The sequence below is a fragment of the Carassius gibelio genome, chromosome A3, assembly GCF_023724105.1.
Source record: "Carassius gibelio isolate Cgi1373 ecotype wild population from Czech Republic chromosome A3, carGib1.2-hapl.c, whole genome shotgun sequence".
NCBI classification, from domain to species: Eukaryota; Metazoa; Chordata; class Actinopteri; order Cypriniformes; family Cyprinidae; genus Carassius; species Carassius gibelio.
Window position 1 is genome coordinate 22,539,608 of NC_068373.1, and position 72,089 is coordinate 22,611,696.

The following is a 72,089-nucleotide window of genomic DNA, read 5'->3' on the forward strand; positions in this document are numbered from 1 at the left end:
ATGTCACACCCAGTGTCTTCATACACGATGGCAGACAGCAGCAATGATGTTAACAAACACACAGGTTATATAAGTTAAGCTGCACATCTAACTTTTCTGATTGTGTTCTTATTGCTCTTTTACAGGTTCTTTCACAGTCTGAGAGGATATTTTACATAAAGGCAGGAGTTCTCGTCCTGCAGCTGTACTGCAACACTGACATTGTCATTTGCAAGCAAGGCAGGACACCCAGCATCAGACATTTTCCTTTTTACACAAGTAAACACCAATCCACTTCCCTCAGCAGATCATACAGAAGCTCTACCAGAGCAGCATAATTGATAACCTTCGAAAACCAAGTGGTCAATCCCTGGAGGAAGAGATACCCTGACTGCCACCATATGGTCAAGCTTTGGGTGAAGGCCAGAAGAAATAGCAGTGAAATCAGAAAAACTGAATCAATAGCAACACAGTAGAAACATTGGCTCTCTTTCCCATTGAACAGAACAAAATAAATGGCTTCCATTGTGGAAAAAAATAAATGGGTTCCATTTGTGTACAAAATTGCTCTTCTGTATAGCACCCCTACAGAATGTCTATTTTTTTTAACACACTCATATGAGAATGGCAAAACTGGGCATTTTGAGTAGTTTGGAAGCTGAACAGTGGATTCACAGGAACAGATTTTTTTTTCTGTTAGCTCATTTTGTTCAACTTTCTGCACTCCCAATGTCACAAAATGCCTGTGAGACGTTGTACCTGTATTCAAGTAATGTATTGACCAGCCCTCAGCACACATGGTTGAAATTTGCTTTGTTCAGCCACCATATGTTGTGTAACATGATATATGTAAATATCTATATGGTTTAGATTTTTGAATACATATATCACTTATATTGCTCTGAAAAGGCACTTTTCATCACTCCGGTTTGTTTATTTCCCCCAATAGCCATAAAAGAATACATTGTTCTATCTACAATACATTCATTTTTGCATAATTTGTCTTTGCAAAAGATTGAGTAGCTCTAATAACCCCCATGGGATAGACTCTGTTACATAAATCATTGATCCAAGCACATGCATTTTCCATAATTAATTCCCTTTAGCTCTCCAAGTGCAAACATGACATCACGCCACAATTAGTTCCAAAAGTGTGATCTGATGTATCAGTATTTAAAACATTATTTGAGTTAATGTCATGCTTGCCTTTCTCCGAATCCTGTGGTCTAGCAGCTGAAAGCATGAGTCCTCTGTGGCCTTATTCTCATATCATTGATTCCTTCTAGACTGGATGAAATGGCCTTGTATGAATCAGAAACCTTCCCTGACTCCCCTGCAATGAGACAAGAGCAACATCAATGTCCAAAAAGCACTAAAATGGAGATATTGTTCTTAATGCTCAGCCGACTAATCAATCTGTGAGACCATTGTTGATTCTTTGTGGCACAACAAGGAAGATGCGATTGATTTTATGCTTGTTATATGGCACAACAAAGAGATGATCCAGAAACAAAATTATTATTAATTTTATAATTATAATTCAATAGTTTTGCCTTGTTTATCAATCAGCCGTTCAGTCATTAGTACATGGTTATGAATATAATAAGGCCCAGTGCTTGGTGTGGTGCATAATTAACACATAATTTCCCAAATGAATTAATGAGCAGGGATTATTTAATAATTCAGACAGAAATGAAATTTCTGTTATTCGCAGAAAGAAAGAGAGGAGCAAATTGAGTACATTGAAGTTCAAACAAGGCTTGATGTACACTATTGTATATTGTACTAAAAAGCACTTTTGTGAATGTTTTTAAATTAGAGCCAATAAAAACAATTATAAGGCAACAAACAATAAAGAAGGCACTTTCAACGTGGCTTTAACATTTCAACACGTGAATTTATAATATAAATATCTGAATTGATGATAGCTGGTGGAGAGTGGCACAGGCCCTCCATTCTGAGGCATTAATTAGCCTTCGGGTGAAGGACACGCGCTCTTTAACTTGTAGAGAAATTATACAGTTAATGATGGTAAGCAAAGGATCATGATAGTGCACAATACAATTTTGAATATAGAAAATGGCTGCAAGCAGCAATCATCATGACTGAAGCAGCAATGGCTCTGACGTGGAAAATATGGACACCAGTGGCATATGTGTATCTTTCCAAATAATGTGGTTTTAAGTTTGATAAAATATCAAAAGTTCATGGTAGTTTCAATGTATATATATATATATATATATATATATATATATATATATATATATATATACATACATACACACACACACACACACACACACACACACACACACACACACACACACATATATATATATATATATATATATATATATCAGCCATTCAAAATAAAAGATAATCATTAGAAAACTTATACATTGTAGTGTGGAAAACCTTATATATTATGTGGACAACATTGATATTACAGACCATCATCTGTCCTTCAAATTGAGGCAGATACATTTTGTATACAAAAAAAATAAATAAATAATAAAATAAATAAAAACAAAACCTACATTTTGAAATTCTTGACACCAGGATTTGTAGGAAATCAATTAATGCAAACAAACACTAATGCAAATCTAGGCTACTCCCAAAATTGTCAGTTCACTTATAGTGCCACAAATTTGCAGTAAGTTACAAATTCAATAAACAGTTCCAAGTTTGTTTTCAATTCTTTAGGTACAATGAGTCTATTTAACAGCAGCATTCAATTAATACAAATAAATAGTTTTATAAAAATAAAATATACTTCATTGTGTGAATTACATATAGCCTACATGGATTCTTAAAGAGTAACTAAACCCTAAATCAACTTTTTTTTAGTTAATGATCTGTAAGAATGGGGCTTTATTAGTGCTGTTAATTGATTCAGTAACTTTTTTGACATTTGAGCATAAAGTGTTTTAATTCTACAATATATGGTGCAAAAACGTCTCGGTGCTGCCCTGTTCAGGTTGAATGGTGGCTATTGCAGTTGATTTTTCCTATTGGATGTTGCGGTGGCAAGTGACGTAAGCGGTGGCAGGTGACGTAGGCAGTTTCCAGCTCACCACGCCCCTTGCTACGAGCTACCACGCCCCTGGCAGTATAAAACCATCTTGTTCCGTCAAAATCACAGTGAGTGAGGAGTTGGAATTGCGAGTATTGAAAACAGGATTATAGCATCTATTTAGCATATCAATTATGTAGTTATTTAGATATTCAAGTTAGCATAGATTTATCTGTATTTAGTACAGTGGTCAGGATGGTACGTAGGTGTGTTGCTGGTTGTGACAGCACTGCTGGACTGCATAGTTTTCCAGCAGACTTTAAAATTAGGCGCCAGTGGTTGCATGCACTTGGCCTGGAAGACCGTGAGTTCCCGCCTAGAGCTGGAGTGTGCAAACTGCATTTTGCACGGGATTGCTTCTCCAATGCAATGGAGGTGGAGATGGGCTTCTCCACACAGCTCGCGCTGAAAAGCGACGCGATGCGGGAGTTAAGACCGCAGTTTGAGCCAGTTGATCGAATTGATATGAACAGACACCTCGACATCCTCCACTTCAGGTGAAGGTAGGTGAGAAGAGTCCTCTACTTCAAATGATCGCTCTGTTGCAAAGCTACTTGCGTCATTACAGTCACTCTCCATTTTAGCGTCTCTGACAGCAGCTGTCAATCAATCCGCCGCACTCGCTCAGCCCCGCCCTCGGTTCGTCCCCTCTATCGCCGCTGTGATCTGCCCACTTTTCAGCATTTTTCAAATATTGTCAGTGGGTGGAGTCAGGCTCTGACCAGGGGTTTAGTTACACTTTAAAGCTTCTAAAGTTATTCAGACAAGACCAATTGAGTGATTTGGTCATCAATACAGACAGACAGCAGCAGGTATTTTAGGCTGCTGTCACTTTAATTTCCAACTACCCACTGGGTTTACGAAGTGGGGATTTATTTTCTCATATTTCTTTGTGATTTAAAGGGTTAGTTCATCCAAAAATGAGTCAGTCTATTGTTCGTTATCTGGCTCAGCTCAGTGTTCATCTTCAGTTCTCTCTTCACAGCAGTTCAGTCAGTGTACTGTTTGAGCGCATGCATTACTCCGGGATATTGGTTTGTTTGAACTCGGAGGGAGTGTCAGCCACATTAAAAAAAGTGAACAGCTTAAAGGGGGGGTGAAATGCTCGTTTTCACTCAATATCCTGTTAATCTTGAGTACCTACAGAGTAGTACTGCATCCTTCATAACTCCAAAAAGTCTTTAGTTTTATTATATTCATAAGAGAAAGATAGTCTGTACCGATTTTTCCCGGAAAAACTCTACTGGCTGGAGGCATGAAGTGTGGGCAGAGCTAAAGAATCATGAGCGTGAGTAGGCTTTTGCCTTGAGAGCGAAGCTGTGACAATACTGTGTGGACAAAACCAACCAAAACAAACCATGGCTAACAGTCAGATTCAGCGTATATTTATGATCCAGAATCAGATCCAGAGGCTGAAATTTAACAAGAGCAGCATCAGCAACAACGTCTCTATGTGGTATGTACTGAAACTGTATATATTTGCTTAGCGGTTTTGGAAAATGACTAAGTTCCACTTTGTCGTCTTTTTTTTTTTAAGCTGTACATGTAGAAAGTGCAGTTTGATGACAACATCGCATGTTGTTTACTTGATGTGCTTACCCGCTGATAGCTAAGTTAAGAACACAGAGATATTTGAAGCAGTTTTGACTGCATTATCCTTAAGAAATAAACGATGTGCAAATCCGGCGTCAAACTGGGCCTTGTTTGTAAAACAAGCATCTTCGAAATGCAGGGGAACAAACACAAACACTTGCACAACTCCGTTGATGCTCTGTAAAAATAAACTCCATCCACTGGATCCTTAATGCTGTTTCTCTTTTGGTAATCTGTGCAGGGTTGTCTTGCCCTGGCAACCAAAAACACACTCCTTTTGTGACATTTCGCAACGCTCTCGCTTTGATCAGTGAACATCTGTTGTGCTCTCAGTGCTGTGCTCTACTGGAGCGTGTGCTCTACTGGCAGACGTTCCCTCAGGACCCATATAAGGAAATTCCGCTCCATCTAACGTCACACAGAGCCATACTCGAAAAAACTTTCCAAGACTTGTGACAAACCGGAAGGAGTATTTTTGGAACAGAAATACTCCTTCAAACGTAAAACTTAATTTTTGAAACTTTGTCCATGTTTAGCATGGGAATCCAACTCTTTAACAGTGTAAAAAACTCAGTATGCATGAAATAGCATTTCACCCCCCCTTTAAGTCATTTGTGGATTAATGCGTATTAGAGATGCGAACCGTTTAAAACGATTCCGTTCGATTTGGTGAACTGAATGATTCGTTTGCGAAACATGTACACACAGTTTCAATGGAGGGACTGAGAGCTCTCGGACTAAATCTAAAATATCTTAAACTGTGTTCCGAAGATAAAAGAAGGTCTTACATGTTTGGAACAGCATAATGGTGAGCTATTAATGCCATAATTTTCATTTTTGGGTGAACTAACCGGCTATATTTACAACCTGCTATGTACATGAAACAACAAATTATATCAAGTTAATATCAAATATCATTAGATTTGAATGCTATCGTTCAAAAGAAGACGACGTCACGCATTCCATTACCAACCCCCCCCCCCATTCCGCGCGAGCGTTTATGACGTCACAAGCTATTACAGTATATAAAGGCACGAAAAAAATCACTTGCTCATTTTATGGGTTGAAGTGTCAGAGTATCTGATAGCGACTATTAGCGAGTGGTAATTCGTAATTGATTTTATCATGGGACTGCTTTCAAGACTAAAAAAAGCGGCTGGTTTGGAGTGTGTACGCGATCCCGGTGTACAAACTGAAGACTCCCGCAACAGCTCAGAGAACCGTCACCCTGATCACCCTGATGCTGTTGACACTGATGGAGGGAGAAATGAGAAGAAGACCAAGAACTTCTGGAAGTGGCCCGCTCTTCACGTTCCTTGCTGCAGAGCTGGAACATATGACCTGGTCAAAACTGAGAAGAAATGCGGGATAGAGGCGGAAATAAATCGGAGATATAGCAATGGTACAAGCACATCAATATCATGATGCAAATATCGATAAACTACATCAATTACAGGAACTTCTGTTGTTCTTCCTTTAAGAAAAAAAACACACTTTCCCATCCCTATCGTCCAAAACAGTACTGCCATTATCACACCAAACATTTTAAAAGAACAGTTTAAACATCAGAAACTGAATTAAAGATTTTTCTCCTGAACTTTATTAGATGTCACTACCGGAAATAAATTGGTCAACATTGTTTAGATAAGTTTAGGATAGCAATTCAAAAGTGCCCCAAAACGAAGAACTACAAGAATTTCAGTATTTACCAGTTAATATTTTACTTATATTATTTTTTATTGAATTCATATTATAGCTCCAGCTCTTGAAGTCCTCCCCGCTGTTGAAGAACAGCAGAAACAGGATGTCCTGGACAAGGGTAAGAATAAGAAATCCATAAGAATTAGAAAAGGTTATTATAAATTATAAAATCAATCAAATACATATTTAAAAATGTATTTCATAAGGACAGTTGTTTTTCTGTTAATAGGCCAGAGTGTACACGAACCCTCTGTACTTTCCCCCATCATGGCAGAGAACCGTCAACCTAATTCACCTGATGAGGCTCCTGCTGGAGCTGCTGAGACTGATGGAGAGAGAACGGAGAAGAAGAAGAGCTTCTGGAAGTGGCCCACTCTTCACTTTCCTTGCTGCAGAGCTGGAACATATGACCTGGTCAAAATTGAGAAGAAATGCGGGATAGAGGCGGAAAAATATCAGGGACATAGCGATGGTACAATCACATCAACATGTCATGATGATGCAAATATTGATAGACGACAAATTCTTCAGTTACAGGAACTTCTGTTATTCTTCCTTTTCATTCAGAAAAAAAAAAAAAAACACTGCTAACTTTATCACACTAAAGATTTTAGAGTGACAATATAAATATTTTAAGTAACATTTTTTAGGATATCAATTCAAAAGTGCCCTAAATGAAGAACCGTATTAATTGGAGTATGAAATATTTTAATGATTTATTTGATTTCATTCATATTATAGCTCCAGCTGAAGACATACTCTCAAGGTCAGACAGCCATCATCCTAATTCACCTGATGAGGAACCTGCTGGAGCTGCTGAGACTGATGGAGAGAGAATGGAGGAAGTCCTCCTCACTGCTGAGGAACGGCTTGTGCAGGACATCCTGGACAAGGGTACGAATAAGAAATCTATGAAAATTAGAAAATGTAATAAAAAAACATTATTATATATACAATATAATATAAAGTTGCATTTCATACTAACCACAATTGTTTGTCTGTTATTAGGCCACTTTTGCAAGTATACAGTCGGCTGCAAGTTGGGTGAAGGAGGATGTGGTAGTGTTTATGAATGGACTCGCTGCAAGGATGGACTTCAGGTTTATATTTTCTTCACTTCAAAACTTTGCACATGTGTTCAGGAATGATGATTGGAGTGATATCAACTATCTGCACATGCTAATTGTTCATTCTTTGTTTTGTTGATTAGGTGGCAGTGAAATGTTCAAGCAAGACGCCAAACATGCCATCTATCAAAGTGGTGAGTAGGCTGCGCTCTCTATGTTATTGCCTCTTAGACACTGTTTTCAGTTTATCACATCTTATATTAATGTTCATCACAGACTACAAATGAGCTTTCTGTAGGCAACTTGTTTTGATTTGTGAACTAAGTTATTATTTGGGAAACAGCCTCCATCTAATCATCGTATCTTCCTTCTTTTAGCCTGGTCATCCCAAACGCCTTCCCATTGAGATTGGCCTGTTGCTCATGGCCAATAAGGGCCCCAGCGTTCCTCAGATCATTCAGTTGCTTGACTGGGAGGATGACGCAGACCACTACGTGATGGTCATGGAGCGCCCCATTCCTTGCGTGGACTTGTTTAGTTTTGTGGAGAACCATGGAGGAAGCCTTGATGAGGGGACGGCACGAAATATTATGCGGCAGGTCACTGATGCCGCTAAAACTTGCTGTAAGCGTGGCATCTTCCATCGTGATTTCAAACTGGAGAACCTTCTGGTGAATGAGGACACCATGGAAGTCAAATTAATTGACTTCGGGTGCGGTGCGCTCATGAAGAAATCTGCCTTCAAAGTCTTCCATGGTATGTGTTATGAACTGCTTGGTTAGTATCTCACAGAAACATATATTTACTCAACATGCTGTGATAATGTATTAAACATCAGGCATCTTTCCTGCAGGCACAAGAGTGTACTGTCCTCCCGAGTTCTACATGAAGGGCAGGTACCACGCAAAACCAACGACAGTGTGGACTCTAGGGTTCATCCTGTATGAAATGCTGTGTGGAGAAGCTCCTACATCCTACGACCGAAGCATGATCACTGTGAAGCTCTGGACCAGACCCGGCTTGTCAAAAGGTGAGATCTTCATCAGACAACAAAGAACTCTAAATCATACAAAAAAGACCAATAGCTTCAAAGAGATCAGGTGTAATGTATAAACGTATGATCAAATGTCTTTCTCGTCTTTTTGCACAGAATGCTGCCAGATGATTTGCGATTGTCTGCAGCCCAAGCCAGGGAAGAGACTCAGTCTGGACAAGATGCATCTCCATGACTGGTTTAAGGTACAGAGTCTAAGATTAGCTAAGCTTTTTCTTGGTTTAGTTTGATCTTCGGTCATCGTGAACTTTTAGTACATTTTTTCCTAAATGTAATGAATTTAGACAAATAATGCTGATTTATCTTTTTGTTTCAGGTCACGGAGTAAGACACAAAGAACCTCAGAAACAACTCTTGTCACGGCCACCCTGTTGTTTTCTGTCTTCAGTCAGCTTTGCGTCTCGGAGGCTGACAAGATTGGCCTTTCCATCAGTTCATTCAGGCTTTAGCGTCTTGCAGCCCTGCAAGTCCTGGAGGCGTCTGGTGCCTTGACTTGAAGCAACAATACTATATATAAATAGCACTGTTGTTTGGGGATCTGTAAATAATAGTTATTCTTTTATTAGTATTCATTTATTTATTACAAGGAACTTTTTTCTTAAGAAAATGTATAAGATATTTTTTAAAGAAAATGTATAATAAAAGTATATTTGTTTTATATTGTGCTGTTCACTTGTAGATTTTCACAGTGCATTAACCTGCTGTACTTTAGGCTCCTGGGGGTGTATTACAGAAAGATCCTAACTTTAAAATCTTATCTTCTATATGTTTGGTAACCATGTTCATTTCAGTTTGGGCCACATATAAGCCATCACAGAACAGCATTTGCTAAGTGTATTATCTTATTTTAACTACAGATAGGAAGAAACCTCCTAACATTATATTACAGTTAGCACAATACTGCAACCAGCATTACAGACACATAGCTAAACCTATCCTTACAGTAATGCAGTTGCAGATATAAAAAATCCTAATTCTGAATTAAAAGCTAAGATAAGAAACTTTCTGTAATGCACCCCCTGCAAAAGTCATTTGGCATTTTTCCTCAGATTATTGTGTTGTCCATGTGTACATATGTTCCGTAAAAGTTTAGACATTATATTCACAAGATTAGTCATTGTGTGTCACACTCAAATATATCAATCTAAACCTCCACAAACATTAAACAAAATTCTGAATTATTGAGCTCACTTTTGCAAACTGAATTTTGTGCCAAATCAGAAGTGGCCTAGAACAAGTTGGAAAATGGTGGAAATTTGCAGAAAAAATCATTAGTGTTTTAAACCAGTAAACACACGATGCATTTCAATTCATGGAAAACCGTTGGTCATCTCACTTATTCCATGGTCTTTTGCCAAGTTATAGACAAATGAAAACTAGTTTTGTTATTTGCAGCTCAATATTTGACCGAATGTGTTAAAAATGGCGGTTATTTTCGTCAGTTAAGGCTCGTCTAGCAATCTGCTTGCTTCAAATTAAACACAGATGAAATAATGCGGTAAGATCACATTTATTTGAATGAACTATAGCACTTCTTTGAATTATTCTTTCGTCTGATTGCGAGAGAGAAAGATTACAGTGTGTGTGTGTGTGTGTGTGTGAGAGAGACTTACCTGTATATCCATCTCTTGTGATTTTAGTTACCTAACAGAAATTTTCACCAGCGATGACCAGTTCATGTTGGTCTCATAGTCACAGCAACGTATTTTGAGTGGGGGGGGGGGTGTTGGTTCACGTGATGATTAAACCTCAGGGACAAGGAAGAGTAAATTCACGTCTGTAGAGTAGAACACAGGAGAAGAAGGTTCAATACTCTTTTTAGTTTATTAGGTAATTTTTGCTTATTAGTATGGTTGAACTGGATCATCAAAGGTCAGCAGGAAAGATATTGCAGGTTTGTATCATATTCTAAGTTTGCATTTCACTGATTTTATACATTTTGATGAATACTAAATCTGTTTTTTTTTACTAATGGGACGAATTATATATATATATATATATATATATATATATATATATATATATATACATACATATATATATATACATATACATATATACGTACGACACCTCAACTTTATGAAAACTTATTAAATTAATGCTTAATGTAACACAAAATTTGTTCACAAGACAGACATGCAAGAAACAACTAATGTAACTTACGGTAATGATATTGCTATTTTAGATTTGTGTTTGATTTGATATCAAATTTAATCTGTGAGAAATGTTTCAATCGTCTAGGTACGCACAGCATAAAAAAATCATTATTACATTATATTATTTTATGAAATGCATACAGTTAATGCAGTACATACAGATAAAACACTGCTTTCGGTGTTTTCCTTGTTAAAAACCAACTTCCCCTAAACCTCCGCTTCGAGTGAAGAAAATATCTCTCTGAGGAAAGTGTAGGAGCACATAACATATTAATTTCCCTATAAATCAATCTAATGTTATAAAATAGACATTTTAAATGAGGTAAAACGCTTAACTTACTTCTGGTCTCTGCCTTCTCTGAGCAGCCTCCGCGTCTGCAGTGCACCGCAGTACAAATCTGTGAGAGACGGTTAGGCTCGTTAGGCGCGCACAGCATTTAAATATCATCATAAAGTAAAATACATGTAAACGAGGTAAAAGACTTACTTATGGTGTTTTCCTTTGATAAAACCAAAGTCCCCGTCTTCTCCCCATCGTGAGTGAAATAAAATATCTCTCTTGAGAAAATTTTTTGGAAAACATCACATAAATATCGCTATAAATCAATATAACGTTACATATTTTAAATGAGATAAAAACACTTACTTTAGCGATTGAAACGAAATGTCGTTGAGAAAAGTTTATGTGCACAGCAAATAAATATAGTTATAAAACGATATATTATAAAACACATTTTATGAATAAGATTAAACACTTTATTTCGCCGTTTTCCATCCTCATATGCGCCGCATCGCGAGCAAAGAAAATGGTGTCTGTGAAAAAATATTTCAGATGGGTCATGCGCGCCCACACGAGTCCCGGATGTGACTTATAACACTCAACAGTGTTAATAAAGGTAACTCTGCGTATTTATACCGCCAGAGGGGGCTGTTTACACTAGCTAGTGTTAATTCAACACCACTTTAACACTTTACTCTAAAAGTACCAACACTAGGATTTCAAAACTGGAGATTTTGCTGTGCAGAAGATTATTCAGCAGACCACATTTACAAATTATGACAAAGGCTCTATCCGTCTTAGAAAAGGCACGCATAAGTAGCTGCTACCCCAGAGGATTTTGTACCCTGTAACTTGAAAAGTACTTCTTAGTACCCCACAGGAAGTGTAAACTTTGACTTGAATAAGGTACTTTTTTGTACCCTACCGGATGTGTACCCAAAAGGTACTTCTAAGTACCCAAATGGGAAGATGATAGGACCTTTAATGGTACATTTGTGAATGTTGTACCTTAACTATTACTTTATATGACAATGTACCTTTTCAAAGGGTACATATATGTACCTTTCACCATGCATATTTCATTGTGTACCCTATTTCGTTGGAAAGGTACTTTTTGGTACTCAGCTGGATACATGTTTGTTCCTTTGCTGGCACATTTGTGAAATTTGTACCTTAAAGTACTTAATTGTACCCTCACTGTACCTTTATTTCTGAGAGTGTACTATTACTACCACTATTACTAATATAAATTAATTATGTCCAGCTGGTTCATCTCACTGGTCAGTTTTTTTGTTGTTGTTGTTAAACCACACACTAGGCAGGCAGAATTTTATTTATGTAATTTTTTTATTTTATTTTTGGTTCTAGTGGTGATGAGTTTACAAAATTAACAGGATTCATGCTCTGATGAGCATGTGCTCACTACATTTCACAAAAATGTACCAAATCTATTTGCATTTGCATTAAAGTGTTGAATGAGAGATTGACAGTCTAAATTCCACCATGGGGGAAATACAGACCAAAAATCAACATTTATTCAATATCTGTCTTTTCAACACTGTAAAGCATTGAATTATCAACCAACCTAACAACCAACTAACCTCAACCAAAATGATGATTCTGATGGATTTCAACATTGAATCAATGTCTCCTTGCTATCTGGATCCACTGTGTGACCGTCTCTCTCTCTCTCTCTCTCTCTCACACACACACACACACACACACAAACACATATGCGCGCCCACACATAAACTCTGCATTTGATCAGTCAGCAAATCCTTCAACTAATAACATTTTTACAGTAGGTGATTCAGAAGTGCCAGATTGTTGTAGCAAAGTCAGAATAACCTCCTCTGCTAGGATCATAAAATGGTTGTCCATAAAATGCGTTGCTGTAGGCTACTGTTGTAAGTAATCTTAAAGATTCCTAAATGCATCTACCTTTAGAAAGGCCAAATAAAGTGCTTTTGCATAGATACACACAGCATCTCCCTGACATGGCTGCATTCTTCATCACTAACTGTGGTTACTGAAACCACACCTTCTTTCTTATCGTGAACATTTGGGCGGCACTACGCAAATATTTCCACATAGTGATGTAGACATGTGGGGGCGTGTTTAAACAAGGCGTTTTTAAGAGGGCATGGCAGTCTTAAATTTTACAAAGAATATATCTTTGAATTTGAGAATTTAGTCTTTGCAGCTTTACATATATTCATTGAGCAACAAGAGCTTGTAACACTCCAAAGAGAATGGAAAAATTAAATTAAGAAGGGAATTTCAACATGTCTTCAACATTTCATCAGGTGAATATATAAAGTATTATAATATAAATATCTGAATTGATGATAGCTGGTGGAGAGTGGCACAGGCCCTCCATACTGAGGCATTAATTAGCCTTAGGACACAGGCTCTTTAACTTGTAGATAAATGATAGTTAATGATGGTAATCAAAGGTTCATGATAGTGCGCATTAATTTTTTTATATATATGTATAAAAATATGGCTGCAAGCAGCAATCATCATAGTTGAAGCACCAATGGCTCAGATGGAAAATATGGACACCAGTGGCTTATGTGCTATGTAAAAAAAAAGTTACATAACAATATAGCCTTCAATTACATATTAATACAGACAGACAGCAGCAGGTATTTTAGGCTGCTGTCACTTTAATTTCCAACTATCCATTGCATTTACGAAGTGGGGAGTTATTTTCTCATATTTTTGTGCTTTATAGTTTCATGTATAAAACGGCTATATTTACAACCCGCGATGTACACGATACAACAAATTATATCAAGTTAATATCAAATATCATTAGATTTGAATGCTATCGTTCGAAAGGAGACGACGTCACGCATTCCACCCCCCCCCCCCCCCCCCTTCATTCTGCGCTAGCGTTTATGACGTCACAGACTTATTACAGTATATAAAGGCGCGAAAAAGTCATTTGCTCATTTTATGGGTTGAAGTGTAAGAGGAGTATCTGATAGCGACAATTAGCGAGTGGTAATTCGTAATTGATTTTATCATGGGACTGCTTTCAAGACTAAAAAAAGCGGCTGGTTTGGAGTGTGTACGCGATCCCGGTGTACAAACCAAAGACTCCCTCAACAGCTCAGAGAACCGTCACCCTGATCACCCTGATGCTGTTGACACTGATGGAGGGAGAAATGAGAAGAAGACCAAGAACTTCTGGAAGTGGCCCGCTCTTCACGTTCCTTGCTGCAGAGCTGGAACATATGACCTGGTCAAAACTGAGAAGAAATGCGGGATAGAGGCGGAAATAAATCGGAGATATAGCAATGGTACAAGCACATCAATATCATAATGCAAATATCGATAAACTACATCAATTACAGTAACTTCTGTTGTTCTTCCTTTAAGAAAAAAAAAAACACTTTCCCATCCCTATCGTCCAAAACAGTACTAACATTATCACACCAAACATTTCAAAATAACAGTTTAAACATCAGAAACTGAATTAAAGATTTTTCTCCTAAACTTTATTAGATGTCACTACCAGAAATAAATTGGTCAACATTGTTTAGATAAGTTTAGGATTGCAATTCAAAAGTGCCCCAAAACGAAGAACTACAAGAATTTCAGTATTTACCAGTTAATATTTTACTTATATTATTTTTTATTGAATTCATATTATAGCTCCAGCTCTTGAAGTCCTCCCCGCTGTTGAGGAACAGCAGAAACAGGATGTCCTGGACAAGGGTAAGAATAAGAAAACCATAAGAATTAGAAAAAGTTATTATAAATTATAAAATCAATCAAATACATATTTAAAAATGTATTTCATAAGGACAGTTGTTTTTCTGTTAATAGGCCAGTGTGTACACGAACCCTCTGTACTTTCCCCCATCACGCCAGAGAACCGTCAACCTAATCCACCTGATGAGGCTCCTGCTGGAGCTGCTGAGACTGATGGAGAGAGAACGGAGAAGAAGAAGAGCTTCTGGAAGTGGCCCACTCTTCACTTTCCTTGCTGCAGAGCTGGAACATATGACCTGGTCAAAATTGAGAAGAAATGCGGGATAGAGGCTGAAAAATATCAGGGACATAGCGATGGTACAATCACATCAACATGTCATGATGATGCAAATATTGATAGACGACTAATTCTTCAGTTACAGGAACTTCTGTTATTCTTCCTTTTCATTCAGAAAAAAAAAACACTGCTAACTTTATCACACCAAAGATTTTAGAGTGACAATATAAATATTTTAAGTAACATTTCTTAGGATATCAATTCAAAAGTGCCCTAAATAAAGAATAGTATTAATTGGAGTATGAAATATTTTAATGATTTATTTGATTTCATTCATATTATAGCTCCAGCTGAAGACATACTCTCAAGGTCAGACAGCCATCATCCTAATCCACCTGATGAGGAGCCTGCTGGAGCTGCTGAGACTGATGGAGAGAGAACGGAGGAAGTCCTCCTCACTGCTGAGGAACGGCTTGTGCAGGACATCCTGGACAAGGGTACGAATAAGAAATCTATGAGAATTAGAAAATGTAATAAAAAAACATTATTATATATACAATATAATATAAAGTTGCATTTCATACTAACCACAATTGTTTGTCTGTTATTAGGCCACATTTGCAAGTATACAGTCGGCTGCAAGTTGGGTGAAGGAGGATGTGGTAGTGTTTATGAAGGGACTCGCTGCAAGGATGGACTTCAGGTTTATATTTTCTTCACTTCAAAACTTTGCACATCTGTTCAGGAATGATGATTGGAGTGATATCAACTATCTGCACATGCTAATTGTTCATTCTTTGTTTTGTTGATTAGGTGGCAGTGAAATGTTCAAGCAAGACGCCAAACATGCCATCTATCAAAGTGGTGAGTAGGCTGCGCTCTCTATGTTATTGCCTCTTAGACACTGTTTTCAGTTTATCACATCTTATATTAATGTTCATCACAGACTACAAATGAGCTTTCTGTAGGCAATTTGTTTTGATTTGTGAACTAAATTATTATTTGGGAAACGGCCTCCATCTAATCATCGTATCTTCCTTCTTTTAGCCTGGTCATCCCAAACGCCTTCCCATTGAGATTGGCCTGTTGCTCATGGCCAATAAGGGCCCCAGCGTTCCTCAGATCATTCAGTTGCTTGACTGGGAGGATGACGCAGACCACTACGTGATGGTCATGGAGCGCCCCATTCCTTGCGTGGACTTGTTTAGTTTTGTGGAGAACCATGGAGGAAGCCTTGATGAGGGGACGGCACGAAATATTATGCGGCAGGTCACTGATGCCGCTAAAACTTGCTGTAAGCGTGGCATCTTCCATCGTGATTTCAAACTGGAGAACCTTCTGGTGAATGAGGACACCATGGAGGTCAAATTAATCGACTTCGGGTGCGGTGCGCTCATGAAGAAATCTGCCTTCAAAGTCTTCCATGGTATGTGTTATGAACTGCTTGGTTAGTATCTCACAGAAACATATATTTACTCAACATGCTGTGATAATGTATTAAACATCAGGCATCTTTCCTGCAGGCACAAGAGTGTACTGTCCTCCCGAGTTCTACATGAAGGGCAGGTACCACGCAAAACCAACAACAGTGTGGACTCTAGGGTTCATCCTGTATGAAATGCTGTGTGGAGAAGCTCCTACATCCTACGACCGAAGCATGATCACTGTGAAGCTCTGGACCAGACCCGGCTTGTCAAAAGGTGAGATCTTCATCAGACAACAAAGAACTCTAAATCATACAAAAAAGTCCAATAGCTTCAAAGAGATCAGGTGTAATGTATAAACGTATGATCAAATGTCTTTCTCGTCTTTTTGCACAGAATGCTGCCAGATGATTTGCGATTGTCTGCAGCCCAAGCCAGGGAAGAGACTCAGTCTGGACAAGATGCATCTCCATGACTGGTTTAAGGTACAGAGTCTAAGATTAGCTAAGCTTTTTCTTGGTTTAGTTTGATCTTCGGTCATCGTGAACTTTTAGTACATTTTTCTCTAAATGTAATGAATTTAGACAAATAATGCTGATTTATCTTTTTGTTTCAGGTCACGGAGTAAGACACAAAGAACCTCAGAAACAACTCTTGTCACGGCCACCCTGTTGTTTTCTGTCTTCAGTCAGCTTTGCGTCTCGGAGGCTGACAAGATTGGCCTTTCCATCAGTTCATTCAGGCTTTGGCGTCTTGCAGCCCTGCAAGTCCTGGAGGCGTCTGGTGCCTTGACTTGAATCAACAATACTATATATAAATAGCATTGTTGTTTGGGGATCTGTAAATAATAGTTTTTTTTTTATTAGTATTCATTTATTTAATACAAGGAACTTTGTACGAAAATGTATATTTGTTTAAAGAAAATGTATAAAGAGTTTAGTAAGAAGATGTATAATTAAAGTAGATATTATTTATATTGTGCTGTTCACTTGTAGAGTTTCACAGTGTATTAAGCTGCTGTACTTTAGACTCCTGGGGTGTATTACAGAAAGATCCTCAGATGGTTTGGTAACCATGTTAATTTCAGTCTGGACCACATTTAGGACAAAATCTATTACAGAACAGTATTTTTCCTAAGTGTATATTATCTTATCTTAAATTTCAATAAGAAGAAACCTCCTAACATGATAATACAGTTAGCACAATAATGCACCCAGCATTACAGACAACAACAAAGCTCACGGAGCATTACCAGTGTTCTGTCGATTTGTCCTGCCCTGTCAGATTTTGCTACCTCCCATTAAAACAGTTGGTTGTACAATTCGACAACGAAAAATGCTACCTGTAAAGTTATGTTTATTAATGTGTACACTTACCACCAAAAAAATAAAAATAATAAATATACCTGAGATTGTTTTATTAAAGTCTATACCAACCCCAACGCTAAACCTACACTTACAGTAATGCATATATATATATATATATATTAAGATAAGAAACTTTCTATAACGCGCTCATTTTGCCATGTTTCCTCAGATTATTGTGTTGTCCTTGTGTACGTTACGTAAAAGTTTTGACATTATATTCACAAGATTAGTCACTGTGTCACACTCAAATATATCAGTCTAAATCTCCACAAACATTAAAACAAACATTAAACAAAAATCTGAATTATTGAGCTCACTTTTGCAAACTTAATTGTGTGCCAAATCAGAAGTGGCCTAGAACAAGTGGGAAAATGGTGGAAATTTGCAGAAAAAATCATTAGTGTTTTAAACGCACGATGTGGAGGCAAAGAACCCCCTGCAAAGTGCATTTTAATTCATGGCAAACCGTTGATAATCTCGCTTATTCCATGGTCTTTTGCCAAGTTATAGACAAATTAAAACTATATTGTTGTTTGCAGCTCAATATTTGACCGAATGAGTAAAATGACGGTTATTTTCGTCAGTTAAGGATCGTTAGCATTCTGCCCGCTTCAAAGCAAAAACAGAGATGAAATAATACAGTAAGATCATATTTGAATTCATTTTCGATCATCTGATCGCGAGAGAGAAAGATGACAGTTGTGTGTGTATGTGTGTGTGTGAGACGTACCTGTGTCTGTGCGTCTCTCTCTACAAACAATGAAGTTGTGATTTTAGCAACTTAAACATAAATATAACCAGCGTTGACCAGTTCACGTTGGTCTCATTACCACGGCAACGTATTTTCAGCGGGGGAGGGGATTGAGGTCACGTGACGAAATTGGTACACACACACTTGACTTACTTTTCACCCAAGTAGCGATAGGATATATTTTGTGGCTGATGTGGCTTATAAACACGCTAACAATGAAACACAAACTACGATCGTTTTACACTTAAAGAAAGTGGAAATCTAAAGGTCTATTTATAGCCTGTTTGTGTTACAATGCGGGTAAAACATATTTTCCTTACTCATATGATATTGTCAATAAATGTTCAAAGTTTAATATAAGTGAATTTGTAATTGTACTGTTTTGTTGTATAGCCTTTTAAAATTATTAATAATTATATTTTTTGTCAATTTGAGTAGAATTTTTACGTCAGGAAAATATGAATATAGAGTAGCCTATATTAGTAAAATTAATAAATATTGATATATCTTTTGTACAAGAAACCCACTCATGTACAGAAAATAAAACTGATTGGCAAAGAAAATGGGATGGGACTGTCATAAAAAGTAGTAGTAGCCATTCTTTTTTTCAGTGTCATTTGTAACTTTATCTTATGAGGTAGATAGAGTTGTTGCAGGAAGATTAATTAAAAATATTGCAAAATATGACAGAAAAACAATATTTCTGATCAATGTAAATTCTTCATGTTTTTGCAAAAGAAAGAATCCTGTTTCTAGAAAAATTGGCTAGTACATTGTTAGGATGTGATTAGATTTTATTTATTTTTTTTAGCTGGAGATTTGAATTATACAATCAATAATTTAGAACAAATCATGTTGAACCACATACAGGTGCATCTCAATAAATTAGAATGTTGTGGAAAAGTTCATTTATTTCAGTAATTCAACTCAAATTGTGAAACTTGTGTATTAAATAAATTCAATGCACACAGACTGAAGCAGTTTAATTCTTTGGTTCTTTTAATTGTGAAGATTTTGGTTCACATTTAACAAAAACCCACTGATTCACTATAGAATACTTCATAAGACCAATAATAATTTTTTTTGGGGGGGGGGGGGGGGTTGTTGGCTTTCTGGAAAGTATGTTAATTTACTGTACATTTACTCAATACTTGGTAGGGGCTCCTTTTACATAATTACTGCCTCAGTACAGCATGGCATGGAGGTGATCAGTTTGTGGCACTGATGAGGTGCAATGGAAGCCCAGGTTTCTTTGACAGTGGCCTTCAGCTCATCTGCATTTTTTGGTCTCTTGTTTCTCATTTTCCTCTTGACCATACACTATAGATTCTCGGTGGGGTTCAGGTCTGGTGAGTTTGCTGGCCAGTCAAGCACACCAACACCATGGTCATTTAACCAACCTTTCTTAAAGCAGCTTCCAAAAGCTGGTCAGCAGAAGGAAGCATGAAGTGCTCCAACATTTCTTGGTAAATGGGTACAGTGACTTTGGTTTTCTAAAAACACAATGGACCAACATCAGCAGATGACATTGCACACCAAAACATCACAGACTGGTAACTTGAAATATGAGCTTCTCCACCTTTCCACTAGACTCTAGGACTTTGGTTTCCAAATGAAATATAAAACTTGATCTCATCTGAAAAATAAAAAAATGGACTTTGGACCACTGGGCAACAGTCCAGTTTTTCTTCACCTTAGCCCTCTTGATGCCTTGACCCCAGCCTCAGTCCATTCCTTGTGAAGTTCACTCAAATTCTTGAATCGATTTTGCTTGACAATCCTCATAAAGCTGCGGTTCTCTCGATTGGTTGTGCATCTTTTTCTTCCGCAGTTTTTTTTTTCCACTCAACCTTCTGTTAACATGTTTGGATACAGCACTCTGTGAACAGCCAGCTTGTTTGGCAATGAATGTTTGTGGCTTACCCTCCTTGTGAAGGGTGTCAATGATTTTCCTATGGACAACTGTCAGATCAGCAGTCTTCACCATGATTGTGTAGCCTAGTGAACCAAACTGAGACCCATTTTGAAGCCTCGGGAAACCTTTGCAGGTGTTTTGAGTTGATTAAATGATTGGCATGTCACCATACTCTAATTTGTTGAGATAGTGAATTGGTGAGTTTTTGTTAAATGTGAGCCAAAATCATCACAATTAAAAGAATCAAAGACTTCAGTCTGTGTGCACTGAATTTATTTAATAAACAAATTTTACAATTTTAGTTGAATTACTGAAATGAACTTTTCTACAACATTATAATTTATTGAGATGCACCTGTTTGGCTTCAAGAAATAAACTTTTAAGAAATGTTGGAATGTTTGATTAGAGAAAAGATAGAGAAAACTATAGAATTAGTAACATAATTTGTGCTATTACTCCATTTAGTTTCCAGATTATGGATTGGCATGTGGAGGGGTTTGTATTAATTCTCTTAAAGTATGAAGTGCATACTAGCATTTTAATGTTTCCTTGTTAAATTATAATTTTATATATATATTTTTTGGGAACAATGGAAAATGAATGTAAAGAATGTTGAATTCATTTAACAGTGGTGGGATGTGGGGAAAGTTTATATTCAACAATTCTGTAAACAGTCCACTCTTAATGCTTCTAATATATTGTTTCCTTCTAATCTAATTTATTCTATTGATAAATTAATTGAAGATGTTGAATCTGATGTAATAGAACTTCAGATTTTATGTGATTCAACTCAAGACCAAAGCCTTATTCAGTCTATTTAAAAAACAGAGATGATTGGAATTAAGGGACACGGCTCACTAGTGAGATCACATTTTCAGAATTTGAATGAGACTGGTGCACCAACCAATTTTTTTTTTTTTTTTGGGATCTTGAGAAAAAAAAACAGACAAAGCAGAAAATTATTTGACAGAGCCTTCTGAAATACGGATGATAACTGTTGATTTTTATTCAGCATTATATGCCACAGATTATAAAGAAAAAATAATGTCACATAATTCTTTGAAGGTTTTCCACATGTCAGCTGAAATAAATGCTGTACTTAAACAACCATTGCCATCTGAAGTATACTCAGGTGTGATGAGTATGGCAATGGTAAAGCTCTGGGAATTCTCCTTTCTTTTTTATTTTTTTATGAAACTTTTTGGAGCATAATGGGGTCAGATATGTTAGGAGTTTTTAATGGGAGTGTTGCTGTTGAGCAGATCCTGTTGATTTTTTGAACAGATTTCATAATGAATTGTCAGGTTTAAAAATGTATGATCATTTTTCACCTGTGTGTACTTCAGCTTTTGCAGATTATGATGTTGTTATTATAAGAAAAAATCTAAATTATATTAATAAAATATCTTCAATAGTACATGAATTTGGTATAATTTTATCTGCTAAAATCAATTGGAAAAAGAGTTTAGATTTATTACTGGGAGACTGGAGGTTAGAAAAACCTAAATTGCAAGGTGCATGATTTAAACGGGACTAGTGGAGCTTTAAAATATTTAGGTGTTTATTTGTTTATGAGCTCATAGAAAAAGAAAATTGGAGTCCATTTATATTATATTATATTACTATAATTATAGTCCAATTATAGAGTATTAATTATTAACAATTTAATAGCCTGTTATATATATCCAAAATAATCAAATCACATGCTTGTGAATGAGAATCAAATCAAATCAAGATATTTGTGTCAAAAACCAGCCCTAATAATTACAAGCCTTTCATGAGTGTCAAAGGTTTTTATTGATATTTACATTGTTTATGCAAAGACTCCAATATTTGCAGTGTTGACCCTTCTTTTTCAAGACCTCTGCAATTCACCCTGGTGTGCTGTCATTCACATTCTGGGCATCCTGACTGATTACAGCACATTCTTGCATAATTAATGCTTGGAGTTTGGCAGAATTATGTTTATAATTATTTGTTTGTTCACCCTCCTCTTGAGGATTGACCACAAGTTCTCAGTGGGATTAAGGTCTGGGGAGTTTCCTGCCATGGAACCAACATTTTGATGCTTTGTTCCACGAGCCACAGTTATCATTTTTCATGGCAAAGAGAGACTTTGCAATTAATTGCAATTAATCTGATTACTCTTCCTAACATTCTGGAGTATATGCAAATTGACATGATAAAAACTGAGAGGCACACACACACACACACACACACACAGGCCTACATATAAACATTAGTAGAGCTTGATGCATCGATTAAAAAAGAATGTTGAATGCACTTGTAGGTAGGCCTATAGATGCACATATATTAGCAAAAACGTAAATTTGATTATTATAGCACCACCTTGTGACCGATTCTCGCGACATTTTCAGTTTGACACCATGAACAAATATGTCGAAAGCATCTAATTAAAAACCGTGTGATTTTAGAAAGGTTGAAAATCCAAACTGGGATTGATTTCTATGATTGGCTCCCCAGCTACAGCCAGTGATGTATGGTATGGTTGTGAGTGGATTAGAAAACCGTTCTTTCACAAGTAAGACATGAGTTTATTTGTCCAGCTCAGATAAGTCACATCTCATCTGTTGATTCTTTTTCCATTGCTAACAAATAAATCGCCTTGATTTTTAAATGAGCATATAATGGGTCAAATTAGAGCTCAGTGATCAGAGTGATAAAGCAACGCAACATTTCAAAACAATACTTTACTTATAACTCTACATGGTTGTGTGGCTTCCATGACTCCTCTTTAGAGAACAACTCCTAACAAACATCCTTTATAGCATGCTGAAGTAGATTTGAGATATTTGAATTAATCAATCATGATGAGCGTGTGGGGGCTGAGAAATTTTTCCTTCGTCTCTGTTTGTATCCCTGTTTTGGATTAAATAAGATTGTAAATAAGACAGCTTGTTTCAGTTTCTCAGCTTATGTGTACAAAAATCGGTTTGTTTGTGGATGTGTGCAAGTGATTCATTGCATATCAAGTGTGTATAATAACTATACAGGACATTTTACTTGTAAGTTAGATCTTTCGTGTTAGCTGCCTGAAGAAACCTTCTTGTTGAAGGCATCTGAGAGGCCCACATAACAAGTAGAGTCCAGCAACACTGTGGCTTTTCATCTTTAGTATTATGTTTGTTTTTGCTAAACCAAGACAGTTAGTGGTGGGCATTTTCAGCAGGTTACATTGATACACCAGGTGGTGACAAGTAACTGTCTTAATGAGTGAGTCACTGAACCATTCACTCAACAGACTCATTCAAAACACAGATTCATTCGGGGATTTAACAAGTGGTTAAATTTGAGTGGGTCACTGAATTATTCACTCAATAGATTCATTATGAACATCCAGAAAACACCACTTGGTTCCAAACCTATATGGTTCTTTTTCCAAAATCCAAAAGAAGATTTTGAATATTTTTTTGTGTGTGTACCTAGCATTTCACTGTGGGGACCAACTAGTAATATACCAGTAAATTTGGACCTTGTGGGAATGTGCGTTTGTTTTGTTACCATGAGAAGACAAGCTTATAAATCATGTAGAATAGAATTTTTTAAAAGTCAATTTGAAATGGCACGAGGTTGAATAAATCAACAGTGGAGTTCCAATATCTAATAATGTAAGAATTAATTTTAATAAAATTGTAAATTAAAACATTTGAACAAATTCACATAGGACAGAACAAATGAGAACATGTTGGATATTTTTTTTTAAGAACTGCAGAAGAAATTAATTGCTTGCACGCATCTTTGATTCCTGCAGCAGAGAAACTACTCTAAAACCCAAGTGATTTTCCTTTAAAGATTCACGATGGCCCTGCTCATTCTTTTGTCCACATCTCATATATTTAGAGTGAATCTTTTCAGAAGTCCCTGTATTCAATACTTTGTTTGAATGACAAGCACTATCTACAAGCCAAATTTATTCACATCTTTTTGTACAGCATTTAAGGCATCATGCTCAAAGCAAAAGAGCAGCAGCAACGGTTTTGTACTTTCATACTTGCGCTGAATTATCTTAATGCGCCTTCTAAAGCAATCAGTAACTTTACCACAGCCGCAGAAAACAGATCATCAAGTGGTGTCTGTGCTGAGTGCAGATATTGTACAGAGTAATGTGGAACAAACAAGAAAACAGCCATCCTTCAGCTGTAGTCTGAACTCTTTCTGAGAAAGGTTAACAAAGTTAAAGTGGAATCGTTTCTGATAGATTCAGAATTGAGCACTAATGAAAGCTTTTGGTCTTTCAGCTTTTAGTGATCCCAAATGTAAGCATACTGAACAAAGATAAGTTTAATGCGATGATAATAGCAGACTATTGAACACAAACTCACTATAACAATTTTAAATTTAGGACAGCTGTTATTTTTGAAAGCATATACTGTATATATTGGTTGCAATATAAACACTACAAAAATATCTAGAACGGTCTTATTTTATGAAAACTGACGAGATTTAGTTGAATTAAGGGATCTAGGGATCCTTTGAGAAAACAAAGTCTTGTGATCTTGACAAGGCAGCTCATTATGAAACTGAACACACTTTATTTAGTTGTTCACTTTCACTCATTCAGCAAGTCAACTGTGGGAATAATTATGCCTACATTTCATAAAATAAACATAAAAAAACTCTTCACATAAGCAGTGCATAAAAACGGCCTCCACCGTGCAATGAAAGAACATTAATCTTAATTAAAAGTTTCATATGAAGACTTATTTGCTTATGAAGCAAATACCACTTCCAATGTTTGTGCAGAGCAAAAGACTGGCTCTGCCTTTAAAAATCTCATTCAAGGTTAGTTTTAAGTGCTGCAACATAAAGACATTGGATTTCTATAGCCACTACCTTCACCCGATTTAACATAAAACACTTTCTGTTTTTCTTCTCAGATTGCAAAAATGCTTCTTCTTTTTTTCTTAAACATTATTAATTTTGACATTTGGCTCTATGTGTGGGTAATAAGGTAATTTTAACAAATAAAATTAAAAAATGTTCCTTCGAAGTTTGAGCAGCCTTAACTAAGTGTTGTGTAAAGTTGCAAGCCAGACTAAATTATGCCTGCTCTGACCCACCTCAGCCGTTAGTGTCAGTATGCAGTTATAATTGTGTTAATGCTTTCATGCCACCAATGTGCAGCAGTAAACAGTGTGAAGAAGACGTGTAAATCCACTTCAGAAGCACTTCTACGCCACCTTTGCAATGTATATTTAAAATGTTCCAGCTAAAAATGAGAATCACTGTGTCCATAAGAATGTTTTTCTAGGGTTTTCCCTAAATATTCAATTTTGCACTTTCATCATTGGAGCTATTAGAAACCTAGGTGCGTTTCAGAGCTGTGGTAACCATGGAAACTGATGTTAGCCCAATCCAGCCTCAGCAATGTACTTTGAGAGCCAGCTTTATTCCTCAGGATTACACCGAGAGAGATTCAGGGATTTTCGTTTTATTATAGGAACATGGATACTCATTTTGGTTTGCTACTTTTAGACTTTTATGCTCTCATCTTGTACACGGTTTGTTAAATATGATCTGTAATTAAAATAAGTATTAAAGAACGAGTCTGGAAACTGTCAAACCTGTCCCAAATTTGCACCACAGAAAATTGCCAGAAGGCTAATTACATAAAGACATATCACCCAGTCCCACTTCCTACTTCGAATGCATTGTATGCTCAAGTGTGAACACTGTTTTTTTTTTTTTTTTTTTTGTAGTCGAGGTAATCACAAAATGAGCCCACTGAGCAGAACTCGTACAGAACGACGAAATCAGTTTCTGACACAACCGCAGGGAGTGAGAAAGCTTCCCATCAGAGCGGCTGGCCCAAAAACACATTATACCTGCCACAGTGGGCTGGAGTCATCATTACTGATGAAGCCGAGACAGGGCCGCTGAAACTGGTCTGATCCCATCCAGCTTTAATCAGAGGTGTGAACCACCGCGTCAGATCAGTATTTGATGAGTGAGGGCCAGAAATCAAACATTTACCCGGCAGCTTTGATAACAGAGGGCACAGGAGCCACCGAGGCCGGAACTGAGGAAAAACACTGCATATGTATATCCTGGAGATGTACCATCTGCTAATGAAAGTCTTTTTGTTTTTATTTGGTCCTTCTAGGGTCTGGTTAGATGCTGCGGCAGAACACCCTAATGATCTTTCCTTTTCAATTAAGCAGCTCAGTTTTCCTAACCTGAGCCCAGCGCAGTGTTCCAGAACTAATTGGAAGCTCAATATGAGAAGGTGACCTTAATCAGCAAGCATCCTCAAGGTGAGAGTGAAGAAAACAGGAAACGCATCAGCACCATCAGCCTCTCAAAGAAACACATTCACATTTCCCCAGACAAAAGGTGGATGTTTTATTAAAAGTTGAAAAAGACAAGATATGGCATGTTACTTGTGGAGGAGCATTGTTTTTTAGCGCGTGACCACCCCAGGACTCATAGCCAGGGGGTCCGCAATATAATTTTAGGTCTATATGATTTCTAAGATGTGGAAGAAAAACAGATTTTCTTAGTATTTCATACGGCCCTATTATTGAACAAAATGTTCTTTTAAAAATACTGATGAATGTGTGGTACATTTTATTATTTCAATTAATTAGATGTGCTTTTTTTATTATGAGAACTTAATTTAACCTTTAAAACAGTCCAGAAAAATCTATACAGGAACAAATAAATGGAATCCAGAAAATTTAATCCAGAAGCTCCAGTGGCATTTGCTTAATCACGGTTATAATTATGTGGGGTCCTTGGAAATTTGGGGGAAAAGAGGTCCCCGGACCAAAACGTTTTTTAGAACCCCTGGACTAGAAAAAGTCCATCTTTGGGTCGGGTTTAAATCTTTCAAGTCTCTGATTTGTTGCAATCTCTGTAAAGCATATTGATTATTGATACAAGTTGTGAAAGGATATTTTGAACACATACTAAGCAACTGATTTTTCCCTCAAGAAATCTTCTGTACTGCAGTGAAGACATTTTTATATATATATATATATATATATATATATATATATATATATATATATATATATATATATATATATATATATATACCTGCATTTTATATCTAATTCAGCATTTACCCAAATAGTGCACGCACTCTGCAAGATGTCTATTCAAGACTGCTTCATCTGGAAAGCATCTGCTCTGTACATACATCTGACAAACATCTTCCAGATGTCAGCTTTCCATACATTCTAAATCATAAACATCTTAAAGGCATCTTCCAAACGTCTATTTGACATCTGACAGGAAACAAGGTATCTATCAAGGGATGTGGAGCCTTTGAGATCTTGGCAGAGCTCATGACACAGTTAGAATACAAGAGCGCCATCATCTGTTTAGTCCTTTAAAATAAATTAGAAAGGCTTCATTTTATCGATGGATTAACTACAACATGCATACAAATAAATTAAGTCATAAAAAAAAAAAAATAACTCCATATTCATTTTATAACATGTCTTTATTGTCCAAAGTACCATAAAATGATAACTGTACAACTCGGCACACTTAAGCAGAACCAGGGCACTAAATATCCAAACTGGGTTGCTGGTTGTAGTTGAAGACACTTAATTTTATTTTTTTTACATATTTACACAGAAAGACTTAAAGTGTGTTGATGCTCTTCGCATAGGAGAAAAAAAAAGTTCTTAAGAAACTTAAAAACATAATGCAAGTCCCTGGTACTGGACACATGGAGTGAGGAGAGCAGACAGTGGATCAGAGATGAGGATGGTCAGAAAGGCACTGTGTGATGTCTATGTACAGGTCATCCATCATTCAGTGAGAGCAACTCAAGTCCAGGCTATTCACAGTAGTTAACTCTTTACATCCCAGTTGGCAATTACACCAGAATTAAAATGAGTCGAAACAAAAATGAGAAATGTTCCATCAAGTACCCATATTGTTCAAGTTGACGACAGCTTAAAACAATTCTAACAGAACGTGGATGAGGGGGAAGACATGACAAATAACTGAACGGACAACAGCAACTTAAATCAAACTACATGGGGAACTTAAAATGTTAAAACTCTGCAGTTGGGAAGATGGGATGCCAGATCAACAGAAAGCATTCTAACCTTACAGCACCATGTCTAGCTCAATCTCTCCAGGCCTTTCCTAGCGGTTAGTACACTTCTCAGCGTTTAATTACAATACGCAGCCTGAAAACTCTATGAAGGAGCTTCATTTTTGTCGCTGAAACGACGCGAACGGATTTTATTCGACTCCTGTGGTAGATTGTTCTCTTTGGTGTTTCATGATCTCAACAAGGCAGACCACATTAGGTTAAAACTACATTTTTTAAAACGTTTCATTCTCGCCAGGCACCACATTAAGCCGTGTTAAGCTAAAAGGCTACAATTCTCTATTTGTTTCTTGTTCTGTAAAATACATTAAGGTAAGTGTAAACATGATCAGTATATTGTCCAATGGCACTAGATAGACAATGGACCCCAGGACCACCAGAACGTTGCGTCCTCTTCCACAAGTCTCACATTCCCCTGCTCCTGAACGGGCTTCAGCACTGCGCCGGAAAGCGACCTTACAGATTCTGGATATAACTATAGATCTATATGAGATATTTGTGCGCACTCATCCTTCGCCCTTACATCATGATGAGAGGGGAGGAATTATGCATGTCATGACATCAACGAAAGACAGCGATGTGAAGGCATCGTCGTACAGGAAATCCGCTCGAAGCGCTTCTCCTTTGACATCAATGCATACCGCGGTGAACAGTGCGGTGTCGACTGACTCCTCCCTCTCCAGTGGGTTAACAGACTGTGAGTTAAAAGCACTTGGTAAAGCGTGGGTTAGGATTTCTTCGTAACCACAGCCTTGTGAAATCTACCACCGTCTTGGGTCAGGTTGACGCCGCAGCTTTGATATGGGTGAACCGATTTCGCTTCTGTTTTTTTTTTTTTTTGTTATTTTCTTTTCCTTTTTTAAATATTTAAATAGATATAAAACTTTCTCTTTTTCCTTTTAAACAGACAGTCTGTACACATCTGGTACCAGCACATATAAAATTACAAGAGTTGTTAAATTAGAAAGGATATGTTCCTTCTGATACGTCATATCAAAAATATGCAGCTTTAGTAAACATATTTCATAGTCCTTTTTTCTAAGCTAACTTTACATTGCTACATTACATTGAGTTAGAAACATAGCAAAGGTGAGAGAATGCCGCCTCGCGCTTCCGTCTCGGAGTCCAAGGGCTTTCCGTGCACAATGCGGTGATCTTGTGCACCGAGCAGCGGTGTGACTTTAAAAGCTGTTGTGCGGAGGTAGAAGCCTCTGAGAAAATAGTGTATTAGTCCCTGTGCTGCACCTCCACGTTCGCTGTACCAATCTCAGCACCTGCTCGCCGCTTCCTCCCATTCTCCATATCCTGCCTCCCTCGCAGCCTCAGTCGATCTTCTCGACTTTTCCAATGATCTTCTCTTCAAAGATGGGCAGGATGGCATCGTCTTCACGTACCTCCTCGAACACCACCCCACAGTCAAACTCGTCGCTCACTTTCTTGAAATAATACCTAAGATGTGGAGGAAAAGGGATAGGGATGGTTTAACAGACCATGTTTAACAGTCAAGTAATTTCATTCAGCTGACGTTGCTGTAAAATTATTAGCATTATACATATATATATATATATATATATATATATATATATATATATATGTTGCCATTTTATACTATAAAGAAGTTTAAAGAAATGGCTCATTCAAAAATGAAGAATCGGTCATCGTTTGCATGCCACATGTTTTTTTTTTTTTTGTGTAGTTTGAATACATTTAACAACAAGAGGATGAGTAAATGATGATTTTTTATTATTTTTTTGTGAGCCATCTAAAATAAGCTATGTATAAACTAAACACTACAGACAGTTCTCAAAACCTTACTGATGCTATGAACATGACCGTTGGGGAAAGGATTACCTGTAGCTCCCTTTCTTAGTAAGCAGCTCCTTGAACTGTCCCAGTGTGACGATTCTTCCTTTGACGGATGTCCTGTATGGGATGGGCTCTCCACAGAAGTAATAGGCCACAGTGATGTTCTCACAGGGCTGCTTCTTCACGTTCTTATGCCTGCAAATGAACCCAGAGGCAAACATTTGTTCTCCAATAAACAACAAAATCATGCATTTTGCTTTTCTAGCAACAAACTGAGAAGTACAATGTCCTGAAAGGATGTCTGGACCAGAGCCGTATTTCAAAGGCTCTTGTATGTGCTCCGTTCGGCTTGAAGTGGGTACGAGTGCTGGTGGGTGTCAGAGGATTGGTTTACTGTTACCAAGTTAAATGGATTCCAGATGCCTGACAAATGTTTTTTCAGAAAACCAAAACAAAAAAACACTGGCATCGATGTGCCACTTTCATCTCATCCACACCAAAGCTTTGATGTCACTAAACTGCTTCTCTGCATTAGGAGCAGGCTCTCATCCACGGCCTCTCATTCTCCTGCAGCTGAGCAGATGTTAATACGCCGGAACAACACTTCACTGCAACCAAATTCATGAGAATAACTACATACTAAAACTGGTAAAACTATTATATTCTTAAAGGAATAGATCACCTAAAAATGTAAAAATGCTGTAAACTGACTCACCCCTAAGCCAGCCAAGATTATTGTTAGTCAGAACAAACTTGGAGAAATGTATTACATCACGTTCACCAGTGGATCCTCTGCAGTGAATGGGTGCCGTTACAATGAGAGACCGAAGAGCTGATAGAAACATCACAATAATCCACAAGACTCCAGTGCACCAAGTAACAAATTAAGTGAAAAACTGCATGTTTATAAGAAACAAATCCATCATAAAAGGCATTTTAACTTCAAACCATTCCTTCTTACCAAAACAGGATTCTATAATCCATAATATTTCATGTGGTGCTTGATCTGTGATTATTTCTCTCCTGATTCAGAGAAGAGGACATTTTCACTGGAGAAAGCAATATTATGGAGACCCGTACAAACACACAGATGTTAACTGATGGATTGGAGTAATATGGATTATTGTGATGTTTTCATCAGCTGATTGGAATTTCATTCTGGTGGCACCCATTCACTGCAGAGGATCCACTGGTGAGCAAGTGAAGCAATGATACATTTATCCAAATCTAGTGAATAAATCAACATTTTTGGTTGAACTATTCCTTTAACAGTGGATTAGGCTAAACAAGCCTGGACAGCACTACACAGAAGTGTTAGTGAACTACGTGAAAGCACAGCCCTGACAAACACGTGCGGTGCATGTATCAGTGGCATGGGATGCTGAAGGGAAGGGCTACACTCTATGGAGAAGCATGGAGGACATACTCGGCCTCGGAGAGCTCCATGTCAGAGACAGCGGGCACCACACTGAGCGTGGGGAACAGAGCGGGCCTGACAGTGGTGCGACCTCTCTGGATCACCTCCATCACATACCTGAGGAACAACCCCGAGTTAGACACCGGCTGCGTTCCAAGGCTCACATCGCCTATTATACGCATGCACCTGAGCCAGCTACAATGTGTGCGGGAATATGACTACTAGAAAAACAGGTCGAGGAGGACACAGGCTTGCATTGTGCATTATGGGTCATAGAGGGATCACTGACAAAGATAACTTCTAAAATTAAGTAGTTTGCAAAAGCAAAGTGCTTAAAAATTAAATCTTTACTAATGCTGGTTGCATATGGATTCAGGAAATAAAACATAATAACATTTTCCTTACACCTCAAATACATGCCAAAAAAAAAAAAAAAAATTCACTGCTTGTTTCAGCAGTGGTTTAACTGCACTTCTGATTTGGCAGAAATCGGTCTTAAAATATTTATAATATTTCAACAAATCTAAAACGATTGTAGTCTGAAATGGAACAAATTCAAATAATAATAATAATAATTATTATTATTATTATTATAATAAAGATTACCCCAAACCACTTTTTAAGGCTCTTCTCAAGTACTTCTCAAGTAGTTTCATCCTGACATTTTCGACATTCTCCCCCAAAAATATCAAAATTATTTTCAATTCAGAAATTCAGGTAACTGTGTGTATTAATTGCTTTTTAGTGCATTTTCCAACAGATCTGGTCCAAAGAATAAGCATCAGTAACCAAAATGCTAATTGCATGAGATTACTGTCATGCAGTAACAAATCAAGCCACCATGTATGACTTATGAAATATCATCTTATGGTGGACGTCTTCTCACCTCTGCTTAGCTTGCAATGTTACAGACTTCCTCCTCTCTTCCTCAAGCCGCCTGCGTGCCTCTTCCAGCTGGGTGAGGGGGTTGGGGGCTGGGTTGGGGGGCATGGTTGGATCTTGGATGAAGGGATGGGAAGGCTGCACATTGTTGCGGAGCTGAGCGGTAACCCAAGGGTGCACAGCCCCCGGTCGCTCCACCGAGCTGGGCCTCGACACCTCGTGACCCTGAGCCTTCTTGGAGCCAGAGATGCTCCTATGAAATAACAGAGACCAAAATTAGCTTTTACATTATTAATCCACCCATCTACCCATCTGTCTGTCTTTCTATCTAGCATAACATACAACAAAACTCTTTGAACTGCTTGAATTGTTAGACACCTTTATTCCTATTACTGCACTAAGTAAGGGTTCCTACCCGTAAGGGCTCTTCTTATAGCGTCCAGCTTCCTTCTCGCCCTCCATCATCCACTGCAGTATCTTCTGGTTCCTCTCTATATCATCAAGGGGCAAGGGCTCTCGCATCTCAAAGTTTCGACCATCATCTCCTTTCCTGACTGGACGCTTTGACAGTGTGCTTCCTTTACTGCTACAATGAGACATGAGAACATCAAAATCACTGAAGCGGTTCAGATAAATGCCTTCGCTAAATGTCTCCAAGTTACACTGCCAGTCTGGTATCAGTACCATTTTTTTTTTTCTTTTTTAAAATAAATTAACTTTTATTCCCCAAAGACATTTTACAAAAGATTTCTATTTCAAATAATTGCTGTTCTTTTCATCAAGGACTCAAAAAAAAAAAAAAAAAATTATATATATATATATATATATATATATATATATATATATATATATATATATATATATATATATATATATATATATATATATATATATATATAAAATTAGTGTTTTTACTGTATTTTAGATCATATAAATGCAGCCTTGATGAGCATAAAAGGCTTTTTCAAAAATGTTTTTAAAATCTTACTGACTCCGCACCTTTGAACAGTAGTGTACATATCTAACAAAACATGTCGAAGCCCATACCCATAAACCATGGGGTCCATGGCATTGGGGCCGACACTCATCCCATCTGCAAAGTTGCGTGTCTTGGATCCACAGTGGTGTTGCTCCATGTTCCAGGCGAATCCCCCGTGCATCCTCGTGGTGTCCACCTCCGCCTGTTCTTTGGGTTTCCCTCCAGTGGCATGGTGTGTTTGGAGAATGTGTTTGTGATGGTACGTGTTCGCTGCCTCACCCTTTGGGCCCAGCCGAGCCTGGTGCTTGCCTTGGACACCAGACAGCGGCACCATCATCATCCCGGGAATCTTGCCCGCGGGAAGCCCGTCAGGGGAACGGGACTTCGGAGAGTGGCGGCCCGTGCCCGGAGACTGACAACCAGGGGTTTTCATCACACGCTGCACATGCTCGTCCAGGATGCTCTCTGGGTTTTCCTCATGTGCGTCCCGTAGCTGCAATCCGTTGTAGCTCATTTCAGAGTAGCGACCGCCAAAATGCTGCACATGGACCGCAGGAGGGATCCTGTGATTGGCTAGAGAGGGAGCGGTTGAGATGTCTGCATCATCACCTTCCTCTTCCTACAGGACATAAGAGATAATTGAATAATGACAAGATACTTCAATATTTAACTGCATCTGAAACTCTCTTATTCAATTAAAGCAAAAAAACACATCTTCTAGTGAGTGAGTGAATGAGCCAAATTTGACAGGTGGAGCAAGTTTACCCTTACCGTAGAAAAACAAAGGGATGTAGAACCACTGCAGTAACATGTTTAAACCAGCAGAGGTCATAGTGTTACAGTTTTCCTAAAACTCTATTGATATGCCTTTGTTATGGTCACACCAAAAACACAATGACCTGAAAAAGCTATGAGAAAAAACCCTTGGAGATCAAAACATCACGTTAATATTCATTTTAATAATGAAACCCCTTCTCGACAAGCAGATTGTAAATGATCTGACATGCCGGTTCTCTTGACAAGATTTTACTCGCTTATTTGTTGAGCCATTCTCTGATTTTGATTTGACAGGCAAAGAACACAGTTCTTTGATAATTTCGTTTCAGTATGGTGACTCAACTGCCATTCAGACACATTCTATATTGTTACTTGGAGACAATGAAAAAACATAGTTTTTTATGAAAGCAGTCATGACCTAAATCTAATTAAACTGTAACTGCGTTATTCTGAATAACACTCAGCATATTACACATTCAGGTTGTGTCACTCAAGGTTGGGGCATTTGCAGAAGTTCACGCTTACTGATAGGTCAAGTATAATTCTGATCATTTCCCCCACAAAATGAATAATTTTATGTGGATGTTTCAATCAATAACATTTTTAAGGAATAGTTTATTATGTTATTATATTCAGTTCGTTGTAATTCAGTGACATTGCTGCTTGTATTAGGTTGATGTGGGCTAAACTATACACAGTGTTTCATAAACTGCCTTTGTTTATTCTCTTTGCTGCTAGTTACTGCAATTATTTTACATCAACGGATCTCGTGATCAGTCGACATGTCACACTTTTCCACTTGACCCCTGAATAGCCATTTCAGCAACGAAGCATTAATCAAAATTGACAAGATTGATTTATATTTTTACAAAGATTTAAAAAAAAAAAAAAGTAGTTTAAGCTTTCTATTTAAAAGTATCAAGGCATCCAAATTTCATAAAATACTAGCATTTAAAAACTGTTTTCTATATTAATACGATTTTATTTGCAAGTATGATAATGTTTCCAAATAGAAAACGATTATTATAAACTAATATTTCAGAATATTTATCAAATAAATGGTGAGAAAGACATTCTATATTATTTTATTCTCTGTTAACAGTGCAGCCACATTTTTTTTTATTAATTTCCATCCAAATTCCTTTTGCATCAAATGTTCATTCTCGTTATAATAACAGAGAAAGTCAATAAAGCTATAACCACACCTGGTCATTTGTGTGTCCAAGTCCAAGGAGATAGGGAATTTGGAGGATTTGGCTTATGCATAATTTTATTTTTACGGAACAGCTGTGTGGGTCAGCGCTCTGGATGATCTTTGATAGACCATGCCAAATAAAAAAATAAAAAAATAAAAAAAAGAGATGAGGTGGGAGACAACACAAATCTAACTGCAATGCGCCAAGCAGCCAATATTCATGGCATCCACTCAACCTCTAAAAAACTGAATTCTGTCTGAAAATGACTGAATAACACCCAGAACGGAGATATCAGAGTTTATTCAGACTTGTCAGGGTTCAGTTGCTGGCAAAAACATGTTTAACTGTCAGACTCCATTCTGCTCAGTGGAGTAGAGATAGCAAGTGCTGTATATAGAAGACTGATCAGAAAACTTAAAACAAGTTTGCTGAAAGCCGCGGCTCCGGTGAGAATATCAATTAGGAGACAAATGCCATTCCTCCTTCGGCTCTTAATAACTCAAAGTCACTGTTCTGTGCCGGAAGTTCCTCTTACAGGAGGCCAAACTACATAAATAATCTTCCTTGAGACTTAACACCTGGCTTTGAGTCGGGAAAGAGATTCCCATTTGCGGTGTGCGCAAGCATTTCTTCACGCCCCGGCTGACTTCAAACAAAGTCATTACACTGAGGCAGACTAGCAAGTAGCTCAATCTCAGCAGGAGATTCACCTGACACCGAACAGAAGGACGAAAGAAATGAGCAGAGTCCCCTTGATAAGACAGGAAGTCTTCAGAACACATCCGACCGTCTCGCTCATGAACAGAAGTGACAGAGACATCAGTGTTTGATAAAAGGGGAAACGAAACCCAAAAAACCTACTCTAGCTGAAAATAGGGCAGTGAGGTGACGATTGGGATGCACTCACCAGCCGAACCCTCTTGAGCCGCTCCTCCAGTTTCTCTTGCGCCTCACGTTCCCTCAGCACCGCCTCCAGCCTGCAGATGAGCTCCGCCGCAAACTTCTCCGGCTCAACGTGAATATCCTTTGGCATCCGGTTTGTGCGCTGATGGGAAGACCATGCGAGTCAGTACTCAAGGTAATACATGACAGTTTAAGGCACAATAGTGAAAACTGCTTTTGCACTAATGTTTCACGTTGCGCTGTTACTGTTGACTCCGAATGAGGGACTGGATGTAAAGGACAAAAAATTTTTTTTTTTTTAAATACACTTTTTCAAATGTTGCTTTTTTATCATTTCTGAAAGTCTTACGCTGACCAAGGCTCACGTATTTGATTAAAAATACAGTAAAAACAGTAGTATTGTGAATAATTACAATCTAAAATAATGATCTTCTATTTTAATGAGTTCAAATGTAATTTATTCCTGGATAAACTAAACTCCTACACACGGTCTCCCTCTAGTGTACCATCAGTGACAGCACAATGATTCACGCTCCTAACAGAACCTTTAGAAAACGCCATCCAATTGAGAGAAAAAAGAAACACACAATCCACCTTCACACACTGAGCTTGCAACATGAGCCCAAAAATTACCAGCAAGAGCTGAATATCAGATAATCACTCTTTATCGGAGCTGATTAGGTGGCACAGGGGAAATGTGTATACACATCTTTCTTATAATAGTTTTTGCAAATCAAACCACCAGGACTCGAAACAACTTCAGGAAATGTATTATTCCAGAAGTCTGGAAGGAGAAAAGAGACGGGGGAGGAGGACAGACACATGAAGAAATATAGTTGCAGGCAGTGCATAGACAGGCTCCAATAAGCTTTATAGGAGCCGTTAAAATTTTGATTACAGGGCCAAATGTGATCTGAAGTCTGTTTCAGCTCTCTTTGTTCTGGTCTTCTGTTTGCTTTAGATTCATCAGTCTCCTCCGCAGCCCACACAGCTACATGCCCAGTGGAACTGGAGAATCTGTCCAGTCTTGACAAGGTGTTTTGGTTCCTAACACTGCCTCACTGCCGCAGACCACGCTTACAGAATATAAGAGAGCCTTTTAAACCTAACAGAGACAGAACGCATGAATGCAACCAAATGGGAAAAAAAAAACATCCAAGCGAGAGAGTGTTAAAAGTTTAGAACTATAAAAATAATATGAACGGAATGTACCAGAAGAGAAAACCTGAGCAAAGTGGATTACACTTTCTGATAACAATTAAAAGTCAACGGTTCGTCAGAAAATGAAGATTCGTCGCTTACTTAGTTCATGTTGTTCCAAACTCATATAACGTTCTTTCTTCAGTTCAACAGAAATGCAGGCATTAGGCGAGATCTGTTTTTTTTTTTTTTTTCATACAATGAATCTGAAGGGATATCAGGGGCTGTCAAATTACGATTTAAAATATATAAAAAAAATAGAAAACAGTTGTTTTGAATTGTAAAATTTTGAAACATTATTGTTTTACTGCATTTTAGATCGCACATGCAGAACTAAAGGTTCTGAGGTTTAGAGAGATCGGAAATCAACAAATGTCATCTGGCATCACTGATGTGCCATGTTTTGATGTGGTATAATTGGAATCAGTGAAGAATACATTTTTAGTTTCACACAAAACTATCATAGTTCAGAAGACTAAAAGTATGGTTCTTTTTGTTATTTTAGCACCTAACAGTCCCTGGACACAGCAAAACAAACTGCTACATCATTTTGTGTTCCATCAAATACAGAAAATCATACCAGTTTGGAACGACATGAGGTAAACTATGACAGAACTTACATTTTCAGGTGAACTATCCCTTTAAGAAAGTTTGTACATCTGCAACTTGTCATGGTATAATCAGGTATTGGTGTGCAAAAAAACAGTTAAAGATTCTCCAGTGCGTCACACGTGCATTCGAGCTGAAGTGTCTTCGCTGCCTCCACATCCTTCAGTCTCTATAGGATGAGTGAATGGCCCTGCTGAGGGGAAGTGTATGTTTGCTCTGTTAAATTGGGCTCTATCTCAGAGGCTCCAATTATGCTGGAGCCGGTGCAGTGGGAAAGCCGAGCCATCAGAGGGGGAGGCTTCACATCTGCTGGGGCAGAGCAGGCAGAGCTGACGAGAGCATCAGGAACGCTTTAGACAGCACACTCACGCTCTCTCACTCTCCATCAGCTATTCGCCGGCACATGATCAAAGCTCCCCAGCCACCGCTGTGCATCTTAAGAATGCACATTCATTTTAGGGGCGATGGGAGAGACAAGGCAGGGGGAAGAAAAGAGAGAGGAAGAATGACAGGGAAAGACCAGAAGATGATGGACAGAGACCAGGCACAGAAAATAAAATAAAAAGAAGGAGGGGGGGGGGGGGGGAGTGATGGAAAGAAAGGAAGAGATACACACACATACACACACTAAAGTAGTGTTGTAAAGTCAAGAAGGTGTTCTACACACCCAAAGCATACTTACAGGAATATGAGGTAGTGGCACTCGCCCATTAACTTTGGCACTTTCATGTATCTCATGTCGATGCGGCTTACGATATCTGTAAGGTGGGACTCCATCTCTGTAGGGAGGAGCATAACAAGATTTTCTTTACACACCAATTCATACAGGTCTGGACCGATATGAGGGTGAGTAAACGATGACAACTTTCATTTTTGAACAAACTATCGCTAGCCATGCATAGTATCGTTTGTCTAATCTACATGAAATGCAGAAGCTGGCTCCTACATAACCAGTTGAATTTTTGCTAGTAAGTAAACTCCTGTTGAAAACCATGTACTAAACATCAGGGGTTTTAACAGAGCTTGCTAAATGCAAAATGTCACCTCACTTGACTTGAAATGTCAGTTCTATAGGGAACAAAATGGTGCTAATGCTTCGTAACAATGAATATGTGCAAACAAAACAGTCCTTGTGTGAGAACAGACCTCAGACTGCAGAGCTAAAGTGATATGTTTTTGTTGTGGGACGGAAAATATATATATATATATAAAAAAAAATCCTTCCCACATCTGACTGAATCCCTGAGGCAGCTTCAGAGCGAAGCATGTTTGGGGTCCTTCACTGACACATGCAGGGGAGTCTTTAATCCCCCCTGGGTCCTGCTGAGGACCCCCCTGCATCTATGCCTGGCAAACAGCTGATAATGGCCTCTAATCTAGCCCACTTCAGACACATGTTTTGCCCTGATGTGCCTTTAATGTGTTTTTTTGTGCAACATGGATCACTCTCATGCCATCTCTGCACACTCCCTGTTGCTGCTTCTCTAGTGAAAACCATCTTGAGTCGAAATCCTCCCAAAAATCACTGAAAAATAACAAATTTCCTGTGAAACATGATGAAAATGTACATTTCATCTAAATTACAGTCAAGGTGTGGCTATGTTTACAGTCATTGCGTGAATTTTTCATGGGTGAATTCCATCCATTTCAATAAGAATATACACAATTCGAAATTTTGTGAGGGTGAAAGATTTCTCCATGCAGATTTTGCAACAGCTACAAATTGGGAGCTGTGCTTTTTACATCACTACACTACTGACAAGACCTTTTTTGACCAAGAAATGTCACTAATGTTATGCGTTTCCACCGAAATTACCCGGAACATTTGTACCAGGAACTTTTCCCCCCCCAGACCTGTGGCTTTCTGCGTTTCCACCGCGGTGTAAAGTACAGGGAAGATTAGGCAAATAGACTGGTGACGTATGTCTGCGCGCGTTTCTCTATACAAAGAAGAAAAAAAAAAAAAAAAAAAGTACGCTGATTTTGGACGTGCATCATCGGTTAGTTAGTTCAGACTTTGTGCATTCGTCTTGGGATTGTGATGTCCGCGACGACACAAGTCCGCCATGATGCAAGTCCGGTAAATCTGTAAACAGCAGTGTACTTGATAACTTCAGTCAGCTCGTCTTGGGTACTGCAATTTTCCTCTCTTTATATTTACAATAGAACGAAATAGGATATCAAATACCACTGCCTCCTTTCGTTTTCATTTAAGCATAATAACAGCTGCAGAAATGTACTTGTGTATATGTGTATATGCAGCCATTACAATGAAACGAAATATTATATAAATTTGCCTTTATTTTCATTTTAACATATAGATAAATTGAATACAGACCAAAGAAAACCTGTTAGATTTACCTCGCAGCTGAATTATATTTTATGTTTAACCACTAAAGACACATCAGAGCCAGCAGCACATATCAGAAGGTCTATCCGAGATGAGGCTGCTCTCTGCGGATACATGATCACTGAGCACATTTTTAAATAGGCGCTGTCTTTATAAATAAACCATAGATTTGAGTTTTAAATAACTACATTCTAGCCTGAAATACTTTTAAAATTACATTTCATGACACAATAACAGTAATATTTTGAAAATGATCCGAATAAATGGTGGTTGAACTCAACCAATGCTACGTGAACTCAACCAATCAGGATGTTTAGCGACAAAGTCCCGCCCCCGAAAGTTCCGGAACTTTGAAAAAGTACCACCTCGCCAGCAGGGACTTTCTGAGGGGCATTTTTTTTACCTGGAACTTTATTTAGTTCCTGGTTCCTGCGGTGGAAACACACCAAGTACCAGGCCAAAGTCCCTAGTTCCTGGGTAAAGTCCCTGCGGTGGAAACGCTGCTTTACTGAGCATTGGCCGCATTAGCAGGTTTAAAAATACACATTTTAAAAAGCTTTAAATTTAGAACCACTTCCACAAATCATTTCATATCACAATACGTCCTCCAGTTGACGACGTCCTTGTGTCGACCATTTAAAATATTTGCACGAGGCGGAATCATTTTGGAAGCCATGAAACGAGTGAACAAATGTGATTACACCTAATGCCAAGACACCATTTATTCCATCTTTTTCTACATTTCATTTCCTGCTCCTTTCCGTAACCTACTTGTGTACAGTACAACGTGAAGGCCATTTCCTTTGTTTTCAGAGAAAGTTAATTTGAAGGGAAACAAGTCAATGCCTTCAAATTACAGCCTGCAGCGCCTCATACCTCCCAATTTGAAGCTCTATAATTAGCATAAGTAATGACATTTAGAAGCTTTCATTGGTGTGGATAATGAGCAGATGGTCCTCCTCAGAGGAGAGCAGATTTGTTTCTGTTCCCTGAGCATAGGAGCTAGGGGAAAATGGCACAAATTCTGCATGCACGAGACACTGCTCTGAGACCAGTCTCTGCTAACTGCTGCCAGCCTTGGCTTAAGACACGCCAATGACAAGTAATATTGAGCTTTGTCTGCGCTTCTTCCTCTCAACTGCTGAAATATCTAGGTTTCTGCAGAACTGGCTGCAAGTTTCTGCCAAACAGACTCAGGACAACATGGTGAAATTGAATCGCTTTAAGCCCTTGGATGGAACGTTCCACCAGCTTGCGGCGGTGAGGATGCTGTGTGTGTTTGTATGTCTACAGATGTGTACGTACACACTGCTGTCGGTCAGGGAGAGTGTGTCTGCATCACTGGACATGCTCTGCTGCTCGCTGTCGTTGGCACTGGTGGCGGGAGCCAGCGCGTAGCCAGTGTTCACGTAGTACGGGTTGATGGGCTCCCTCCATGAAGCATGTCTGTTGATGAGAAATGAGACAGTGGAGATTCCTGTTAGACACGTGATTAGGAAGACAATACAGGTCATTTCAGTGGAACAACACATTATATTCACTCATTACTAAGTAATAACGGTATTCGAGGGACACTCAGCTGATTGTAATCAGTTGATAATTCCTTTCAATGACTCAACTGTTGGTCTGTCAACTCGACCAGATCACATTTCAATACTGCAACAGACACCAGTCTGCTTTAAGACTTCAACATCACTTTAAAACTGTAGGGGAAACAATTAACATAGAAACTAATCTTACCAACATCAACAAAATGAAAAGGCAGGGAATATAATTATAAATAATTAAACATTATTTAGAAATTAAATGACAATATTGCTAAATATATAAATAAAAGGAATGAAAGATTGAATAATAACAACGAATACACAACTATCAATCATGAACAATAATGAAAGCTCTCACGTCAAGTTTCATTACACCAATGAGTTTAAATTAATAATTTAATTTTTTGCTCATAGGACTATGCATGCTAATATGGATATTCTTTGTATACCTACTTGCTCTTTTTAGGCCTATTAAAATTCATGCTTATTTTTTATAAAATATACCATAGCTGTGGTCTAGATTGTCATATTGTTCGTTAATTGATAATTAGCCTATGTTAAAAGTGACTGTGAACAGAGAGCTTACAAATAATTGGGTCTTAGAGAGAGAGAGAGAGAGAGAGAGAGAGAGAGAGAGAGAGAATAAAAATGAGGATTTGACTATTGAGATGACAAGACAAACCTGATTGGAGCAACATCATACAACTGTAATTACAAAATTACAAAACTACCAGGTCATAAAGATAACACTGTGCCCTACCTGCGCAGTCTTATTATTGTAGATAAAACCTTTATTAAAAAAGGACCTGTCTTCTATTAATGATGGCACACAACTAATCAAGGGTTTCGTCATATAATAACCCTCAAAATGAGCTTTCGGCTGGGTGGAGGCAATACACAGACAATAATATTTTCATAAAAACAAATTATCTTTCAATTAGTCAATCCCGACAAAGAACAAAAACATACCACACAGTCGAGGACACCATCTTATGCTAAAACTGTTACAAGAATAAGTGTAACACTGCTTAAATGGTCTTAAAATATGATTGCGTTAATGCATTTTCACCAAGCTATCATTCTCTTGGAATTGTGCCATATGCTGCCTTAATGACTTATTCCCTGACTAGTGGTTTAACTGCTGAAAATTGAGATGTAAATGTAAATTTACTTTCAAATTAATTAAAAAACAGTTTTCTTTTTGGATGATGATTTTTTTTTTTCTGTTTACGCTCAAAATGACCTTAATCAGTTTCTTAATATATAGTTACTTTGATATGCAACAATTTGAAACCGACTCTTGGAACTTTTTAAAAGAAGTACATACTCCTGCACTTTATAACACTATTTAATCTTCTGAACCTTTTACTTTTCACATTTACTTCGGCAGATGCTTTTATCCAAAGTGACTTGCACTACACTGAAGGTGCAACTCTCATCATATTCATGTGTTCCCTGGGAATCAAACCCTGGATTGTGGAGCTGTTAGCACCATGTTCTGCTGTGTGAGCTACAAGACACCATTCCATTAGCTTTATGTGATGTGGAAAAAAATTTAAGATTAAAAATAAATATATATATTAATAAAAAAAAAATAAACCCACCAACCCACCCTTTGTCAAGATCAGAAATGGATACCAAATTAACTTTGTTTTAATTTGACCAAACATGGGCACGAAAAAAACAAAAAAAAAACAAAGCTACATTTTTTTTATATCAATCAATTTGAATGTTTATATAGGGGTATGTGATTTCAGCAATGCAGAAAACAAGGAACTCCAGAATCCAGTCCCAATAAATTATACAGTAGAACGCGGAATGTCACATAATTTGGCAAAATTTGGATGAGTGAATAAACAGAAGGTTAGTACACTTAAAGGGTTAGTTCACCCAAAAATCTAAATTATGTCATTAATGACTTAATTATGTTTTTCTTACCTTTCGGGACATGGACAGTATACCATACACACAGCTTCAATGGAGGGACGGAGAGCTCTCGGACTAAATCTAGAATATCTTAAACTGTGTTCTGAAGATGAATGGAGGTCTTACGGGTTTGGAACGACATGAGGGTGAGTTAGGGCTGGTTGATTAATCGAAAAGTAATCGAAACCGAAATTCAGAACCTCTAACCGACTTAATTTTCCCATGTCGGTTATTTCGTTTTTTTTATCCTGTTAATACTTTCCCCTTAAAAGAAAACTGCCACGTGTGTAGCCACATGACTCTGCCCAGTCCAGTCAGTGGCATAAAAGCAAAACACGGAGCTGAACGCCGGTTTAACAAGTGATGGCATGCGAGTGGTGAGCCTTGCGTCTTCACTAAACTTTGTCAGTTGTATTTGTTTTATGGTTTGGACATTCAAGCGATTAGACAGTCGGATGTGTATTATTATTTCGAGCTCCCATGTTCGCGCAGCTGCATTGTGGCACGAACACTCATATAAAGAGTAGATGTGAAGATCACGTGATTTTGTGATTTATTACTTAAAGTAGCTTAGAATCTCAAAACTTATTATAGCATATTTTTCTACTTTTGAAGTAATTATGCTATTTACAACCCACAGCTTCACAATAATATGGAGACAGTATGAATAATTCACACACGCAATCACTCGTACTGGTACTGTGCTAATTTATCTTTATCTGATCTTTATTTATCTTTTACACCGAGCAATAATCTATAAGAAATGTTATGAACATAGATAAAATAACTGCTGATAGTGAGCTATGATGTCAGATCGCACTTTCAAAAGGAAAAAATATCCCACCTTTACTAGTCAATCTCAAACGTCTGGCTGAGGCCAGTCTAAAAAGACGCTCAGGACGGTTGACAGAATGCTGTTGCGTGTCGTCATGAAAGCGTATAATTTTCACGTGTTATTAAGCCTTGTCACTTGCCAATTTAAACATTTAAAAAACTTTAAAGCATTCAAACACAAGATGCATATCTTACATATCTTTCTATCAAAGTTATCTGATATTATCAAAATGAATTTCTACCGACAGTTTAACTCTTGAGTTCTTATATTTTATTTCCATTTTCTTAAAGTCGGCATGAAACGGAAGTTGAGATTGTCATTTTTTCCTTGCTGTGACATATATCAGAGTTAAACGGCTTCTGAAATTAGAAAAAAAAATGTAGGGCGGGGCTTGGTTTCATCCATCGGGGAATTGATTTGATCGTTGGAGGTTGGGCGTTGCAAACAAAATAGAGGCAGATTTGAATGCTAGTTTACATTCAGTTGTGGAGGATTTCTCTCCACCAGGCTCTCCACCGTTACCCTCCCATGAAGGATTTTTTATTGAGGAGCCCGGCGACGAGAACGAGGAGCGAAATTTTCAGGCGGGAATCAGCCCATATTTATACGAGCCTCCCGCAAACCAAGATGCGTCGAGTGAAGTTGTTTCTCTGAGAGGCGCTGCAGAAACTAGACAGACACCTATAGCCGCACCCTCATCGGCTCTGGCCGCACCCTTTCGCCATGGCACGTGACCGAATGAGAAGCGAGGTCGTTTTGAGCGGGGATGGTAGGGTAATGTATTTGATTAAAGATTATAAGGGTACTTGAATTTTAAAAAAAATAACGAAGTGCACAAATAAATCATTTATAATAAACTCTACAAAATTTGTAAAATTTGATTTCATGCCGACTTTAACTATAGCAAACAAACTGATAATATAAGAAAAGTTGAATGTGTCTGAATAAATTTTGTTTTCACCGTTTAATTTTTACAGCGCTATTTTACATTTAATTATTCGGTTTCTGTACCTGGACACTTACAAACTTAAACACAGTGTAAATAGCACAAACAAATAAACAGAACGAACATACAATTTAAACACTTTCAAATAGGGCCCACTGGTACAACCTGCACCGGGGTCCCGCAAACCCCAGCTACGGCCCTGTTTACAGTACAAACCTTGTCAGTGAACTATGAGGGCAAAAAAACAAAACCGAAAATAATACAGACAAAATAATCGTTCATTAATCGTAATCGAGGTAAAATGTTCAATTAATCGAGGTTTTGATTTTAGGCCATAATCGTCCAGCCCTAGGGTGAGTTATTAATGACGTAATTTTGATTTTTGGGTGAACTACCCCTTTAACCTAATCAATTTATGTATGGACTAGTGTCCGTGAACATTAATCTTAACATATATTACTAATGTATTTCTCAAAAAAATTAACATTACAGTTTCATAGGGCCATATTTATATCAGCTAATATAATTAGAATAATTTACTTAATTATTAATATTATAATATTCCTAGATTTAGTAATATTTTCTCTAAAAAGGTTTACTTAAGATACTTTAATTATATATGCCATTTAGTTAAATTTAATTTGTTATTATCTACATTTAAAATTTTCAATAAGTGTACAAAAGCACAGTACTGTTTGCTGTGGTTTTGACAATGTCTTCAAGAACACGAATTTCCATTTCCTCTTCCCCATTTTAATATTAATGTCTGCGTTCTCCTCTTCCCTCAGACTGAATTTACCCAGCTAACATATATCATGCTAACTGAGGCATGTAACAGAATCCAGGACGGCCAATATGAGCATGACACAGAGATGATGAAAATAAGAGCAACGTAACAAGGTAGTCAACCTTGCGATACAGATTCCTTCCTGGAAGAACAGGTATGACACAAATTGAAATGCTTCCACAATTATTCATTACTGCACTCATGTAATTTTCGAGCAACTACAAAAGGTTGCAGGCAGTGTTTTGAAGTATGAGTTTAAAATATGGGATTCTCACTGTGTTTATTCAAGGCTTATTTATTGTGTGACACTTGGGAACAGCTAAGCACTGCTTGAACCTTTCACAGACCGAGACAGAAGCATCTCTTTATGACCAGGGACAGAAAGAAACAGACAGCGGCAGATAGAACGAGAAAAATAGAGAATACGAGAGAGGGGGGGGGGGAGGGAGAGAGACCCGAGCTCTCTGCAGTCTCCAGTGATTATCCCTCACTCTCAACCCATCCACGGTCTTCTAATGATTCAAGCAGCAGCCATGTCAATATTCACCGTATAAGAGAATACCCAGAAGCCTTCAGAGACGATCCCGAGCCTTCAGCAGCTCTCTCCACATGCCCAGCATTCCCAATTCCATTTGATTCTTCACAAAACAAAGGCTGCAAAACAGGCAGGGGGCATCTGGAAATCTCTGAATCATTACTGCGATTCAAAACGAATCGATCTGTTTCTCTTCTCCCCAATAACACACACATGCCAACATCCAACTGAGCTAACACAATTACTGTGACATCTCCTGTTAAATAAAGAAAGCAAGCCCTCACTAAAAAAAAAATTTTAAAAAGCACAAGCACATTAGGATTTAACTGGCTCCCTTGCAGCCTATTACCACTTAAGAATCTTTGCATCCAAAGCAACTCTACTGAAACAAAAACATGATCGGCAAGGAGCCATTACCTAGATAGAGGTTACGTTGCTGTGCCCGAGATTTGTGCACCTCCACACATTTCAGAATAATTATGAGCTCTTTGTCATCCCGTTTTGCATGTGATCACAGCTGGCTCCAGACTCCTTCAGATTAAACACTCAAAGCGACTTCTGCACTCAAGAGCACAGGTAAAAGAGATTCAGATTAAACTTTACCTCTAATAGAGCCACGTATCACACAAATCAAAGAAAAATCACTAACCAGCTACTGAACAACTATCGTTATCATGTCATATAGGATCATACTCGACATATAATAGTTGCAATCTCCCTCTACAAAGAAACCCGTACATAAACACACTGTGGAGAGAGCTTGACATTCCCCTTTGCCATTTTATCTTGACATAAGTTATGTAAACACAGTAAAATCAGCCTTAACACAAAAACCTAGTCGTCAGACGTCATGGACACAGACCGATGCTCTGGTGAGCAAAAGTCCAAAAAATTTTATGGACCACAGACTTTTGGATGGTAGTCTAAGCAATAAATTTGGTATTTTTTCTAAAATGTACAAGTACAACACTAGTATATTAAAACCAAAAGTTTTAAAAGCTCATTGAATTTAGAACAACAATCACAATATTGGATTTCCTTATGAGAACTAGATTGCGTTTACACTAGTGTGTTTTTAATTTACGTCCACACTACACAACTTAAAAAGCAGGTCACATGACCATTCAAGCAGGTACAATGTGCATGATGTCATTGCTTAGACTGCCGTCAAGGATACGCAGATCCAATGGTTTCAAAAGTCTCCGCTTTGGTCCGTTTACACTAAAACACATGCTCATAGTTTTCAAACTAAAACAGGGTCTGAAGCATTTTCAAAAGTCTGTTTTCTAGAGTCAAAAACACTGGGGGAAAAATGTGAAAACGACAGGCGTAACCGTAGAAAAGGTTTTGCGTTTTAATACGAAAATGCACTAGTTTTAACATAGCCTTAGATTTAACAGCATTCTTAAGAATGCTGGTGTGTTAAGATTAACTTAATAGCAAACGCCATTTATATGTAAAAATTAAAACTAAAAAATAGGGGGAAAAAATTGCATGTACGTAAATATTTAACTGTTCTTGGTGAAGCCTAGAAATTATTTCTAGACTTAACGATACACATTACAGGCCATCACTGTGGCCTTATTACCAAACTAACTGGCAGTACATTACCATACCGAGTATTCCCTTACTTCCTTTTTTTGCCAGCAAATCAAAGACATATGACTCCTGCAAAATTTACATGCATGAAACCCTAAAGCATTTACCTAAAAGGCTATTTAAAAAATAAATGTGATGTCTTTCTGTAATTCCAGCCAAATACTTCATGTAGTCCTAATGAAAAAATCATTTGAACACAGCCGCACAAATGCATCGCTCCCACTAATTAAAAACACATCAGGTCCAGAGGCAATGGAACATGCATTGAGCTGGGAGGAGAATGGAGGGTGTTTCTGCAGTTTAATAATATCAATTTGTCGTGTTAAAGCTTATTAAAAGTACCACCCTTTAACAACATTCAAAAATTGTAATGCTATGTAAAGCCCTAAACATAAACTGTTGGGAGAAGATGCGAGTCAAAAGGAGGAAAGGAAGAAGATGCTGCAAAACAATCTTAAAGAGAGGCACATTTCCTTTCAGAACACTCCTGGGGATGTTTCTCAACTTTATACCTCACCTGAACATCTAAAGCGCTGAGGTTTTGGACAGAACAAGGTTACTGCACCATCAACAGATGTCAAGGTTTGTCTCAGACAGTTGAGAGAAAACTGGGTCAACTTCTAGGGGTAGATTTCCGCAATTTTCAATCTCTTTGCGGGAGGAGTGCCAGCAGTCAGCACAGTGCAGTTGAGCACATCAGAGCAGCGGAGCACAATGTATGCTTGAGCATTTTACAGAGGCTAAATCTGGCTCTGTAAATCCTCCTCCTGCTCCTCCATGCCTGCTTTGAATTTAAGCTTTAGCACTAACAGAGGAAAAACTTGTACAAATGCAGAAATTCACATGAAGTAGGCCTGCACGATAATGGTTAAAGTAATAATCATGATTATTTTGATTACAATTGTAATAACGATTATTAATAACGATTATTCTATCCTGCTGAAAAAAAAAAACTACTAAAAAAAACTTAGCTAGTTTTAGCTGGTTGCTCTAGCTGGTCTCACAGCCTGACCTGCTAAGGAAGTGGTCAAAACCCCTCTAAAACAAGCCTTCTGACCAGCAAAGACTGGACTGGATGACCAACTAAAATCAGTCAACCAGCTTAAGCTGGCTTTAGGGTTGTTGTTTTTTTCAGCAAGGAAATACAATAACATTTCATGTGTCCTTTAACCTCCACTGACTATACACTGACTTCATTTAACCAACTATGATAATAAAAAAAACTCATGGTTTTGGTTAGTGTTTTGTCATCTGTATTCACATTACATTTTCTAAGTGACCATTTGTTAACAAATGGGAAAAAGCCACTCAGATCGCAAAGCAAATTTGCTCAAAGATCGTTAATACACACTGAAAACTAACATTGCCATGCCATTTTCAACACGAAAACTGTTAAAAACTTTAGAAACTCTTAATATAAATGCCCAAAATTCCAATTTGTGTTAATTTTTCAAAGTGCATTTATTCCTTAAACACAACAGATCCATTATTGAAACTCTGTGAAAGTTTGATCATGGCACATTTGGTAAAACAAACAGCACAAATGGCTTGTGAAATGACACACATTGTCTATAGTGAGCGTGCAGATTTAACAAATAAAAACACCGGACAGAAAGTGTCTCTTTAAAAGGAGAAAGGCTCGGTTTTGGGGCTCTTCACATCTGGCAACCACAAGCATGAACGCAAGTGAAGACTTGTTAGCAATGCAAGATAACGCAAATGCCAAATTAAAAAAGTTTCAGGATAAATAACGAGCCGGCCTATATCATAACGATTATTTTTTATTAATTGAGAAAGGGTGGATATTGTTATCGAGATTAAAATACGATTAATCATGCAGCCCTAACATGAAGTAAACGATTGTTCAGACTCTGCTTTAATTTGGATGCCCTGCATTCAAAGACGCTGTTAAAATAGCTCGACAGCAGTGTCAGCAGTGGAAATCCACCTGTCGCTCAAACGGCCACGCCCTTAATTATGCAGAACTTTAAGGCTTAATATAATTTAAATAGATGAGTTATAAAAAAAAAAATAAGAAATATCCAAATATATTGCCTTGCTTACAATATCGCTATGTATCGTAACATCGTATTAACCCCTGTATCGTGATGCGTATCATATTGCCAGATTCTTGCTAATACACAGCCCTACTTTTCCCAGTATATGCATTTACATCAGTGTTTCTCAGTCAGGGGATTCAGTAAACATCGAAGGGGGCCTGCAGATGACTTACAATTATTTAATAAGAAAAAACAATCAATTAACCAAAATATCTCAAAATCAAGATTTCCTGTCTCATGTCTTAAATGGTGAATTTTTTTTTTCTGTAACTTAATTCTTAACAAGTTTATTACAAACAACAAGAAAAATCATGGGGCCTTTAAATATAACATTGGGGATCCTGGAGTAAAAAAAATTGAGAATCACTGACACAAACATTAAAGGACTAACACTCAGACTAAAGGCCAATGTATACTTCCGTATCGAACCAACGCCGAAGCCTTATGTGCACCTCTCCAAAAAACTAACAGCAAGTTTTTTTTCGCAGACCGCAAGCGTTGTGATTTGTCTGCTAGAACCCATCCCTCCGTATGTACTTGAGTTTTGTGTGTGTTTATGGGCACTTCTAGGAGGCTGATAAAATGATATAAATTTTATTTTTGATTGGACTATCAAGTTGGACTAACAAAGATGGAAAATTTGATGCATCCAACTCTTCACATATTTGATAATGCATTGCATAGTATACATGTGGACATAATGCTCGTACAGCACATGTAAAAGTAAAAAGTGATTTTACTATGGAAAAAGTATATGAACACCTCAAACCTGGAGTGGCTTATTGCTTTGATATGTCATCATGAAAGCACCTGTCCATATTTGCTTTTAAATCTAGGATGGAAAGCTTTGTAATCTTCAGAAGAGGCTGTTTAAAGGCCCACATGCACCACTTTCTATTCCAGCAGGACAAGGATTAAAGTATTTAGCAGTCGCATCTCTAAATCCCATTTTGCTCATATGGAGGGACTAAAGGCTCTGATGCATCAAGTGATTTGCTGTAAATTTCACAGCACGGCTTAAAAACCACGTCTCTCCTGATAAAGCAATGCCGCTGCGATGTGCGATATGAATAAGAAAGATATGTGCACTAAAAGAGCACAATAGGCCATCACGACCGGTGGCGAGGAATGTCTCAGGAATGTCTAAGCACAAAAAATTCATTACAAAACACAATACCTGAAGCATACATTCCAATACGCTCGCTCGGCACGCAAACCATGGGTGGTATGAGAGATCGAGATCTGAACACATTCAGAAACACACCGTATCTCTACACAGCTGTGGGCTTCAAAGTGCATTAGATCAGATACACAAAACGTCCCTGAACGCAACTGTTCAATCTATACCCCAAAACTTTTTGGAGTGTGCGCATTCTTTCTTTCGCACAAAATATTCAATGCAGTTTCTTCCTTTGTGCACAGTCTAAAGAGAATCCATGTTGTGGTTTTCCTGAAGAAACCTTTATTCTGCTGCAAAGCCTGCCATTCAAGAGACACCTGCATGGAGAACACAAAGAGTACCCACTTGCACCAACTCGCAGTAGGCAAAGACAACGCTGCGACCCACTATCTGTCTTGCTACCTCAGTCGCAGCTACTTAGAGGATTCTGCCTATACTGCATTCTTCTCATCTCCTGTGGAAGGCTGTGCTTAACTCCAATTCCCTTTTTATCTTTTTCTTCTGACTGCGCTTGCAACGTGAGGGGGAAGGGGGATGGAAGAAGGGAGAGAAGCTTTGAAAAGCTGCAGGGATTTACCTGTATTCACGGTTGTCCTGATATCTCTTACTGTTGGCCACCCGCTGAGGCACAGTTTCCATGAGCAGCTTCTGGGTCAGCCTGTTGCTGGGAGTGGAGTCACTTTCATGGTTCTGCTCCTGTTCCTGGTCGCACCGCCATTCCTCGTCTTCGTTCAGAGTTGGCAAGTAGCCTGGCAGGGCTTTGCCGTTGCCTGACACCGAGCTCTGGTCGCAGAATAGTTTGGGACTCTCTCCGCCCGTCCTGGTGTATTCCAAGTATATGTCGGACTTTAAAAACAAAGGGTAGGTGTTTTCTTCCATCATAGTCTGAATTTCGGTTTGTGCCTGGTCGAACATGGCAGGATCGATGTGAAGCTTCATCACGCAGTCCCTGATGAAGCTCTTGGTGGCCGGTTTGATCTGCCTGGACACGATTCCATTGTTATCCAAGATGTATTTTTTGTAAATGGCTTTCGCGAGTTTCAGCATCTTCTCGTTGCCTTCGTTGGCCTCCTGCTTGCGGAAGCCGCTGCAGGCGAACCAGAAGTCCAGCAAGTCGGCACACTCCTCCTGCTTGAGGAAAGTCCTGAACAAGTGGATGCCATCTTGGTCGTCTAAAAGCGAGTGCAAGGACTCCGCCCATTTCAGGTAGGGTGGCGTCGGGGAAGCGCTACCCTCAGGCTCATAGCCCAGATCCAGGTCGGGTCTTCTGGGCGTAGCTATGGAGGTCTCGTTCTTGAGGCTCTCGCTCTTAGACGAGTAAAAACTGTGGCCATATTTCCGTCCATTTCTGGACACCAGATCGCCCTCTTCCCCGGGAACCGGGGGTCTGGGGGCATCCTCAGTGAAGCTGCTGCCCACATCGGGCAGATAACGGCCCGTCTCGTTTATACTCATGCTCGCACTGTCCCTGCACCCTGTCCCAGTACAGCCCACAAGGCAGAAAGTTTATTTCCAGGCTTCTATTAATGCCACTGCAAAAGAATTCCTCCTATAAGAGAAGAGAGAAAAGGCATGGAAAAACATTCAGAAATGCTTGAAACGATGATGCAGTGTAAAAACAGTGTAAAACCATGTATAAAACAGTGCTGATTAGTGCAAGAACCAAGTATCTGATGCAAAGACTTTTACCTGAATGTTGGTGTAACATTTCATACCAACAAACAGAATATCCATGAGAAAATAACATTACATAGAGGACAACATAGTGTCACTAACTAATTGAATTGATTTTATATCATAGTGTTTTCTCAGTGTGCTGGATTTTAAGTGATAAGTTGTGGCACACCTTAGCACATGCATCAAGCAAAACAATAATTTTTATCACCAATTGTCACAAGAAGCAGATCAAGTGTATTCACAACATAAATTCTGCACATTGCATACAGCATTAAAAGATTAGACAAGTAAAGGATGTTAGTTTATTTAAACAACATGTATTTGCTAGAAAGTTAGCTGCTTGCAGCTATGCATAATTAACTGTTAGTGCACGCAACGTGTGACAAGGACACTGTAAAATAAGTGTTACCATAACATTTTAAACTTTAAAGAGATACGAGTCAATTACATCGTAATAATAGCTCCAACGGTACACGTGTTGGCCAATTTAAAACCTATGTATCTAGGTTTAATTAAACACTGCAGGGCTCTACAATCCCATTAAGTTTACAGTGGCCTCAGGCATCTATCTTAAAGCAAAGATAGCAAAAAAGAAAAGAAAAAAAAGGCCAGCCATCGTGGCACAAACACTCACCTGTGACACGCTTTACGACACCAACCATAAATCCAACACTTTCAAGTTTCGACCTTAAAACCTTTGACTGCCTGCCAAATAGATTTCGTCTGATGTTCTTGATAAGCAAGCGAAGGAGGAAAGAAACCTTGAGCTTTGCAGTCAATAACTTCACCAGCGTGAACTTCAATGGCGATGAGCTAGCAGGCTAATCCAGCACAAGACGCGAATGTATAAACATTTTACACACACTAATGCTGTAGTTTACTAGCGTAACGCTCCTAGTGCTAACCTGGGGAGGCTACTAGCTAGCTACAAAGCCAAACATGACGAGTTTAAAACACAAATACAACCAACATTAACCGCATCAAATAACATAACGCGCGAGGAGAGGAAGTAACGTTACGTGCGGCGCGACACCTTCCCGAACAAGTGATCAAAGATGGTGAAAACACTTTGACCATCCTTGAGCGCACGGGCCGACATTTCTAGCGAGCTTGATCTACTCATCCGACTCAACTAGTGTGAAAACACGTTGTCACAGCACGCTAGCCATCTTTAAGCGCTACAAACGCCAATATATCCGATCATCCCACTAACGCACGGGGGAAAACGCGGCCATCTAAAAACGGGTCGCGTTCGCTGCGCTTTTCCTTCGCTGACGGCATTACAACAGCTCTCGCGATCTGCTTTGAAGTGAGCCCCACATTCATCGCATTCATGTCTCGGCCTCAGCAGCAGCAGCAGGAGCGGATGGGGGAGGGGAAAGTAAGAAACAAACTCCGTACACACACACAGCCAGGCCCTTCCGCAGCCCAGGGACTAGTGTGCAACTTTGCAACACTGGTTTTCGCACTCCAACACACGCCGATAGACCGAGCGCGAGAGCTTTATACGCGCGCCTCGATCTCGCGAAGGATTCGAACGCGAGCGGCGAAAAAGCGACGGTGCATTTCATCTCTCTCTCTCTCTTTCACATACAGTCTCTCTCACACACACACACCGCTACCGCAAACCCCCATTACACCCAAGCTAGGAGGAGGAAAAAAAGTGCTCCGTACTGTACCTGTGAGAACCTACTCTCCGTTTCCGAGCGCATCGGGAATAGCGTTGTATGCGGCGAGATGCGAATCGTGTCATCGATGCGGCTCTCGGAGTTTAAAAATAACAAAGAAAACAGTCGCTTCTCCACCTCTCCATGGCTGTCTCTCACACTCCTGTGCCCGTGTGCGAGTGAGAGAGAGAGAGGAGCAGGAGATGTGCAGCGCCGCGCACGGCCAGAAATCACACTGCCGCCTGGAGAAAGAAAAAAGGGAGGGAGGATGAAGGCGAGGAAACCCTGGAGTGTGTGAGGAGGAGCGCCTTCAATTCACTTCCACTACAGCGTGAATGTGCTCTCAGAAATACGTTTTGCCAATTAAACAATTCAGAGGTGAACGGCGCCTCGAGGAACATAATTACAATGACATAGGCACGAGAAGATAAGCCAGCAGTCTTCTAGAAAAAGCGCTTTGATTCTTCACTGAGCAGGTCGCCCTCTCACGGACGCCGCCATGTTGACATCACATGACCTGCCGAGTCATACAGAGCACCAGATGCCACCAGTACTACTACTAAAACTGTTTACTTTTCACTAGATGACCTAAACCAAACATGCATACTGCACAATATATAAACAAACATAATCTGCACTGAAATAAAACAAACAAACTGTTGGAAGATGTACTGGTAATTTTCTGCTATAGGTATGTTTCTAGCCTTTCTTCAGTGGAAAAAAAAGTGCCCATATTTTGGTACTCTTCTTTAAATGGTGTTTGGGATATAAAAGGACATGCACAATCTTTACCTATAGTATAATATTGCTGCACACGCAATAAAGAGCTTCTTCATCATTGTTTCCTATAATAGTAAATTGTTGATCTCATCCAGTGCTCTTTTAGTTTTTTGTTTTCTCTCATAAAATATCCCTTTACTGTTAGAAACCGCTGCAAGCTATTCCATGCATGAGTGAATCGTCCTAAAGAATCAAACTGAATATCAAATACCTTTATGCAAATCAGTTTGGCCGTAGATCGAAACAGTGATTCATTCACAAATCTGGCATCACTTGTTCAGATTCTGAACAGCTCATGGAAAAAACTGATTGCTAAAATATATTCAGGGGGGAAAAAAAAGATTCACAGGCCGGTGTGCGGTTGTCTTTAAATAAGCATGTATCAGTAATATTCCACAACATACACATTTTTGATTAAACATTTTTCCAAAAGACTTTAATTAAGTATGGCTTTTTTTTTTTTTTGAAAGTTGTGTTTTGAAAATCACATCATGTGATCTAGGATCTTTATACAGGGCTTTCCATTATAAAGACTGCAAGGCTATACAATGCACCCTCTTTTTCATCCACATAAAATCCAATATGGCATTTACCCTGTCTGAAGTCTAAGATTTTATGTACTTAATGAGTCTACAATGGTGCATCAGCATCTGTAAAATCTAAAAAATATCCAAACAAGCAATCATTCTCTGCTATAGTGATGAAACATAAGCAACGACCTCCGGCTTCCATATATACAGACCAAGGGTAAACAGCAGGACTTCAAGCACCGAGTGGAAATTAACAACAGTCACAGCTGCCACACTGCAAAAACGTCTCCAGACCAGAGCCACCAACAACATGAAACATTTCTTAAGAGTGAATGCAAGAATATGTAGTATAAAACACAAAATAAACAGCCGAAAAGGAACAAAACAAAAGATGGTTAAACTGCTTTAGTGTGTAGAGGCAACAGTTAGCAAACAAACCTCATCCAAACTGATAAGTCAACCCAAAACCACACTAAATGCAGACAAAGCCATACTGAGTGCACCTCTAATATCTATTCATTTTGTAGTCGTTCTGCAGATGTGTCAGTGTCTGTATGATTTAGAGGATAGTCCTGTATGCATGCACAGCTGTATATTTGTTGATTAGTACAATTATAGTGGACTATAAACTTGAGGAAGTCAACAGTTTTCCATCTGCAGTGTCATTGACACATTTAATGGCTCTACCGTGACAGCTTGGACTTGCTATCTGTTTTCAACTCTTTATTTTCTAGCTATCAAGGTGCCGTAATCTAAAAAAGTTTACCCAGTAAATCCCTTCCTTTTACAGCAAGTTCCTTTGGTGTGCAATATTCAAATACTGTTTACACATAAATTTATTGTTCAAATTACAATGTAACATACCAAAAAAACTAAACTAAACTAAAATCCCCAGCCTGAGCTTAACACAGTAAAACCTGAGTATGAAAAAGCCTCCTCAACTCTCTCAGTTTGAGCAGAGATTAGAATCGAGGTACATTTTGCATTGTATCTCTCCATCTGACAAAAGATGAAAGCAACGTGGTAAAAGAAAGAATGCAAGAGATTTAAACACTGCTCTTTTCTTTCAGTCATGAAAAAGCATGCAGCAGAAAGTATCTTTATAATCCTGTTCGAGAATGTTTTTAAAGTCTTATAAACCTTACAGACATTACTGGAAATACGAATATCCTTCATCCCATATTTAGTCTATTGAAGGGTAGAAATACTGTATTTCATCAGAGTGGACATAGACAGGCGAACATTGTGAGAGTCAAAACCTCTGCAAATGATATGTGGAAGGTAATTCTGGATTTATGAGTTAGTTCAGTGAAGGAATTCACATCTTATGACTTTGAACGGGCCGTATAGTGTTAAAAGAACCTGCCTTTGAAAAAATTAGCAGGCCTTAAAGATGAATATTACTTGCTCTGAACCTCTGAAGTTATGACTCAACACCTGGATATAATCAGGCATGTAATCTCATGGATTCATTGCAAAAAGATCAAAGGCCTTTGGAATGTGAAGCCCTGTTCCTCCTTTTTATGACTTTATTTGATTAGCTCATCTGAAAATGGAAGAGGGGTTTGTGTGGAACCATGAATTTAATGACATATTACAAACTGCTCATGGGAAATCAAGACTGGGTGTAGTTAGGCATTCATCTCGGAATTTGACACACCTTAACTTTCACAAAAGAACATTAAAGGAACATTTGTCATGGTTTGCCAAGTCAAGATTACCAAAAATGTAGGAAATTTTGATGACCATGCCAAATGAACAATTCCTTTTTCATTTTCCTTTTCTTTTTTTTGTATACAAGATACACTGCTGTTCAAAAGTTTGGGTTTGGTAGGTGTTTTTTTTTTTTAATTATGAAATGACTTTTTTTTTTATGTGTGTGTGTGTGTATACAACATATATATATATACATATATATATATATATATATATATATATATATATATATATATACACTGTATACACATACGCACAGTACTGTAAATACATTTATTATCAAGACATTGCAATTCCTAACTATATATCTGCACTTAACATTTGTTTTGTTCCCATAATTCAGTCCGTTAACATGAATAAAAAAGGTAAACCGATTACCTGATGAAACGGTAAGTTTCTGTCTTGCGTTTTCTGGCTTCCCCCAGCTCTCCCTCCATTGACAGAAGATTCCATTTCAATACCATTAACTAGATCAAGTTCCAGTAAAAACTGCATCCTCCTCTTTTTCAGAGAATCCAAGGCGAATGTCCACAAAGAAACGGTCCATTCCAGGTAATTCACTGTCCCCATTCGAATCTGAAACATGAATAAACTTTATTATCAAATCATTAGAAATTTTTAACAATGTAGTTCCTTGTTTTTGTTTTTTTTTTACATTTCATATTCTGTTTATTTATACCCAAACATGCGCACACACACGCATATTATATATATATATATATATATATATATATATATATATATATATATATATATATATATATATATATATATATATATATATATATATATATATATACAGTAAATTTTGATGATGAGCATATTTTTCCAATAATGTTTTCCAGTCAACAGACTATGCATGGGCTAGTGAATACTGGGCCAGTGCTTAAATCAGATGGCATCAGCAGCTGCAAACTCAGATCTATCCTTGCCCTTCCTGAGGCCTGGCTTTGATTACTGGGCCCCCCACCACGAGCCAACACATGGCCATGAGCGCATACCAACTCAGTGCACAACCTCTGAGCAACCACTTGGAAACAATCAAGAGGTAAATAGCATGAAATAGAGGTGTTTGGAAATGGTTTGGAGAGATCGTGGAGATTAGGAGAGCATTTAGTAATTGCTCAAAGCCAGATTATTCTTGCATTTGGACCATTCGAGCAGGAATCATTTGGGGAACTGTAACCAGAGGTCAGAGTCACGTGGGTGAATGTCAGATTGTTCTATCGTTGTTCTTCTACATATAGTGAAAGTCACAGTCCCGGAGGAAACTATTGGAATCATTTGACAGCTGTGTTTGGCGAGCTTCCTGCATGAGTTTTGATGGAGGTTGTGACTGGCAGCTGTAGCTGCCATTCTGCTACCTGTTGAGTGGCCTTGGAACTTTTAGACAAATGACATGACAGGTGCACTTTCAGCTTAAGTACCTGCTCCTCTACAAAGCAGCTGGGGTGATTGCTGGTAGGTTGCACAAGACAAAGAAAAAAACAGCAAGTCTGCTCTGAAGTACACTGTTTGCTCATATTTTCCAGTTCTGCTCTCCCCACCATTCTGTCCGTAGCTATCGAATAAACCCGTTGTTTTTCTTCTGAAGAATACTCAAATAAACACACACTCAAGAAACTGTTACAGCTGCAATGTCAGAATGAAGCACTTAAGGCATACATTTCGCAAGATAAATCTGGATAAATTAGATGCAGGCATGTCAAAAAATAGGATATACTCGGTATAAATATGATGATAAATCATTGCAATGCCTGTAATAATTTTACTCACAGTGCACTTTCAGTAACCTTATCAGAAACCTTAAATTATACTATCATAGTTTTTGTTAATATTTTGAATTCTATTTTATTTCTACATTTTCTCTTTTCATTTTAATATGAGTTAAAAATGCGATTAATTTTGTTGTGTTTTTGTCATTTTTATTTTTTTATATATAGTGTTAGTTTTTAGTTTTAATTTAAATAGTTTTAGCTATTTTAATAATTCAACTTAAAACTAAAAGAAAAAGATAAGTGCCAGCTTAAATTAAAGAAGTACATTTTTAAAATATTTTATTTAATTCCAGTTAATGTTTATTTTATTTCAAGTTTGTATGATTTTAGTTTTAGTTCACATTAGAGTTAAAGAAAATAACCCTAATGCACACACAATTAAATTATCCACTTCCATCATAACGCATATTAACTTAAGTAAATAAACATTTGAATTGAATTAAAATGTCTTAATTTACTATATAAGCACTTTTCTCTCCTTTAATAATTAGATATGTTTTATTGTTGTTTTTTGGACCTGACTTGGTAACAATATTACAATAAATTATGCAATGTAACAGGCTCCTCCAGCATGAGGGTTATTATATGTTAGGAAGAAACTGTCACATAATCATGTGTAAAATATACATACACATATACTTCCAGTTTGGCTTATCAAACTTGTTAAATGTACACATTTAATGACAGGTGATGACTGATATGGCACAAAAGTTTGAGGCAACATTTCAAAGCTTTAGGCTAAATAAATTCTAAATTCATAGGCAAAAGCTTAAATGTGTTACTATTATTTTGGATTTCCCACATTATTACTATCACTGCACATATATACTTAAAATATGTAGTATTATAAGGCATTATATTGCATTTTTAAAAGTACATTTGTTAAATTTACAAAAACTTATTGGTATGGCATTTAAGTTTATAAGGGGGGGGGGGGGGGGTGTAGTTTGATGGGCCTCCAGCTGAACTGTGGTAATTGTAAATTCCAAAGGTTTTCAGGTCTGACTAATAGGATTGCTGTGTCACTCTATATTATCTGTATCAGCAAGAGTAGTTCTCAGCTTCAAGGACATCCCGCACCATAAACGCAACTCGGGAACTTTGTGGTATACGTGACACACGGCATGATAGCAGGCCCATAAAAGTAATTACCTATGATTTTTTAGCATTGCCGATGACATCACAAACATTCTTCAAATGTTCATTACATCAACATTGCACTGCAGGAAGTAATAATGAGTAAATAAATACATAAAACAGGTTTATGTTTACATCTTTGTTGTTTAACGTCTGAGATCAAACATGTTGTTTTGTAACTTGGTTCAGCTTTGTCCAGACATATTACAATAAATAAAAATAAGATATACCTTACTAAAATCACTGGTACACTGAGTAGTAATTCTAATGTTGTAGAAACCATTGTTGTTGTTTTTTTTTACAGAAAACATATGACCAGCAGAGTTTTCCAACAACATTTGGATAATGCTCAAAGACACCTTTGACTGTCTATAAATAAAGATTAGACTGAAGCATGCAACAGACATAAATTTACAGTCATGATAAAATTCCAATTAAGGGAGCAGGTATACCGAATTTGAAAATGGAGCATGACAGTAAATGTGGCAGGAAACAGATAAGTTCTTGGCCCACGGTCATTCATTTTAATTTTTAAATCACCTCTGACTAAAACATGTGGTGGCTTCCATCCCATTGTGGCATCTCACATCTGGTAGGTTAAGCAGGATAAGTTAAGTCAAGCCCACGGCGGTCTTCCATGAACCTATTGTTTGTGACAGTCCCATCTGCTCAGATTCGCCAGTATCAAGCGCAGGAGCAGATGAGAGGGCATCCACGGGGACCCCCGCTGTAACATCATAGAAGGAATGCTTCATCTGAGGAACTGAATCAATACCCCTCTTCAACCAAAAAAGAAACCTCAGAAAATGGAGATTTTATTTCTTCATGATAATAAAAATAAAAACACACTCGCCAAATAACTTCTTATCTCTTTCTTCTTTTGAATAACCCATATTTAAATTAATCTTTACGGTCAGTTGCTTGTTGTTATATCTCCATACATATCTTACTAAATTAAGTTACTAAATCATAAGGAACTAAAAAAATCATAAGTTACTTAAACATTTTCAGATCCATTAAACTTATTTGCATAGATGTTTAATAGCTCCATATTGTTTTCCCTTACAGTTTTTACCTTTAAAAACATGTAAAATAAGTAAATACAGTATTCATTTGCATAGATTTCACGGCATCTAATCTTCATGGTCAGTGACACCAATGACTGTAACACAACAACTATAGCCTATAAACTACACAATAGACATTCCAGTCTCTCAGCTGCATGTAACCAGGCCTCGGCGTAACCATTTCAGCGGCTGTGACAGACTAATATGCGACTCAAGCCTTCAATAAAAAGGCGATGACAGCCATGTCAGGTGAATGAGGATTTGAAGAAAAGGAGTGAGTTCAGCAGGTGTTTCTTTAGCTATGAATCAATTTGAGACTCTAGTTACTATTTCTGATTCCAACAAACTATTCATTTATCATCAATGCAAAAGGACAAAACGTTTACTAGGCCTATTCTGTTTACTACACGGTAAATTATTTTTCAGTCACTGAATGTTGGTTTTAAAGAAGATACTTTTTCTTTCCACTTAAATTTCACATTTAATTGAATGTCACTTGTAAATATTTGTGAAATTTACTAGCAGTTTCTTAGTGAAAATAGTTTCAAATGAATCCTAAACCATTATTTTTTTTCAGTGTAGGACTTTTTAGTGTGTTCAAAGAATTGACCCAACTAAGCTAAAGGTAAAATGACCACGTCTACCACAGTAAGAACTTTTAATGACTTTGAAGCAAGTGAAATGCCACTATTAAAATTAAGAAAGTCAAAACTAATAGATATTCCATAACAATCCCTTTTTTATAAATTAGACAGATGTGCAATTTTGTGCACGGTACAACTTTTAACTTGTTAATTTGGAGTGGACACATGGTGGAACAAAGAACCATTATGAGCAAAAAAATGAATGATCATTCTGATGTCATGATATAAGTCCTCTCGACAGGAGAAAGAAAACCCATTTCTGGCCAGCATTCCTCTGTGTTGGTTTTTGTTACAGCTGCCAGTGCAAATTTACCCCTCCTTGTAGGCTGTGCTTGAAATAGGCTTATCTTTTGAGGGGCCTGATCAGTTGACAATAGCCCATTTAGATGTTAAAGCTGAGTGCTGCTCTTCTCATTTCTACAAAAGATAATTATTCCTTCAAATAAGTTACTTCAAGGGTCCTTTTAGCACTTCTGTAAAAAGTGGAATAATAAGACTTTGAATTATGAGGAAAAACTGAGATTTTCGAGACAAAGAAGCACATGCTTGAAATGTTCGGGGCTGGCAGCACTACGAAACAAAGGCGACGAGGGTCCGGTCCAGAAAAGCTGATTTATATTTTAATGATTGGGACATCAGAAAGGGAAAATGTCTTTGGTGTATTGATAAGCTGCTCTTTTTAGTGCTCGCAAGTCTTGGGAGAAAGGTGGTATCTAAAGACTGTCAGAATGGGCTCTGGAGTCCTGCTGATATCTTTTGTCATAGCTGAATAAATTGTGACTAACAAGGCCAAGAGTGGATTAGCCACAGAGGATTAAACAGGTTGTTGCTTGAGGTTTGTCTAAAACCAAACTACTGATTAATGTTTCCATACGAAAACATGCACGTATGCCACATTCGGGCGCTTTAGCTTATTTTGTCGGCAAACAATGTGCCGCTAATGACACGGGGCTACAACGACAAATCGGCGAAAGACTCAGAACGCTAACAACTGTGCAGTCAGAGAGGCTTAAAAGCTTGTTACTATCGCCAATGCTATGAGCTAGAAATGCACAGCAAGCGGTCACAACAATTGAAGCAGCGTCTTTGAAAGCAAGAGGGCCGTGACAGACATGAGTCTACGAGACGTAAATAATAAAGACACTGGCAAACAGCGCTACACGGAGAAAGAAGAAACTGCCGCCGTTATCAACGGTACACAATTGATGCACAAGCCATCTTCAGGGTTACCTCAGTGTACGGAAGAACAACTTTTTCACCGTTCTTCGTCGTAGAGTTTCCTGATTGTCTCAACGGATTTGGTCTCGTGCTACGCAGTCTGCAACATCGCCGGCCGCCATCTTTAATCACAACTGGGTTTAGTTGGCTATGGTCCTCCCCTCCATCTTTCTTTATCTTCTGCTTTCCTCCAAGCCCCCTCTCAGTTTGTTATGAGGGCTCTTCTTTTGACATCATATCGTGATATCGACAGGTTCACGGACGGCTCGGTTGGGAATCGGCGAGAACATGGAGCTCTTGCTGCTGCGCTTCATCCAATGGTGGATTCTCTGACCATGCTTGATTATCTCGAAACATATCCGCTAAGGACAAATATTCATCCCAGATCTGAGGCCTTTGATCTGATGAAGGCCCGATTTGAAAGCCCCCTCCAAAGAGCCCTTTTATAGACAGCGTTCCCTCAGATGTTCCAAGTAATGAGATTTAGAGTGCTATGATTAATCTAGGCCAATTTCATACACACACAAACACACACACACACATGAAAACACAAAGACATGGACATAAGCATACTGACTGATCGAATTAAGTTTACACAGCGATTCCTCCCATCCGCAAATCAACGGAAAAATATATACGAAAACCGAACAACAGCCCAGCTGGATTTCTTTGATCGTGCTTTGGAAAAAAATAGATTTGAAGAGGCTTCAACAACCATATTGAAAACTACGTCCGCAACGCTTTTTTCTCGCTTGCATTTGCCCAACGTTCACCGTCCAGACTATTATTCTTCGAGCTCCAGGACGACCAGCACTTATTTGTACTGGTAATGCTAATCTCGTTGACCACCATCTCTGACACATTTCACAGAGTCGACTCCGAGAACAATAATGTGAGTTTAGTCTCAAAATGGTTGATGCTCTCACCTGCCTCTCCTGCTGGGTGTCTCCTCCGCTGTGATTTCTGTGGTCCGCCATGACTGGGCGCAGTCGCCTACTTGCCACCCCAGAGTACTTTCTTATACTCATGAATCTCTTTCTGTTTCTTACTACTGTGTTGCTGAAAGATGTGCATCTTTACTTTATGTTGCAGCTCCAGCTCTGCAACCTGATTGGTGGACGCAAGGACCAGATGATAGACCTCAGAACCCTATTGTAACTATAGCAACAGACCCCACAGGCATGAGTGATTTGCTCCTAATTGCAAAGTAAACATTAGGAACGGAACTGGATATTATCACAAGGTGTGACGAACCTTGGGGTGACGATTGCAAAAATGCAATAAGCTTCAAAACGAAAACAAAGCTGAGCGCTGTCCAATACGCTGCCCATTCTAAGCAGGATGAAAAGGGAAGCACAAAGACCACAGAGTAGCGGTCCTTTTCAAACAGCTATGCAGTTTTCAGTGCTTCACGCCAATGCTATTTGATGTTTGGGAGCATTTCATTCATCACAAGAAAACAACAACAGACCATCGATGGGAAAAAATGCACAAATATACATGGCGAGGCGAGATGAACAAAATCGGTGTAGGCAGATGAGAGTGCTGGAAAGGAAAACATAGAGAACGCGAAAGATGATATTGCCTTTGTTGGGAAATGTTATCAGCTGCTTACCTTTCATACGGATTTCACACTTGCTTGTCTAGTAGCAGCCAGGGTCAGACCCAGCAAACCCTTCCCACAATGACCGATTTTCCATTCAAACCGTCCTGGCGTGGATCCTTGGTATTGCCTGCCACTTGCATTTGCATTGGCGCCGCCACTCTCAAACAAATTTACCACACACACTTTGTCTTGTTTTCAGGACTTCACATCATGGTGTCTTTAGGCTCGCGTCGGCTAGCGGTGGACTCTTATTGAAAAGACAGTTTTGATTCCGCACGCCACACGTTCAATAACAGCGAGGTGGCTAGTGAGAAAAGAAAGTCACTACAAAATAGCAGCTGGCCATTAGTCTCAGTGGCCCCTCAGTACCCTGCACAGGCTCATATGTTTGGGGGGGGGGGGGGGGGGTTGTTATTGACCGAGGGAGGGAGATCACAGATACATTATGTTTAATGAGTCATTTTCATTGTTTATCACAAAAAAGAAAACCTACAGTAGAAGGAAGCCATTTGAAAACTAAAGCTGTTCAAGTTATTACTTTACATATTTAAAGAGACATTTCTTTTATAGAAGGAGCACAACTATAGATAATTGGAAGACATATTAATATAATAAATGTATTTAATAAACTTATAATAAATAAATAATGCAGTTTTTCTAAAATACACTATCCTTCAAAAGTTAGGGAAATTAATATTTTTATTTAGCAAGAATGTGTTAAACTGACCAAAAGTGACAGAAAATAAATTAAATAATGTTGCAAAAGATTTAAATTTTGAATACACATTCTTTGAATCTTTGTGTTCGTAAAAAAAAATCCTGAATTTTTTTTAATCTAATTTTCCACACAAATATTAAGCAGCACAACTATTTTTAACACTGCTAATATTAATAAATCAGCATAATAGAATGATTTCTGAAGGGTTGTTTGATACCGAAGACTGGAGAAAATGCAGCTGAAAATTCAGCTTTGCCATTACAGAAATAAATTACATTTTAAAAATGTATATATAAAAAAAAAACAGCTAGTATTATTTTTACAATATTAGGTTTCTTATTTATTATTATTATTTTTTTTTTTTTTCAAATATTTGAAGCTTTGAATAAGAGACTTCGTTCAAAAACATTACCTTTTGAATGGCACTGTACCTTTAAATTCACCTTTTGGTTTTGGTTAGACCACGCTTTTTAGCAGGCATCTAAAAACACAAATGGAACATGCTGTAATGTTATATTAATGCTACTATAAAAATTCCAATTACTTTGATAATGTCAAATATGCTCACAAGAAAAAAAAAAAAAAAAACAATTCAAAACCCAGAGGATAACATTTGTTTTTGTCAGGACTATCTAGTTCATCAAAGAATGACTAGTTATTATAGTCAACTAGTAAGAGCTATTTCGGCCCAATAGCAACAGCATTGCTAAAATAGCTACATTTGTTTTTCATTTGACAAAATAAGTAAAATAATTTCCAAAGTAAGTAGCCCGGTTAAAATAGGTAAATAACAAATCAACCAGGCAAACTAGCTTTAAAATAATATTATGAGTGTAAGTATTAAGTAAATAGATGAAATATTTTAATCAAAGTACTGGCAGTTGCTGCAGTGGGACTGTCTTTTGCTGATGAAAGATCAGTTCGCTTTTCCCCTTCAGCAGTGAAAAAAGGGCACATAATAAACAATGGCAGCACATCATTAAAATACTGCACACCACGTACAGAGCAAAACAACCTTATGCACCAGGGGAGATTCAAAATACTTTTATTTGGCTCATAGACAAACAATACCTAGTCATACTGTAGCTGAGGTCGATGTATAGGTCATTATAGAGCAGACTGATGTATTATTCATAAGAGAATTCTCTTCTGAATAATACAAGAGATTAAACCATTTTTACTGCCACTTAGATTGTGAGTGGCATGATTGTGATACATGTGATTAACAAGATCTTAAATATAGACTGAACTGATGTTGTGAGTGCACATTTTAGCTCAAGGTGACTGATTAAATAGATAAGAAGACAGAAAAAGTGTCAAATAATAGTAGGGTATCGATTTCAAGCACTGAAACGGACTGGAAATGTCAAGAGGAGTGGCTTAAAAGTGTCAGCAAAAACAGTGAAATATCCTGAGGCTTTGAAGGTGTGTCAAAAGCGTATCCAGTTTCTTGCTGGTAAAATAAGGGCGGCGAACAGTTCCTATGACTTTAACGTAACAGCTCTAAAATAGAGCTAACACTAGCATACCCACTGACACCTTTTAAAATCAAACGTACACTGGCTGAACTGCTCCAGAAAAAAAGCATATTCAATTCTAATAAAAATGACAACAGCTGAAGATAAATCAAGAGAATCATCCGTTCTAGATCTCTGTTATCCTCCTGGAGGACTGCTCGTCACGTGCTGAAATCTATTTTCCTTTGTAAGGCAGACAGTCTGTCATTTTATCCTCAGGATCACCAATCAGAACTGTCTTTGCAAGAGCTTCCGAGAAAGGCTTTTCTCACCTCAAACAGTGAACTGCTTCACCTAGAATTCCCTGTTCTCACTGAGACGGTTTGAACAGACTTTTTAGTCGACTGTTGCATGAATAAAAATGTCTCATTAAGGGATATTGAGACTCAGGGATGGTTATACGACTGCGGTGCTGCATTGATTTGAAGATCAGCGGAGAGCAAAGGTGTTCAGAGAACTGAATCAATTCTGCATAACAATAAAATCCAACATCGCTCCATCCCCCAATGACACACACTCACTGCTGGCTTAAGATAAGATGAGACATAGTGTGCTGATTTTGATGTTTGATGAACACAAATCAAATCCCACCTCATAAATTACAAAGAGACAGTATAGGATTTGCAAATCCGCGTGTTGTAAAATGTCATATTTAAGTACGAAGACACAAACCAAACAACCAAATTCAATTACAGCATATTTGCAAAGTGTATAGCCTTCTAAGTCTTAGTTATCTCTAGAAATAATTATTATCTCTAAATTATTATTACAGAAGAAGGTTGACATCTTGACGAAAAACTTTTAGAACTGACTATAGTTAACTACAATTACGAAAACTCCATTCATTTTTATTTTAAATTTTAGTTAACTTAAAACGAAAATGAAGAGAAGCATAATAAAGCTACGTGTTGATAGCTCTATGCATTTTTTTTAAGATAAACATGCAAATAAAGCATACAAAATTGAAAAGTACAATTTTCCAAAAGTATGTTTTGACACAGTAAATAAAATAAAATAATGTTGATAATAACACTTAACAAAAAGTACTAATGTTTTGCCTTTTTATTTATTATATTGCTATTTTGTTTATCTTTGCTTTATGTGCTACTTATTACCATTGTTTCCTTTTTTCTTTTTTGCAATAACAGAAAGCACTTTCTTGAACACTTTTTTTAAAATCCCAACTGTAATAATAATATTTATTATTATAATTTAATATCTATCAATATTTATATTAATAGACATTAAATATTTGCTCAGCTATAGCAATTACTGTGTGCGTGTTTGTGTGTGTGTGTGTGTGTGTGTGTGTGTGTGTGAAAAAAAATGTATTCACACATATATGATCAGATGGCTTTCTTTACATTTGTGAAAAAGGGTATCATAACTCTTTCTGACATTATGTATATTAAATTATGAACTGTGTGAAATATGAATAAATGTCATTATATATACCTTTTTCATCTTGGTCTACACTATTACACATCAAAAGCAGCACAAACACAGAAGACATATGGGCAGATATCACGCAGCGCTTTGAAAATATATCACTTACAGAGCATTATTCAAAATATGGCCCTTGCCTATACAGTGCCTTTCCTATTCGCTCTGAAATCTCAGTCCAGAGCTCAGCCTGCTCAGGTTTCAGCAACAAAAATGAGCTCTTCTTGCATTCTTCCCACCCCCATCTCTGTACAGCTCTCCCCCTCCCACCTCTGGCTGTCTCTCTCGGAGACTCTTGTTTATTCCTCCCCTCAGGCTGTAAGATTGGAGCCCGGGCCTGCCATGAAAGAGCGCACACAAAACAAGAGAAGATTAAAGGACCGAGAGATATAAGGAGTGCATCTGACCAAACCATCTGTGCTACTCAAAACCATTTTTTTTAACCCTACAATTACATGCAGAGGTGTAAGAACCGCAGTGCAGGCAACCACATATAGGAAGCAGCAACATAAACACAAAATATGAGTGTTTATTTATGGATTCAGACATAGATGCTGCAAAGTATACAATGAGTTCAGCGAGAACAAACTAGAAGAACGATTGACCCGCACAGAGAAATACCACAAAAACCAACATAAAATCTAGTGTAGCTCTTCCCCCAGTTTAGATGCAATCTACTGGAATGGATGAATAACAAATACTGCAGATTTATGCAGTTGTATTTAGGGAGGGAGAAATTATATTTCTAATACAAATTCATGAGCTTGACTGAGCTGAACGGAAAATGCAAATGGCATACTTCTGGAAGGACACAATCTAGCTAATGCTTATTCTTCAAAATCTGCATTTAACATTTTTTTTTTTTTTTTTTTGGCTTACAGAACAGAATATGGAATTCTCTTTGGAGATCATTTATAAAAGAAAAGAGACACATACTCACACATGATAAAATTGAAAATGGTCTGGCCCTTAAGTGTGTGCAAAATAATGATCATGCAGTAGGTTTCGTGCAAGAAGGGTTTATGTCTGAAAGCAAGGTTATGTATATAACATAAGTTCTATACATATATGTGTGTGTGTGTGTGTGTGGTATATATATATATATATATATATATATATATATATATATATATATATATATATATATATATATATATATATATTGCTTAACAAAAAACAACTGAAAGTGGGGGATCACATCACATTATGAAATAAATGTTTTTCACCAATAAATGTTAGCCACAATTTGTATTACTCCTAGAAATTCTGAGTAAAATATAAGTATATTCCCATTTTTAGATCACCAGGGTGTAAAGGAGCATGAAATTGTCCAGCCGACTTTCTGTTTCACGGGAGTATAAATATCAGGTATTACAAAGTCCAAACTCCCCTTATAATCCATTAAGATGAGAAAAAGCAAAGAACACAGTTCAGAAAAAGTGACTAAGAAAGTAGCTAAAGTATAGAAAATTCCCATTTCCACCATCAAGGCAATAATTAAGACGTTCCAAATCAACTGTAGATGTTAGGAGTCTGTCTTGAAGAGGACGTGTGCCTATATTGTCTTAATGCAGAGTGAGAAGGAGAGTCTTGGGGTCAGAAAGCCTAAAAAATTATCAAACAGCACCTACATCGCCACAAGTTGATTGAGACTGTTTTTCAATAATAATAATAATAATAATAATAATAAACTGCTCTCATCCAAAAACAAACTCCAGCATATTCAGTTGCCAGACACAACTGGAAATTTAAATTGAGTCAGGTAACGGTCAGATAAAACTAAAAAACATTGTTATTTTTTTTGGAACACACAAGATGGGTTTAAAGAGATAAAAGCACCCATTGCCTACAGATAAATATAGGCCTACAGTTGGATCTTTAATGATGCAGGCATATTTCCTGCCTGAGGTCCTGGAAATCTTGTTTAGACACATGGCATCATGGATTCTATCAAATAATAAAAAATAAAAAAAACATGACTGCCACTGTTAGAAATCTTACAATGGGGCTTGGTTGGATCTTCATTCAGGACAATGATCCAAAACGAAATTTCAAATCAACACAGAAATGGGTCACTGAGCACAAAACGAAGTTTCTGCTATGGCCATTCCAGTCCTCTGACCTGAACCCTCTAGAAAATGAGTGGAGTTAGCTAGAGAGGAGAAGCACCAACATGGAGCTGGGAATCTGAAGGATCTGATCTAGAGAGATCCTGGACGAAGGAATGGTCTCTGATCTCTTGTCAGCTGTTCTCCAACTCATCAGGCATTATAGGTGAAGACTCAGAGCTGTAACCTTGGCAAATGAAGGTTGCAAAAAGTATTGAATAAAAGGGGGCCAATAATTGTGGCCAACGTGTATTGGAGAATGTTTATTTCATGACGAGATTTCCCCCCTTTTCAATTTTTTGTTTTGTTTCAGTGACAGTTTAGATTTTTGTGGGGTTTTTTTTAATGAACAATCAAAGGGATAAACAAATCAGATTTATTTTCACAGCCGAGTCAGGCTGGGGTTCCAGTTATGTGTATTTATATAATTCTGAGCGAGTAGCCACAGCCACAAAGATTCTGTAAATAGAAATTTAGAGAAAAGATTTGGGCTCTGA

The 72,089-nt window shown here is 37.9% G+C and overlaps 1 protein-coding gene, 1 long non-coding RNA gene and 1 pseudogene across 7 annotated transcripts; 1 reads left to right on the plus strand and 2 right to left on the minus strand.

Moving 5' to 3' along the window:
* Window positions 1-10,005: 10,005 nt before the first annotated feature.
* Window positions 10,006-11,797, minus strand: LOC127952227 (uncharacterized). Its single transcript, XR_008152855.1, has 5 exons — window positions 11,270-11,797; window positions 11,111-11,181; window positions 10,964-11,021; window positions 10,783-10,864; window positions 10,006-10,244 (listed from the first exon to the last, which is right to left on the minus strand). It is a non-coding gene; the product is annotated as an uncharacterized LOC127952227 (long non-coding RNA).
* A 2,137-nt stretch (window positions 11,798-13,934) lies between these two features.
* Window positions 13,935-16,696, plus strand: LOC127957192 (uncharacterized; annotated as a pseudogene).
* An 11,113-nt stretch (window positions 16,697-27,809) lies between these two features.
* Window positions 27,810-58,878, minus strand: LOC127952236 (axin-1). Of its 6 annotated transcripts, none has more exons than XM_052550650.1 (11): window positions 58,735-58,878; window positions 52,564-53,535; window positions 41,877-42,017; window positions 38,904-39,000; window positions 36,417-36,554; window positions 33,605-34,155; window positions 32,973-33,143; window positions 32,562-32,810; window positions 31,685-31,792; window positions 30,304-30,453; window positions 27,810-29,901 (listed from the first exon to the last, which is right to left on the minus strand). In XM_052550650.1, the coding sequence occupies exons 2-11, from the start codon at window positions 53,439-53,441 to the stop codon at window positions 29,775-29,777; spliced, it is 2,610 nt and encodes an 869-aa protein (XP_052406610.1). In that variant the 5' UTR covers window positions 53,442-53,535; window positions 58,735-58,878; the 3' UTR covers window positions 27,810-29,774. The 6 variants fall into 6 exon arrangements, with proteins under 6 accessions (XP_052406610.1, XP_052406613.1, XP_052406604.1 ...); XM_052550653.1 differs by lacking the exon at window positions 58,735-58,878 and adding an exon at window positions 55,343-55,833 and having other exon boundaries at window positions 32,973-33,140; XM_052550644.1 differs by lacking the exon at window positions 58,735-58,878 and adding an exon at window positions 55,343-55,832.
* Between the last annotated feature and the right edge of the window lie 13,211 nt (window positions 58,879-72,089).

Excerpts from the sequence above, each read along its gene's own strand:
- LOC127952236 (XM_052550650.1), bottom strand. The coding sequence starts at position 53,441 with ATGAGTATAAACGAGACGGGCCGTTATCTGCCCGATGTGGGCAGCAGC. Across the intron at positions 36,555-38,903 it reads TGCCACTACCTCATATTCCT|CGCACAAACCGGATGCCAAA; the intron begins GTAAGTATGCTT and ends TCTTCCCATCAG. Across the intron at positions 32,811-32,972 it reads TATAAGAAGAGCCCTTACGG|GAGCATCTCTGGCTCCAAGA; the intron begins GTAGGAACCCTT and ends GTTATTTCATAG.